The sequence below is a fragment of the Oncorhynchus clarkii genome, chromosome 9, assembly GCF_045791955.1.
Source record: "Oncorhynchus clarkii lewisi isolate Uvic-CL-2024 chromosome 9, UVic_Ocla_1.0, whole genome shotgun sequence".
Classification (NCBI taxonomy): Eukaryota; Metazoa; Chordata; class Actinopteri; order Salmoniformes; family Salmonidae; genus Oncorhynchus; species Oncorhynchus clarkii.
Window position 1 is genome coordinate 30,961,672 of NC_092155.1, and position 72,089 is coordinate 31,033,760.

A 72,089-nucleotide genomic window follows, 5' to 3' on the forward strand; every position below is an offset into this window, starting at 1 on the left:
GGCGCTATTTCATTTTTGGATAAAAAACGTTCCCGTTTTAAGCGCGATATTTTGTCACGAAAAGATGCTCGACTATGCATATTCTTGACAGTTTTTGAAAGAAAACACTCTGAAGTTTCAGAATCTGCAAAGATATTGTCTGTAAGTGCCCCAGAACTCATTCTACAGGCGAAACCAAGATGATGCATCAACCAGGAAATGAGCAGAATTTCTGAAGCTCTGTTTTCCATTGTCTCCTTATATGGCTGTGATTGCGCAAGGAATGAGCCTACACTTTCTGTCGTTCCCCCAAAGTGTTAGCAGCATTGTGACGTATTTGTAGGCATATCATTGGAAGATTGACCATAAGAGACTACATTTTCCAAGTGTCCGCCTGGTGTCCCTGCGTCGAAATTGGAGCGTAAAGCCAGGTGCAATTATTTTTCCATTTGAGAGCAAGGAGAAACCAGGCTTCCACGAAGGATATATCATTGAAGAGATATGTGGAAAAACACCTTGAGGATTGATTCTAAACCACGTTTGCCATGTTTCAGTCGATATTATGGAGTTAATTTGGAAAAAAGTTCGCGTTTTGAGGGCTGAATTTTCGTTTTTTTTTTTTTTTTTTTTTTTTTTTTGGTAGCCAAATGTGATGTACAAAACGGAGCTATTTCTAATACACAAAGAATCTTTTTGGAAAAACGGAGCATCTGCTATCTAACTGAGAGTCTCCTCATTGAAAACATCAGAAGTTCTTCAAAGGTAAGTTATTTTATTTGAAGGCTTTACTTGTTTTTGTGATAGTTGCCTGCTAAATGCTAACGCTAATGCTAACGCTAATGCTAACGCTAAATGCTACGCTAGCTAGCTACTGTTACACAAATGATTGTTTTCCTATGGTTGAAAAGCATATTTTGAAAATCTGAGATGACAGTGTTGTTAACAAAAGGCTAAGCTTGAGAGCTAGCATATTTATTTCATTTCATTTGCGATTTTCATGAATAGTTAACGTTGCGTTATGGTAATGAGCTTAGGTCTATAAATAGAATCCCGGATCCGGGTTGTGTCGTCGCAACAGGTTAACTAGCTAGCTAACTTAGATGGTGAAGCTAGGGCTAGGCATTCTTGATAATGATTGTTTGTGTCTGTGGGTGTGGGGTGGGTAGCCTGCGTCAAGTACTACTTGACTTGTAGCTACCCTAACTAGCTGTATTGTTTTTGTTTGGCTTTTTGAGAGGTTTCAGAGATGGACTGATTAGCATCCACTCTTGAGTCAACAGTGTGCTTACTTTACTGCGGGAAAACATTAAAATGTTTTCTGTTACCGTCTGGACAGCAGATCACTAGTAGAGCTAGTAGGCAAGGTTATGTAACCTCATTTAGTCCTACCTGCTATGGTGGGTTTTAAATTAATTGCTTTCACACATTTTTTTAAGGTAAAATTACTGTCATGTTATTGATGCCAAATTGCAAACATAATTTGCACCTTCTCTATTGAAGAACCAATGGGTGTGCCTGAGTCTTATCACCTATCAACTAGGTAAGCTATTTCAACCTGTAACACATTTATCCTGCTCTGGTCTGTTTCAGTCAGTTACTTATTTAACCAGGTAGGCCAACCTCAACGTGGCCAAGATAAAGCAAAGCAGTGCGACAAAAACAACAACAATGAGTTACACGTAAACAAACGTACAGTCAATAACACAATAGAAAAATCTGTATACAGTGTGTGCAAATGAAGTAAGGAGGCAAGTCAATAAATAGGCCAATAGTGTCGAAGTAATTACAATTTAGCAATTTACACTGGAGTGATATGTGCAGATAAGGATGTGCAAGTAGAAATACTGGTGTGCAAAAGAGAAGAAAACCAATAACAAAATATGTGGATGAGGTAGGTAGTTGGTTGGATGGGATATTAACAGATGGGCTGTGTACAGCGATCGGTAAGCTGTTCTGACAGCTAACGCTTAAAGTTAGTGAGGGAGAAATAAGTCTCCAACTTCAGTGATTTTTGCAACTCGTTCCAGTCATTGTCAGAAGAGAACTGGAAGGAAAGGCTGCCAAATAGGTGTTGGCTTTGGGGATGACCAGTGAAATATGCCTGCTGGAGCGTGTACTACGGGTGGGTGTTGAAATGGTAACCAGTGAGCTGAGATAAGGCGGGGCTTTACCTTGCAAAGACTTATAGATGACCTGGAGCCAGTGGGATTGGCGACGAGTATGTGGCGAGGGCCAGCCAACGAGAGCATACAGGTCACAGTGGTGGGTAGTATATGGGGCTTTGGTGACAAAATGGATTGCACTTTGATAGACAACATCCAGTTTCCTGAGTAGTGTTAGAGGCTATTTTGTAAATGACATCGCCAAAGTCAAGGATCGGTAGGATAGTCAGTTTTAGGAGGGCATGAGTGAAGGAGGCTTTGTTGTGGAATAGCAAGCCAATTCTAGATTTAACTTGAATTGGAGATGCTTAATGTGAGTCTGGAAGTAGAGTTTACAGTCTAGCCAGACACCTAGGTATTTATTGTTGTCCACATATTCTAAGTCAGAACCATCCAGAGTAGTGATGCTAGTCGGGTGGGTGGGTGCGGGCAGCGATCGGTTGAAGAGCATGCATTTCATTTTACTAGCATTTAAGACCAGTTGAAGGCCACGGAAGAAATGTCGTATGGCGCTGAAGCTTGTTTGGAGGTTTGTTAACTTTTATGGCTGCAGGGGCAGTATTGAGTTGCTTGGATGAAAAGGTGCCCATTGTAAATGGCCAGCTCCTCAGTCTCAGTTGCTAATATATGCATATTAGTAGTAGTATTGGATAGACATTTTGCGGTTGATATATTATCGATTACGTATTTTAAAAACAACCTGAGGATTGATTATAAAAAACATTTGACATGTTTCTGTGGACATTATGGAAACTATTTGATATTTTCATCGGCGTTGTCATGACCGCTCTTTCCTGTGGAATTCTGAACATAACGTGCCAAAAAAACTGAGGTATTTTGGATATAGAAATTATCTTTATGGAACAAAAGGAACATTTGTTGTGTAACTGGGAGTCTCGTGAGTGAAAACATCTGAAGATCATCAAAGGTAAACGATTAATTTTATTTGATTTTCTGATTTTCGTGACCGAGCTACTTGATGCAAAGTGTACTTAATGTTTCGTCGAGCGATCGATAAACTTACACAAACGCTTGGATTGCTTTCGCTGTAAAGCAAAATTTCAAAATCTGACACGACAGGTGGATTAACAAAAGGCTAAGCTGTGTTTTCCTATATTGCACTTGTGATTTCATGAATATAATATTTATATTATAATATTTTTAGTAATATTTATTGAATGTAGAGCCATGTTATTCAGCGGTTGTTGATGACACTAATCCCGTTAGTGGGACTGCAGCCATAACAAGTTAATAACACAGTGTCCAAAGAAGGGCCAGAATTATACAGAATGGTGTCGTCTGCGTAGATATCGATCAAAGAATCACCAGCAGCAAGATGGACATCATCGATATATACAGAGAAAAGAGGATGTCCTAAAGAGCAGGAATGTGTGAACGGGTTTGTCCCAGCCCAGCTTCCACAGAATTTAAATCATCCAAATACCAAATCACAGTGATGGGCTATGATTTGTAATCAGTTATGGGCTGGGCTGGAACAAAAGCTTATACACACTCCTGCCATTCAGATCTGGAGCTGTCCACTCGCTTCGGTCCTTATTCTGTACTATGGGTACTGATATATATCTCATGAACCACTCTCAAGTTAAAGTTGAACTGATGCCATGGCAGAAGAAGGGTGCAGCTGTGAGGCAGCGCTGGCCCACACCTGCCCTGTCTGTCGGGTGAGTAGTATTGGTTGGTACTGAATGTGCTTTTAGGTTACTCTCTATGTGTAGGCTATTGTACTGGCCTGAGCAGTACAGTCTTTCATAGGTGTATTAGTTTGTTGCATCATATTGCTTAGTTGATCACTTTTGTCAACTTTGAATTGAATTTATGCCACAGATTGTGAACCTCATCCATTTTGTACTTGACCTTTATAGATGCAGACACAAAGACATTGTAGCAGCACTTTGAGAGCAAGCATGCCAAGTCTCCAATGGTCCCAGTACTGGTTGATGTGAAGGCCTAAGTGACCACACACACTCAAATGAGCCTACTGCTGCAATACGATTCTTCCATCGTTCACACATGGTAGACATTGTGTAAACCACCATGTTGTCTACAAAATGCTGTCCTCAATGCTGAAGATGTATAGTCTGTGGCTCAATTTGTGTGATCATTCATCATCTTTAATGTTGGGACTCAGACACACAATGACCACGATTTGAATGCAACTGAGACAGAATTATGTCGAGGGACACAAGCTGAGACCCAGAGAATGACTGGACATGGGCTGGATATTTTTGACAACCATCTCTCCAGCTACCCTTTATTCCACACTAAGCCTTTTATGTCCCATGGTCCCTCAACTTCAGACACTTTGGAACTCTCGATCTCATCTCTATAAATCCACCCTGTCTTCACCCATTTTCCATATGCTGCTTCCTTCACTTGTTCTTCTCCAGATTTGATAACATCTAGAATCAGTGACACGTTTAAAAGTGATGTAGTGAACTGTTTTTCTACCTTTTTATTCCACCTGTGTAATGCTGTCCTCCTGCTTATTCTGGGGTTCAGACTGAATGCAGTGCTAAATATGCTGCTCAGAATTGACAGAAGAGACATTAACCTGTTATATTGACAGAAGGGTGTTGATATAGCTGCATTTAGGCATGGCTTCCTTGTTTTGAGTCTGTTTAGTGTGTTTCTCATTCTGCTGTAGTTAACCCTGTATTTTATTTAAAACCTACCTTACGCATCCAGTTTCCATTTGTAACTCATCCACCAAAATCACAATATGCTGTTATACATTTTGTGTTATTTGTACTGGTCTAATTCCACAAATGGAAAAGCAGAAGATTCTGTATGTCCTCACATAATAATAGTAGTTCATATGGTGCTCTTTGATGTCCAAGGTTTGTGGCATTGATGAATAAATAATTAAATGTTTACTTAAATTCAGATGTTTATATGTTCTGTATAAAAGGCATAATGTATGCATTGTTTCCGGTTTTGATTTCTTTGAACAATGTAACTGTTGGAGTTTGAGGTGATTGACGGGTGACTAGGAGCATTCTTGTCAAATAAATATGCTCCTTACATTCATGATTATAGATACATTATGTAATGAGTTAATATGCAACAGAACATCTCAACAAGTTAGTTAAGAATTGCTTTAATATAAAAATGCATTCTGACACCATGAATTTAAACAGATTTCACCTTGTTCATATAGTTGGCAGAAAGTATAAGGGACCTCTTAAGGAACGGACCCTTTTTTTCAATTTTCCTAAAATGGCATACCTAAATATAACTGCCTGTAGCTCAGGCCCTGAAGCAAGGATATGCATTTTCTTGGTACCATTTGAAAGGAAACACTTTGAAGTTTGTGGAAATGTGAAAGGAATGTAGGTGACCAAATACTTATTTTCCACCATAATTTGCAAATAAATTCATTAAAAATCCTACAATGTGATTTTCTGGATTTTTTCCCCTCATTTTGTCTGTCATAGTTGAAGTGTACCTATGATGAAAATTACAGGCCTCTCATCTTTTAAAGTGGGAGAACTTGCACAATTGGTGGCTGACTAAATACTTTTTTGCCCCACTGTATGTCATTCCCTTTGGTTCTGTGCGTTGTTTGTGTGTCTTAATTTTGTATTATGTTGTTTATTAACACACTCACTCCCTGAACTTGCTTCCCGACTCTCAGCGCACATCATTACAGCCAGGCAGGAAAGGTAGAGGAGAACATATAGAATAAAATGCTCTGTGGTAAATAGAAGCTTCTGGCATGTTGAATTTATTTTCGTCCTATGAATTTGGATCTTGTGTTTGAACCACTTTGGCTATAAGCGGTTTAAATGCTAGAGCATGGATGTGCTTTCTCTTCCGCTCTGTGATGATCACAGGACTTTAGAAGGGAGTGTGACAAAAAAAAAGCAATTTGGTCCCCCTAAGAATATAGTTGGAATAGCGCTGTTTTAGGATAGTCTTTCCAATACCTATTTAATCTTGCTCGTGACTGACTGGGTTTTGAACCAGGTCTCCTGCATGTCACAAGACGGTTAGCCCACAGGGATTAGTTCAGGAAGCTAATGCAAGGTTATTCAAACCACCTCGGTTACATTTTTACCTCCCATTGGGTTTGAAATCAGGCCTACTGCAAAACATTTTCTGTGGCAAACAGAAGCATCTGTGCAACCCATTTAATGAGCACAACAGAAGTGGTTTGATTATCCATCCATGTGATAAGTATCCTCGTCATTACCAGAACAATTACCGAATGTTGCGAGCCATTCGTTTAAACTTATGGGATCAGGCCACTGTGATGAGTAACCTTAACTGAGACATTAAGACATGTCTTAGTTTGACTGTTACACACGCCTCTGTGAAGAGGGAACGCAACACCCTGCTACAATTCAACCCTCCGTGAAGTGAAAGAGGTATGGGACTGTAGGTGCGAGTAAGGATGACAAATGGCAGAGAATTTACCGTTTACTAGGAATTTATTCCTTCACACGGTAATATGGGGAAATGGGGCTGGACGGAACCAAAGCAATGATAGGAGCGGGGGCTTTGACATTTACTATCTTACCTGCCTACCCACTACTAATCTAATTTAGCCCCACCTTGTGCGCTAACCAAAATACAGGGGGTGGTCCGCCCAGGTCTTACCTAGTGTGCCTAGACAGTGAATATACTGCTGGTATATGTATGCCCGCGGGCCTCTTGCCTAAGCACTCCCTGGGTGCCTTCCCCCCTGGGAACAAACGAAACAGAATTTTACAAACAATTTCACAATAAAAAACGGTCCTTTTGTCATAGACATACCTTAGTAGGACAGCTACAAAAATACTGGCAACAAATTATACCTCTGCGCAACAACGAAAACACAGGACATACTAATCATCTCTCTCTGAGAACAACCAACACAGTAAATAACCCACAGCAATCAGCCTCCTCTCTCTGCAATCATCTTTCTTCTGAACAACAGAACACTGGCTTTTATATAGCTTCCCGAAGGAGTCCAATCGGATACAGCTGTAACTTGACGAGGGGGCGGGGTCAGCTCTAATCATCAATGGGGCTGACCAATCAGCTGCTTGGGGAGAATTCAGGAAGCCATCCTGAAACACACACTCACAAATACACAAACTACAACACAGAAACTGGGGAACATAACAGAATGATCCAGCTCTAATCCAGCTCTCCAGTCCACCAGACAATGCAACTTTTCAGGTCTCAGACAAGTCCCTCATCACACAAGTGTGGTCACAGAACAAGCTGTGTTACACTTCACTCCCCATTAGACCTCCTCCTTGAAGAGACCCATCCAAGTCACAGGGCAAATGCCTAGGCTTTAGCTTAAACAGGCTAACACAGTCTTAACACAGTCAGTCACATGTAAATCTCATAATGACTAGCATTGCCGGAGACTTGAAACCAGGGTCGGACTGGGACCAAAAATCTTCCCTGGCATTTCTAACACACCAGATAATTTTTTTCTTCCAGGCCCCCAAACTGGCCCATTATTTTCCTTGAGGCCCCCATTATTAATAATTATAATATAATTTTGCACAAAAAAAACATGCCCACTGGGCTAAAAATGGACCAGCCCATCTGACATTTGCCCTAAATGCCACATGGCCAGTCTGCCTTTGCTTATTTTACTGTTAACAGTTTGTATTGTTTTTCAGCATATAAACAACACACAAATAACAGTACAAACAGAACAAAAACACAGAGGGGAAGGGGTGGGAGGGCGAAATGTAGTGTATCATATAAGCATCAAATACATTAGTTACAAGGTTTTCGTTTCATACAATACTGTAATTGGCAGATTTTCAAGTACACACTAACAGCATTCAAACTTTCATGTGTACCTTTCCTGAGTCCAATAACTTGCATAGAGTGTCCTAGTGACCATGTAAACCTAAATCGAAGTCCTTGGCGCAGGCAAGCTGCACGTTCCATGTATTTAAGGTAATCCTCCAGCCAGCGGCCCACAGAAAAGCCAGTTGGCTTATGTACCTTCCATTTAACTTCTTGAGCATACTTGACACGCAGACGTCCCAAGTATGCCCCTGGAAATGCAAATGCGCTACGCTAAATGCTAAATGTACTCGTTACAACTCAATCTTTGATCAAAATTCACAAGCAGGGTATTGAATTAAAGCTACACTCATTGTGAACCTAGCCAGCAAGTCAGATTTTTAAAATGCTTTTCGGCGAAAGCATGAGAAGCTATTATCTGATAGCATGCACCCCCCAAAATGCCAGCACGACACGTTAACAACAGATTTTGCGGTAGCCGGCGCTACCCAAAACGCAGAAATAAAATATAAAACATTCATTACCTTTGACGAGCTTCTTTCTTGGCACTCCTATATGCCCCATAAACATCACTATTGGGTCTTTTTTTCGTTTAAATCGGTCCATATATACCCAAAATAGCTTTGTATGGAAGCTGTGTCATTCAGAAAAAATCATCGTTTTTAAACGCTGCGTAATTTTTTTAAATTAAAAAAGTCGACGATAAACTTTCACAAAACACTTCGAAATCCTTTTGTAATCCAACTTTAGGTATTAGTAAACGTTTATAATCTATCAAAATGATTACAGGGCGATGTCTTTTCAATAGGTCTTCACTTGCAAAAACAATGGCTTCTAATATCTCCCTCAACTGCATCCGGGTGAAGACTGGGAAACTGGAGGTCAGATAGAAGGATTTTCCAACAATTAATTCAATTGAAAATTAGGACAATGGCGCCATCGTGCGGAATTTGTATGAATTTCAGGCAGATCGCCATTAAATTCTGTTCTCTTTTAATAACTGGTGGAAGTGACTTATGGAAATTATTTTTAGCTTTCAGAGAGCAGTTTTTCTTGCGTTTTTCAATGAAACACACAATCTGTTATAGTCACAGCCGTGATTTAACCAGTTTTATAAACTTCAGAGTGTTTTCTATCCACACATACTAATCATATGCATATACTATATTCCTGGCATGAGTAGCAGGACGCTGAAAAGTTGCGCGATTTTTAACAGAATTTTCGAAAAAGGAAGGGGTAGAAGTAAGAATGATTTTCTTGACTGAAAGACAACCCAATGATAACAAATTATTCTTAACATTAGACAGTATATTTCCTGGACTTTGACCAAGTAGACATGAGATGGGATACATTGGAAATTCAACATGAAACATTTCTGACAAAACTGAAATAACTTCAAATGTTTTCACTGCAGGGCATTCCCACAACATGTGGAGTAGAGAGACCAGTTGCTACCACAGTTGTGCCATCATAAATTAGATACACTTTTTTATCCATCTTTGAGATACATACAGGGGTGATACAGGCTGTACACAATATCTTCTACTGAATGATCTCATACTTAACACATTTTGAAGTGGCCTGACCACTTCTCCAAATAGTGTCCGATTGCGATGGAGTGAGAAGTGTTCAGGTCGCGCTCCCATGCTAACTGAATTTGGGAATAATCAACCTTCAACACTACAGTAGCTGTACCAGGTTTATCTATCTGCTAAGATTAAGAAGGGGACTCTTTTGCGAGGCTAGAATATGTACTCCAGTTGATATTGTATCCTGATAGGGAGCCAAATTAGTCAATCATCTTTAAAACTGTTGGTAGGGAGATTACAGAGTTACTAAGGGTGAGTAGGATGTCATCAGCGTATACATTCAATTTGAACTCATGATCATAAATGCACACACCTGAGATGGTCTCTCCAGTGCGTATCAAACATGCCAGGGGTTCTAAAGCTAAAATAAATAGGAGTGGACTAGCCGGGCAACTCTGTCTCAAACCTCGGTGGAGACAAAATGAGTCAGACACTATTCCTTTCGTTTTGATAGACGGGGGCACTGTATAAGGCCCTGAGACAGCTAATGAACATGGGACCAAAGCCAAATTTGGTGAGTGTACAAAACAGTTACGGCCATTCTATCCTGTCAAAGACTTTCTCGGCATTCAAGGATGCTACTATCACTGGGGTTTTAAGAGAAGAAACCTTGGACATGACATGAATCCAACCTGATCTAAATTCATTATTGATGAGATTACGGTCTCTAAGCGAAGAGTGAGGATCTATAATATCCTATAGTCGCTGTTCAACAAACTTAAGGTCTGGGAACTTCCTAGCTCTAAAGGTTACTTACCAGGCTTGGGTAGCAGAGAGATAGTGGCTCGGAACATGGATGGAGGCATTTATTTTGACTCTAATGTTTTATTGAAATAATTTCAGATGGATTGGGGACAGCTGTCTTTTTAAGCTGTCATCGCCAAGTGTTTTCCCATAGGACATTTTCATAATTGCATTGTCAATTTCTAGCTGGGTGATCAAGAGATCCAAATGAACTTTATCCACTATATTGAGAGCGGGAAGGTCAAAGCTCTTGAAAAAGGCACCAAAGTCATTGTCACATGCCATACTCTCTGACCCATACAATTTGGCATATAATTGTCTAAAAGATTGATTAATTCTGTTGTCATCACATACTATCCCTAATGGCTGGAATCGACTGTCTGTTCTCTATTTACTTCAAGCCTACCACTGTAGTGTCATCTGCAAAGTTGATGATTGAGTTGGAGGCATGCATGGCCACGCAGTCATGGGTGAACAGGGAGAACAGGAGAGGGCTGAGAACGCACCCTTGTGGGGCCCCAGTGTTAAAGATCAGCGGGGTGGAGACGTTGTTTCCTACCCTCACCACCTGGGGGAGGCCCGTCCAGGAGGTCCGGCACCCAGCTGCACAGGGCGGGGTTGAGACCCAGGGTCTCGAGCTTAATGACAAGTTTGGAGGGTACTATGGAGTTAAATGCTGAGCTGTAGTCAATGAGGGTTAGGGCGATGGAGCTTATTGCCTTCTTTAGTCATGCAGAGATCGACATCATGATGCCTCGTCATTGATTTTGTTGGAAAGGGGAGAAATTGTGCTTTACAATGGTATTGATATTACAGTTTATCTGGATGTATTATGTTTTTTGGGCGCTGAAATAAGGTCAATTGTACGGACCAGCACGATGTACAAAAGTGAGTTAGTTTACGTTATGTCATATGGTAATAGTATTAAACAATATACATCCCACCTGGTTTACCACGAATTTAGACCATATAATCCAGATATAAAGAACAGAAAACATGGGTTTGGTGCTTGGTTTGCACTGGGCCTAAAACATTAGACTACTAATAGTTTTGAGGTCAGTAAGATACGATACAGTGTATGTATACAAATCAAAATATGCATGAGAACAAATTGTAAAAACAACAATAATTGTTGACTGTAAATTGCATGGACCATGTTAGCACATTTAAAATCTAATTAATAAACTAAACATAGGCTAACCAAGTAGCCTAACTTGCGGCTTGAATATAAATAACATCTCAAACAGTGCTAGTTAGCCAGCTAGCTAGCCACCAATCGAAAAAGGGACTTAATGTTGATGTTATAATGCACTTCCCAACAAAAAATGTGCATTATTTTTGGGGATCCCCCCATTAACACCCAGGACTAACATAGAGAGGCTGCTGCCAACACACAGACTCATATCTGGCCACTTTAATAAATGGACTTAATAAAGGTATCACTAGTCACTTTAAATAATGCCACTTTAATAATGTTTACATACCCTACACTACTCATCTCATATGTATACACTGTATTCTATACCATCTACTGCATCTTGCCTATGCAGCACGGCCATCCCTCATCCATGTATTTATATGTGTATATTCTTATTCATTCCTTTACATTTGTGTGTGTATAAGGTAGATGTTGTGAATATGTTAGAATACTTGTAAGATATTACTGCAATGTCAGAACTAGAAGCACAAGCATTTTGCTACACTTGCATTAACAACTGCTAACCATGTGTATGCAACAATACAATTTGATTTGAGGAGCTCAAGAGTACTTCTGCAGGTTCATGTCGGCTTCAGTAGGCGAGGAGTAGGTGAACTGCTCCCCGCTGATGGTGACACGGAGAATGGCAGGATGCATCAGCCCGAATCACAGCCCAGGTTTACAGTTTCTTCTTCACCTCCGTGAACTTAGCACATTTCTTCTGCACATCAGTGGAGAAGACCTGGTACACAGAGAACCGTTGGCCCTCCCAGGTGAGCTCCTTTGCTGTCGCCGCTCTGACCTGCTTGTAGTTCCATCTCAGCAGCCGTAGTATTATCTTGCAGGGGATCTTGTCCGGGGCAGGACTCGGTCTGAGTGCCCGGTGCACACGTTCAATCTCAGGGACTGGTTTGTTGTCGGGCCGTCCAAACCATCTTTCAGCAGAGAGATGTCTTTCTCTGACTGTGACGCCTGGTTTTGAACTGCAACCATGTCTTCTTCCAAATCACCAATGCCCTTCTCTGCTCCCACCATCCTGTCGAGAAAGGCTTTTGCGTGTTAATGGAATTGTTCATGTTTTCAAGTTTAGTGTGAAGTTTATGGGCCCATTTTGGAGTTTAATCTTTTGAGTCTTCTTGAAGACTTGTATTAGTGTTGCAGAGATCTGTGAAACTCCCTCCTCAGTCTGGAGTGTCGCCCATTACGCAATTGAAGGCCTTTGGAATGTGTGTTTTTGAGGCAGAAGTCCTGAGTTCGAGTCTCCAAATGAGCTGAAACAGGGGGAAGAGGTACTCGCTAAGCAGGCACTGTGACATCCTTTACAATGGTGCCACTGGACTCAGATCTACTGTACAGTTACACTGTCTGCACTGTTCTGTGAAGGGAGTAGAACATGTGTGTTCTTCAGTTTTTTGGCAATTTCTCACATAGAATAGCTTTAATTTCTCAGAACAAGAATAGACTGACGAGTTTCAGAAGAAAGGTCTTTGTTTCTGGCCATTTTGAGTCTGTAAACAAAAACACAAATGCTGATGCTCCAGTTACTCAACTAGTCTAAAGAAGGCCAGTTTTGTTGCTTTTTTAATCAGAACAAAGGTTTTCAGCTGTGCTAACATTACTACAAAAGTGTTTTTGAATCATCAATTAACTTTTAAAATTATGGATTTGAATTAGCTAACACAACGTGCTATTGGAACAGAGGAGTGAAGGTTGCTGACAATGGGCCTCTGTACGCCTATGTAGATATTCCATAAAAACATCTGCCGTTTTCAGCTGCAATAGTCATTTATAATTTTAATAATGTCTACACTGTATTTCTGTTCAATTTTGATGTTATTTAAATGGACAAAAAATGGCCTTTTCTAAGCGACCACAAACTTTTGAACGGTAGTGTACATACATACATACATACATACATACATACATACATATTTTTGCATTGAATGTAGTAATGTATTGACTTCTATACATCAATATCTAGTCTGTGGAGGTTGGAGAGAGGAGCGAGAGGTGGAGGAGGGAGAGAGAGAATGGAGGGGAGAGGGGGAGATTAACTAAGAATAGCATGGAAAACTACCAGAAAGAAAGAGAAAAGTGAGAGGGAGGGAGGGGGAGAGAGAGGGAGTGGAGCGAGAGAAAGAGAGGAAGGAGAGAGATGTGGGGGAAAGAGAGGAGAGTGAGGCAGAGATTTAGAAGAGGGAGTGGTAGGGAGAGAGGAGGGGTTTAAAGTAGGGGAGGGAGAGAGAAGAGGAGGGGGATAAAGAGGAGGCAGGGTGACATAGGGTTGCAGAGAGGGAGAGAGGGGGGGGAGGTAGAAGAGAGAGTGGGAGGGAGAGAGGGGTTTAAAGAAGGGGAGGGAGAGAGAAGAGAAGGAGGGGGTTAAAGAGGTGATAGAGAGAGACAGAGCGAAGCAAAGAGAGAGGGAGATGAACAGAGAAGAGATAGAGAGGGGGGATTGGAGAATAACGAGAGAGAGAAGGAAGGAGAGAGGATGGACAGAGAGGGGGTGAAAGAAGGGGGCGGGAGTGAGAAAATAAATAGGGGGGGACACAGAGGACGTAGAGAGAGGGGGAGGCAGAGAAAGGGAGGGAGGACAAAGGGGGGAAGTGAGTGAGTGGGGAGAGAGAGGGTAAAGATGAAGGTAGAAGGGAGGGGACAGAGACAAAGAGAAATGTGGGGTAGGGAAAGAGAGGAGAGCGAGACAGAGGAACATAATTTAGTGAAGAGAAAGGGAGAGAGAGAGAGGAGGAGGGAGAGAGAGGGGGTGGAGATGGTGGAGGGGGTGAAAGAAGGGGGGTGGGAGAGAAGGAGGAGGATACTGTAGATTATGTCATCACAGGCAGATCAATTCACTAAGACCACTATTAGACCAGCAAAATTACAGGATATCTAAAAATGGCAGAAACAAACCACAAGGGAGAAGAGCCCAGTAAATTACACAAGAGAAATCAGACCTATAGATGAACTAAGAATAGCATGGAAAACTACCAGAAAGAGAGAGAGAGAGAGAATGGGGAGGAGAGAGAGAGGGTAAAGGGGGGAAGGGAGAGAGAGAAAGCGATGAGGTAGAAAGAGACAGGGGAAATTATTAATAGAAAATAGAAAAGGAGAGAGCGAGAGAGAAAGAAAGAGAGAGTGAGAGGTTGGAGGAGGTAAAATAAGGGGGCTGGAGAGAAGAGAAGATGGGGAATTAAAGGGAGGTATAGAGAAGGGATGCAAAGAGAGGGAGAGAAAAGGAGCGAGTGAGAGGCAGAGAAAGAGAGAGAGATGGAGAGGACCGATTAAAGAAAAGAGAGAGGGTGGAGAGGTTTAAAGAAAGGGGAGGGAATGAGAAGAGATGGTATGGGGAGAGAGAGGCAAAGAGAGGGAGGGAGGGAAGAGGCAAAGCGAGGGAGGGAAGGAGGGAGATGGAGAGGGGGATTGGCGAATGGAGAGGGAGAAGGAGGGAGAAATTGACAGATAGAAGACAGGGGGAGAGGGTGGAGGAGGTGAAAGAAGGGTGAGTGAGAGAGAAGAGAAAGAGGGGGATAAAGAGGAGTTATAGGGGGAGGCAAAAAAGGGAGAGAGAAGGAGGGAGGATGGGAAGTGAGAGATGTAGAGGGGTGATTAGATAAGAAATAGAGAGAAGGCTCACCTCTACAGCTCACCTCTTGGCAGTAATACTGTAGATTTTGTCATCACTCCAGATCCAGTTTCTTTCATGGCATTCATGTCCAGCCCACTAAAACTACTATAAGAACATAGCAAATTTACACGATATCTAAAAGGGCAGAAACAAACCACAACTGAGAAGCATCCAGTAAATTATAGATGAACAAAGAATAGCATGGAAAACTACCTGAAAGCAATTGACAATCCAAAAATTAAATCCCTCCTAGACAACTTTCTGGCCCACACCTATCCTCACAATAAAGAAGGCATACATGTGGCTGTACAAAACATAAAACAATTTGTTTTGCAAATTAGCATCCTTACAATAAAAAATATATAAATGACAAAAGCATTGAGAGCCAGACAACCAGGATATGCACCATCAATATTGGGAAACCCTAAAAGAATACAAACAGACTCTCAGAACAAAGTAAGAACAACACATCAGATACCAACTTAATGAATTTGAGGAATCCATTGATTCAAACAACTTTTGGGAAAATGTAAAATCCCTAAACAAACCACACCAAGAAGAATTGGCAATCCAAAATGGTGACCAATGGAACATTCACTTTAAAGAACTACATAAATATATTAAAATTAATTCGGAAACAAAAATATGTACATGGAAAACTACAAATTCTTTATTCAGCTATTTATACCTTTATTTAACTAGGCAAGTCAGTTAAGAACAAATTCATATTTACAATGACGGCCTACTGGGGAACAGTGGGTTAACTGCCTTGTTCAGAGGCAAAATGACAGATTTTTATCTTGTCAGCTTGGGGATTCAAGCCAGCAACCTTTCGGTTACTAGCCCAACACTCTAACCACTAGGCTACCTGCCGCCCCAGGACATCCCAGAACCTTTTGTATTCCCCAATAACAGAAAAATAACAATTGGGATAAAAATACAGATCCTGCAACCCATGGAAGGCCTGTGGTACTGACGGAATATTGAACAAATTGATAAAATACACAGACCACAAATTTACCACTGCCATACTCAAACTATTTAACAGCATTTTGAGTGTACTGTGTGTTATTTCCCTGACATCTGGAACCAAGGACGAAAAACCAAAACAAAAATGTTATAGATACAAATTTGACCCAATGTCACGTTCTGACCTTAGTTCTTTTGTTATGTCTTTGTTTTAGTATGGTCAGGGCGTGAGTTGAGTGGGTAGTCTGTTCTTTATTCTATGTTGTGGTTTTATGTTTGGCCTGGTATGGTTCTCAATCAGAGGCAGGTGTCGTTCGTTGTCTGATTGAGAATCAGCCTTAGGTAGCCTTTTCCCACCTGTGTGGAGTGGGAGATTGTTTTCCGTTATGTGTATGTCACCTTACGGCAGGGTAGCATAGTGGTTAGAGCGTTGGACTAGTAACCAAAAGGTGGCAAGTTCATATCCCCGAGCTGAAAAGGTACAAATCTGTCGTCCTGAACATAAAATTACAGAACTGTTTCGTTCTCCTTTGTTATTTTGTTTAGTGTTCTCAGTTTAATGAATATAATGATGAACACTTACCACGCTGCGCTTTGGTCCTCATCTCATTCCAACGACGAGCATTACAGAATCACCCACCAACAAAGGACCAAGCAGCGTTGTATCGGGCAGCAGCAGAAATCTCTGGACTCCTGGACATGGGAGGATATCTTGGATGGAGACTGAGCCTGGACACAGGCTGGGGAATATCGCCAACCCCATGGAAGAGCTGGAGGCAGCCAAAGCTGAGAGGCGGCATTATGAGGAGCTAGCACCGCAGCGCAACAGGGACGAGAGGCAGCCCCAAACATTTCTTGGGGGGGGGGGGGGACATGGGGAGTGTGGCTAAGTCAGGTAGGAGACCTGAGCCAACTCCCCGTGCTTACCGTGGAGAGAGGTGGACCGGGCAGGCACTGTGTTATGCCGTGAGGCGCACAGTGTCCCCGGTGCGCAGGCATAGCCCGGTGCGTTACATCGCAGCGCCTCGTATCGGCCGGCTCAGTGCATCTGGTCTCCAGTGCATCTCCTCGGCCTGGGGTAAATGCACCAGCCCTACGCACGGTGTAACCCGGTTCGCCAGCACAGCCCACTGCGGTCTGTTCCACCTCGCCGCACTGGCCTGGCTACGGGGAGTATCCAGCCAGGGAAGGTTGTGCAGGCTCAGTGCTCGAGACCTTCTGTGCGCCTCCACGGTCCGGTCTATCTGGTGCCTCCTCCACGCACCAGGCCTCCGGTGGTAGCCCCACGCACCAAGCTGTCTCTCCGTCTCCTTCCTCCAGGTGCTCCCTCCTGTCCAGCACTGCCAGAGACTCCCGTCTGTCCGGAGCTGCCGGAGTCTCACGTCTGTCCTGAGCTGCCGGAGCCGCCCGTCTGTCCTGAGCTGCCGGAGCCGCCCGTCTGTCCTGAGCTGCCGGAGCCGCCCGTCAGTCAGGAGCTGCCGGAACCGCCCTTCACTCCGGCGCTGCCAGAGTCTCCTGCCTGTCCGGTGCTGCCGGAGTCTTTCGTCCATTCGGGACCCGCCGCAAGGGTCCCCAGTCCAAGATCGGCGGCGAGGGTCGTCGCTCCCAAGGCGCCACTTAAGTGGGGTCCACGTCCCGCGCCAGAGCCGCCAACGCGGACAGACGCCCACCCAGACACACCCCTATAGGTTCCGCAATCTTTGGGGGAGGGGGTACTTTCACGTTCTGACCTTAGTTATTTTGTTATGTCTTTGTTTTAGTATGGTCAGGGCGTGAGTTGAGTGGGTAGTCTGTTCTTTTTTCTATGTTGTGGTTTTGTGTTTGGCCTGGTATGGTTCTCAATCAGAGGCAGGTGTCGTTCGTTGGCTCTGATTGAGGATCATACTTAGGTAGCCTTTTCCCACCTGTGTGGTGTGGGTGATTGTTTTCTGTTGTGTGTATATCACCTTACAGAACTGTTTCATTTCGTTCTCTTTTGTTATTTTGTTTAGTGTTCTCTGTTTAATAAATATAATGATGAACACTTACCACGCTGCGCTTTGGTCCTCACCTCATTCCAACGACGAGCGTTACACCCAAACAATTACCGTGGCATTTGTGTCAACAGCAACCAAGGGAAAATATTCTCTGCCGTCTTGAACAGCCGATTACTGTACTTCCTGAGTGAAAACAATGTCTTGAGCAAAGGTCAAATTGGATTTCTACCAAATTATTGAACATCAGACCACATTTATACCCTAGACACCCTAATTGATAAACGTGAATCAAAACTAAACTAAAATGTTTTCCTGCGGATTTCAATTTGGCATGAAGGCATTTCTCTCAAATTAATTGAAAATGGTATGGGTGGAAAAACGTATGCGGTCGTCAAATCATTGTATGCAAATAACAAATGTGCAGTCAAAATTTGAAAAAACATACACATTTATTTTCCCAGGGGTGGGGAGTGAGACAGGGGAACAACTTGAGCTCAAGTATTTTTAATATACAGTATACATTAGTGAATTGGCAAAAACACTAGAAAAATCAACAGCCCCGGTCTCACTCTTAACGACACAGAAATAAAATGCCTCCTGTATGCAGATGACCTGCTGCTGCTGTCCCTCACAAAAGAGGGGCTACAGAAACAATTAGATAATCTACAACAGTTATGTCAGATCTGGGCCCTGATAGTCAGTCTCAAAAATAAAAATACACATTCCAGAAACAATGTAAATGTCAGGGAAATTGATATCCATTTTTACTGGGCTCCACTGATATAGAACACACACACACACTTACACATATTTTTTGGGGAAAAAAAATCTACTCCACAGGGAACTTCAACCTGGCTGTGAATTAACTGAACGACAAAGCAAGGAAGGCATTCTCTGCCATTAACCTCTCTTGGTTAGGGGCCAGTATTTTGACGTCCGGATGAAAAGCGTGCCCAAAGTAAACTGCCTGTTACTCAGGCCCAGAAGCTATGATATGTATATAATCGGTACACTCTGAAGTTTCTAAAACTGTTAAAATTATGTCTGTGAGTATAACAGAACTGATATGGCAGGCGAAACCCTGAGGAAAAACCACCCCCCCCAAAAAAAAAATCTGCCTACAATTATTTTCAATGACTTTCACTTTTATTAGAAGGCCAAGTCCTCCCAGATTGCAGTTCCTAGGGCTTCCATTAGATGTCAACAGTCTTAGAAAGAGTTTCAGACTGTCTTTTGGAACAATGACCCAGAAACGTGTGGCTCCCATTTTAGGTGGCTCCCATTTTGGCTGTAGTGTTTCCAAGCGCGTGGAAGAGAGCGTGTACTTTGGTATTTTTCTCCGGTAAAGACAGTAACGATTCTACGCATTACATTTTATAGATTATTTACGTATTAGGGTATGATTAAGGTTTGATTATAAACACTGTTTGACTTGTTTGGAAAAGTTTATTAGTAACGTTTGGGATTCATTTTGTATGCATTTTGATGGAGCGAAACTGTGGATTATTGACTAAAGCGCCAGCTAAACTGAGTTTTTATGGATATAGAGAAGGACATTATCAAACAAAAGGACAATTTGGAGTGCTAACAGAAGAAGATCATCAAAGGTAATGCATTTATTGTTTTATTATTTATTCCATAAATATTATTTTTATAGCCGAAATACCTCCGTTTGTTCTTCAAGTTTTGTTGGGAAATCCACCCGAAATTGCGGTCACGACAACGCCGAAAAATATTCCAAATTAGATCCATAATATCGACAGAAAGATTTCCTAATAATTGCTCCCACAGTTGATTTCTTCAAACCAAGCTGCTTTCCTATTGCAGATTCAGTCTTCCCAGCCTGGTGCAGGTCTACAATTTTGTTTCTGGTGTCCTTGGCCATAGTGGAGTTTGGAGTGTGACTGTTTGAGGTTGTGGACAGGTGTCTTTTATATTGATAACAAGTTCAAACAGGTGCCATTAATACAGGTAACGAGTGGAGGACAGAGGAGCCTCTTAAAGAAGAAGTTACAGGTCTGTGAGAGCCAGAAATCTTGCTTGTTTGTAGGTGACCAAATACTTATTTTCCACCATAATTAGCAAATAAATTCATTAAAAATCCTACAATGTGATTTCCTGGATTTTTTTTCTCATTTTGTCTGTCATAGTTGAAGTGTACCTTCATGACAATTACAGGCCTCTCTCATCGTTTTAAGTGGGAGAACTTGCACAATTGGTGGCTGACTAAATAATTTTTTGCCCCACTGTATGGACGGAATTACTCGAACAAAGGACCAATTTTGATGTTTATGGGACACATTGGAGTGGCAACAAAAGAAGCTCGTCAAAGGTAATGCATGTTTTATATTTTATTTCAGGGTTTTGTGTAGCGCCTGCAGGGATGAAATATGCTAACCTCTTTGTTGACATTGTGCTGTCATCAGATAGTAGCTTCTTATGCTTTCGCCGAAAAGCCTTTTAAAAATCTGACATGTTGGCTGGATTTACAACGAGTGTAGCTTTCATTGAGTATCTTAGATGTGTGATTTAATGAATGTTTGATTTTATATCATTATTTGAATTTGCCACGCTGCATTTCCCCTTTTTTTTTCCAAGAGGGACGCAGGCGTCCCCTATACCATAAGAAGTTTACGTTTTTCCTCTAACTTATTCTGTGCATCTATGGTACAATTTATTTTGTTAAAATAAACTATTTTGACTTAAATGACGGCACATAAAAAGCATCTCATTTTTATAACTAGGCAAGTCAGTGGAGAACAAATTCTTATTTATAATGACGGCATACCCCAGCCAAACCCAGACGACACTGGGCCAATTGTGCACCACCCTATGGGACTCCGAATCATGGCTGGATGTGATACAGCCTTAATTTGAAACGGGTACCTTAGTGACACCTCTTGTACTGAGATGCAGTGTCTAGGACTGCTGCGCATATCAGGAGCTCGTACAATAAGGGGATCTGCTGTACCTATGTTATGTTGGAAAAAGTAAGTAAAAAGTATTATGTCCTGGTAAAAAACAAGTTGAAATCCAATAGTCTTTGATTAAATGTCCATTATCCACGTGTAAATTCTACAAGAATAATGTACAGTACCAGTCAAAAGTTTGGACACACCTACTCATTCCAGGGTTTTTCTTTATTTGTACTATTTTCTACATTGTAGAATAATAGTGAAGTCATCAAAACTATAAAGTAACACATATAGATTCATGTAGTAACCAAAAAAGTGTTAAACAAATCTAAATATATTTTGTATTTGATATTCTTCAAAGTAGCCACACTTTGCCTTGATAACAGCTTTGAACACTCTTGGAATTCTCTCCATCAGCTTCATGAGGTAGTCACCAGGAATACATTTCAATTAACAAGTGTCTTGATACAATTTAATTTGTGGAATTTCATTTATTCTTAATGCGTTTGAGCCGATCAGTTGTTTTGTGACAAGGTAGGGTGGTATACAGAAGATAGCACTATTTGGTGAAAGACCAAGTCCATATTATGGCAAGAACAGCTCAAATAACAAAGAGAATTGAAGGTCCATCACTACTTTAAGACATGAAACTCAGTCAAAATGTCAAGAACTTTGAACATTTCTTCAAGTGCAGTCGCAAAAACCATCAAGCGCTATGATGAAACTGGCTCTCACGAGGACCGCCACAGGAAGGAAGACCCAGAGTTACCTCTGCTGCAGAGGATAAATTCATTAAAGTTACCAGCCTCAGAAATTATAAGCCAAATAATTGCTTCGCAGAGTTCAAGTAACAGACACATCTCAACTGTTCAGAGTATTCTGCATGAATCAGGCCTTCATGGTCAAATTGCTGCAAAGAAACCCCTACTGAAAGAGAAGCCCATACTGAAAGACACCAATAATAAGAAGAGACTTGCTTGGGCCAAGAAACACGAGCAATGGACATTAGACCGGTGAAGTCTAGGTCCAAGAGGCTTCTAAATAGCTTCTACCCCCAAGCGATAAGACTCCTGAACACCTAATCAAATGGCTACCCAGACTATTTGCATTGCCCCCCCCTCTTTTACACCACTGCTACTCTCTGTTGTTATCATCTATGTATAGTCACTTTAATAACTCTACCTACATGTACATACGGTTTTGCCTCAACTAACTGCTGCCCACGCATATTGACTCTGTACCTGTACGCCCTTGTACATGGTCTCACTATTGTTATTTTACTGCTGTTCTTTAATTACTTGTTACTTTTATTTCTTATTCTCATCTGTGTGTTTTTTAAACTTCATTGTTGGTTAGGGGCTCGTAAGTAAGCATTTCACTGTTGTATTCTGCGCATGTGACTAATACAATTTTTTATTTTATTTAAATGTTATTTATTTCACCTTTATTTAATGAGGTAGGCCAGTTGAGAACAAGTTCTCATTTACAACAGTGACCTGGCCAAGATGAAGCAAAGCAGACAAAATCAACAACACAGAGTTACACGTAAACAAACGTACAGTCAATAACACAAAAGAAAAAATAGAAAAATCTATGTACAGTGTGTGAAAATGTAGAGGAGTATGGAGGTAGGCCATGGAGGCAAAAATAATTACAATTTAATATTAATACTTGAGTGATAGATGTGCAGATGATGATGTGTAAGTAGAGATACTGGGGTGCAAAAGAGCAAGAGGATAAGTAATAATGTGGTGATGAGGTACTGCTATTTACAGAATGACTGTTTACAGGTACAGTGATAGGTTAGCTGCTCTAACAGCTGATGCTTAAAGTTAGAGAGGGAGATATAAGACTCAAGCTTCAGAGAATTTTTACAATTCGTTCCAGTCATTTGCAGCAAAGAACTAAAGGGAAAGGCGGCCAAAGGAAGTGTTGGCTTTAGGGCTGACCAGTGCAATATACCTGCTGGAGAATGTACTACGGGTGGGTGTTGCTATGGTGACCAGTAAGCTGAAATAAGGTGGGGCTTTACCTAGCAAAGACTTATAGATGACCTGGAGCCAGTGGGTTTGGCAACGGATATGTAGTGAGGGCCTGCCAACGAGAGCATACAGGTCGCTGTGGTGGGTAGTATATGGGGCTTTGGTGATAAAATGGATGGCACTGTGATAGACTACATCCAGTTTTCTGAGTAGTGTGCTGCGGGCTATTTTGTAAATGACATCGCCGAAGTCAAGGATTGGTAGGATAGTCAGTATTATGAGAGTATGTTTGGAGGCATTAGTGAAGGAGGCTTTGTGGTGAAATAGGATGCCGAATCTAGATTTCATTTTGAATTTGAGATGCTTAATGTGAGTCTGGAAGGAGAGTTTACAGTCTAACCAGAAACCTAGGTGTTTGTAGTTGTCCACATGCTCTAGGTCAGAACCGTCCAGAGTGATGATGCTAGTCGGGCGAGAGGGTAAGGGCAGCAATCGGTTGAAGAGCATGCACTTAGTGTTACTAGCATTTAAAAGCAGTTGGAGGCCATGGAAGGAGTGTTGTATGGCGTTGAAGCTGGTTTGGAGGTTTGTTAGCACAGTGTCCAAAGAAGGGACAGATATATGCAGAATGTGGTCGTCTGCATAGAGGTGGATCAGAGAATCACCAGCAGCAAGAGCGACATCATTGATATGTACAGAGAAAAGAGTCGGCCCGAGACTTGTACCCAGTGGCTCCCCCATAGAGACTGCCAGAGGTCCGGACAACAGGCCCTCCGATTTGGGCCGGTTATGAATTTGATATGATTTGAATACAAATTATTTTACAATATTTCCTATCTAGAATGGTATAGTTTATTTGTAGTTTACTTCTTTATCAATGTTGTATTTCATGTTCTCCTGTTTTTATTACAATCCCTACCATGGATATTATTGGGTGTTCCGTTAGTCGCCTCCTCTATGGGAACTGTGTATTATTTAGAATAGCAATGGAGTAGTCTTGGTGTCTCATAATGGTTGGTAATCAATGTACAGTATATAGACTACAAGAACTACACTTTTCCCTTTTAGTCTATTCACTATTGGGAGTGTTTTTTTGCACTGATCTGCAATTTCCTTTGGTAACTGGTCATTCATGCCTATGTTCGTGCCAGCAAGTCTTTTGCCCAGGCTTTTATCCATTATGTTATCCTTAAAGAACGCAAATTTGGCAACGATTAGGCTCTCATATCACTGTCCTCTCTGTCCGTAATGATACACATTAGAGTTTGATTTTGTGGACATAATCGCCTTGGATCTGTAGCACATTAACCAGGAAATCTTTCACCACTCTCTCGGATCTTCACCCTCATTCTCTTTAATACTTGTAAGTACCAGATTTTCTCACATAGATCTAGTCTGTATTTCAAGTAAGGCTTCTCTCAAAAACATGTTCTCAAGTTATTTATCATCCGTTTCAATAGTATTGACTGTACCTTTTAGCTTGTTTCATTCTCCATTGTCGCAGGTTTTTCGTCACTCATCTCAAAGCTCGCCTTCAACTCTTTTATATCTTTACTGACTAGTTCAAGTATGCCCAATTCATAACAGGTCAGGGACAAAGTTGTGGAGAAGTACAGATCAGGGTTAGGTTATCAAAAAATATCAGAAACTTTGAACATCCCACGGAGCACCATTAAATCATTATTCAAAAATGTAAAGAATAGGGCACCACAACAAACCTGCCGCAGACTCCATACTGCTAAAGCAACACTCGAGTGATTTAAAAAGCAACACTCGAGTGATTCCAATGTCTTGGAATGGCCTAGTCAAAGCCCAGACGTCAATCCAATTGGGAATCTGTGGTATGACTTAAAGATTGCTGTACACCAAAGGAACCCATCCAACTTGAAGGAGCTAGAACAGTTTTGTCTTGAAGAATGGGCAAAAATCCCACTGGCTAGATGTACCAAGCTTATAGAGACATACCCCAAGAGACTTGCAGCTGTCATTGCTGCAAATGGTGGCTCTACAAAGTTTTTTTTGTGTTATTTATTGTTTGTTTCACAATAATTAAATATTTTGCATCTTCAAAGTGGTAGGCAATTGATCAAATGATACAATCCCCCCAAAATCTATTTTAATTCCAGGTTGTAAGGAAACAAAATAGGAAAAATGCCAAGGGGGGTGAATACTTTCGCAAGCCACTCTACCTTCACATTGTTAAAGCATTAGCTTCTCCGTCTAGCACTGTGCTAATTAGCTAGACTACAAGCCCAAGTGGTGAACGCTACTTACGTTGTTCTCTGATTATTTTATTTTATTTTGGGGAGCCATGGAAACTGCTGGCTCAGGTGCAGGGGGTACCAAGGAAAGCTCCTGCCCATGGCCAAGCACTGGCACACTAGTGTCTAACCAGGGCAACCATTTTGGGTAAGGACATGCACTCTGTGTGTCTTCTGCCTGGTTGTCAAACACATAGAACGTGTGTTTGACTACCCCCGGTCATGCATCCATTGTGGGGCTTTCCAAATGTTGACTCGAGCGGGGAGACTGCCTCGCAGACCCAGCCCTCATGGGTCGATGTCTTGGATGGCTACCCCGTGGACAACTTTTCCAGGGTTGGCCCCAGAGGAGTGGGAAGGGGACCTCGTCTTCAATGAGGATGTTGGCGAGGGTAGGACCAACCTCCTCCAGGCAGCGGAAGAGGAAGAGGCCAAGGAGGTGCAAGCCATTCTACCCTTAGCGGGGCATCAATGGCAGACGACAGATATTCAGTCATTGGCGTCTGCAAACAGGCAGCGACCAGACTCAGTATTGAGTGGCCGGAACCAATGAGGGTTGGCAAGGCAGAGAGGGACTGGTACGATGGGAGGAAACTTCCCCCTTGCACTGTCCCTGGCAAACACCTTCTCCCAGATATCCCAGCTTGCGTGGCGGAAGCCAAACACAGTTGGGATAAACCTTTGAATGGCAAGGTCCCTATCTTGAATTTTTGTCAACATGATTGTCAAAAACATGGATGAACTGGGCCTCGACAGGCAACCGGTGGTCCAGCCATCACTGACAGGCACTTCTCTCTCTGGTAAGACGGACCGCTTTTTCGCATCTATTTATCAAAAGGTCTACTTGTCTGCTGCACGTTCTCTACGGGCATAGAACGTTGCGTCCCTAATACTGGTTTTCCAGGCTGGTTTGATGTTGAAGATACACAATCTCCTATCGATTTGCAAGCCTTACTCCAACCATTTGGGATGAGATCTGTGTCATCACAGATTTTCTTAGTTGACTTGCCTAATTAAATAATGGTTACATTTAAACAAAAACCTCTGAGTCTACTTGACCATGCCTTGCAGTGGTTGGGGAGAGAGCCTTGGGGCTCAACCTGTCCAGCATGTCGGATAAGGTGAATGCAGATTTCCTTGATGCTCCTGTCGAGCCAAAGGAACTGTTTGGGCCGACTGTTGCTGCAATGCGGCAGAAGTGGGATCTTGACAAGAAAGTGGGCGAAGCCCCCATAGTCCCTTATATAGTGCCTACTTGGCCTACGCCTCCACAGGCCAAGGCTTCGTGGCAGGGAGAGGGCAATTCACCAATATGGAGCTGAGGCACATCTGTGCTCCTAAAATCTTTCCCTTTGTGCAGCAAATCATTTTTATCTGTATGTTTTCAAGGAAGACGGAGGGAATCCACTTTATCGCATAGTGTCAGCAGAGCCATGGATCTGGTCCCCAATAACGAAGGGGTTCTGCAGACTGCAGTTCGCTCTGAGACCACCCATTTTCAACAAAACGTTGGAATCAGTAGCGACTGGCAAATCAGCACCCATTCAAGATCAGGAAATATATCTATTAAGCAAAGGTGCTATCAGGGCGATATCAGCGGCAGAGACCCATCTCAGCTTCTACTCCCGGTACTTCCTGGTACCCAAGAAAGCGGCAAAGGTTCGCCCCATTGTAGACCTACGGATCCTCAACAGCTATCTGACGAAGTTCAAGTTCCCTATGCTTACGTTCAACGTGCTGTCTCTATTCGTCAAAGTGACTGGCTCACCTCAGTCAACCTGTAGGGCGATTATGCCAGCACACAGGAGGTTTCTGAGGTTTGTTTTTCAGGGGACAGCCTACGATAACCTCACTGTCAGTGGTGTAAAAATACTTTAAAGTACTACTTAAGTAGTTTTTTGGGGTATCTGTACTTCGCTATTTATATTTTTGGCAACTTTTACTTCACTACATTCCTAAAGAAAATAATGTATTTTTTACTCCAAACATTTTCCCTGACACCCAAAAGAATGCTTAGCAGGACAGGAACATGGTCAAATTCACACTTATCAAGAGAACATCCCTGGTCATCCCTACTGTGTCACGTTCTGACCTTAGTTATTTTGTTATGTATTTGTTTTAGTATGGTCAGGGCGTGAGTTGGGGTGGGTAGTCTATGTTCCTTTTTCTATGTTGTGGTTATGTTTGGCCTGGTATGGTTCTCAATCTACTTAGGTAGCCTTTTCCCACCTGTGTTTTGTGGGTGATTATTTTTCCATGTCATTGTTTGTTCCACACGAGACTGTTTCGTTCATTTAGTTTATTCATGTTGTTATTTTGCATTTCAGTGTTCAGGCAAATAAACATCATGAACATGTACCACTCTGCGCATTTGTCCGATATTTCCAGACGAGGAGGAAGACGAGTGTTACGTACTGCCTCTGATCTGTCAGACTCACTAAACACAAATGCTTGTTTGTAAATGATCTCTGCATGTTGTACTGTGCCCCTGGCTATCTGTAAATTGGAGGAAAAAAACCAAGCAAATTGTGCCATCTGGTTTGATTAATATTTTGTCATTTGAAATGATTTACACTTTCACTTTTGATACTGAAGTGTATTTTAGCAATAACATTTACTTTTGAAACTTGAGTATATTTTAAACCAAATACTTTTAGACTTTTACTCAAGTAATACTTTACTGGGTGACTTTCACTTTTACTTGAGTCATTTTCTGTGAAAGTATCTTTGCTTTTGATCAAGTCAGGCAGTTGGGTATGTTTTCCACCACTGTACGCTGCCCCATTTGGTCTAGCGCTAGCTCCCCAAAAATTCAGCAGTGTGTAGAGGCAGCTCGTGCACCACTAAGAAACAATGGGCTGAGAGTCTCCACCTACATAGACGATTACAGGCTTTGCCTCCCATCCCGGGAATAAGTGGGGCGGGACACCACTTCTCTGAGCTAGGGTTCAAGAGCAACCAGAAACAGAGCTGTTTTGGTGCCAACACAGAGAATAAAAAACAGATAAAAGAATACACCTTATGGAACAGAGGGCACTGTGAAGCAACACAAACATAGGCTCAGACACATGCATACAAACACAAGATAACTATACACACACGTACACATGGATTTTGTGCTGTAGATACAGCATGTGGTAGTAGAGTAGAGGCCTGAGGGCACACACTTAATGGGTTGTGAAATCTGTTGTGAATGTTTTGTAATGTAAAATTGCCTTAATTTTTCTGGACCACAGGAAGAGTAGCTGCTGCCTTGGAAGCAGCTAATGGGGATCCATAATAAATACAAAATACAATTAAAATACCTAGGTGTAATGCTGGATTCTCTTTTAATCAGACAACGCTCTCGGAAGACCGCATCATGTTGTTACGATAGTGCCTCTTCCTGTTCGACAGGGGGTGCTCGGTCACATTCAGAATGTGCCTCCGAGTGTCCGAGTGCCACGTCATGATCAGATTGGACAATACAACTGAAGTGGCATACATCAACCACCAGGGTGGCACTCCATGCACTTACACAAACATTTCGTCAGGATTAGTCTGTGGAGCATAGCACATATACTGTCCCTTCGCACGACCTATGTCCCGGGCGTACTGAACGTAGGAGAGGACTTATTGTCCTTTGTCCAGAGGGAATTCCCATCTAAGGTGCCTCCTTCCCCAGGTATTGAAACAGATCTTAGAGAGATATGGTCAAGCATTCATAGAACTTTTCGCATCTCAAGAAAATGCATTGTTCTTCACGCTAGCAGGAGACCACCACTGGGCCAAGGGTGTTCCTTTACTCTTTTCCTCCCCTCAGGCTTCCCTCACTCTGGGCAGAGTGAGAGAAGAAGGCATATCTCTCATCTTGGTAGCCCCTTGATGGCAAGGCAAGGTCTGGATAGCAGAGATCACTCTCTTGCTATACGACAAGACTTGGCAATTCCCGTTATGCAGGGATCTGCTTACCCAAGCGAACAAAAGTTCCTGCCTCTTGCAGGAACTTTTGGACAGAGAGAAGGCTTTGTCCTCTATTAATTCCACCTGCCATATTAGGCTTCGACAAAAACACGGTGGGGTCCTTATTACAGTTTAATTACAAACGTATTTACACTGTAACGAGTTTTGGAATTAATTTTAATAATTAATAGTTACACTGTACCAACAACATGCAACTCATGGTAATTGCAGTCTGTATTTACAGGGGTGTAACAACGTGTGCTTGTTACAATGGTTGTTACAAACGCTCAAATTTTACGATATAATCTGAATTAACTATTTTTTTACCTGCACAAATCATGTGATAATTGCTAGCCAATTGAAAATCAGCCTCCTCAATGACACAACTCTGCTATAAAGGTCTCTGGAGTCTGATGCCCAGGCCCAGGTCAAGTTTCCATTTGAAATGCATGGAAGCTTATGAACACTATGGCATAAACGGGGGGTTTATATACACAGTACATGTCAAAGGTTTGGACACACCTACTCATTCTAGGGTTTTTCTTGATTTTTACTATTTTCTACATTGTAGAATAATATTGAAGACATGAAAGCTAGGAAATAATACATTTGGAATCATGTAGTAACCAAAAAAGTGTTAAACAAATCAACAAATATTTTAGATTTTAGGCAAGTCTCTTCTTTGTATTGGTGTCCTTTAGTAGTGAATTCTTTGCAGCAATTCGACCATGAATGCCTCACTCACGCAGTCTCCTCTGAATAGTTGATGTTGAAAAGTGTCTGTTACTTGAACTCTGTGAAGCATTTATTTGGGCTGCAATCTGAGGTGCAGTTAACTCTAATGAACTTATCCTCAGCAGCAGAGATAGCACTGGGTCATCCTTTCCTGTGGCGGTCCTCATGAGAGCTAGATTCATCATAGCGCTTGATGGTTTTTGCAACTGCACTTAAAGAAACTTTCAAATTGTTAAATCATTTAACGGTTTGACTAAAATAGAAACAGTAGCTAAGGAGAGTGGGGCTTGACCTTGGGTGAATTACTTTATTAACCATCAATCAAACATTGTTAACACAGTAATAAACCATAATGGTTCAAATTGTGAGATAGATATTCAGTACTTGCCAAATTGTGAGCCTATTAAGCTTATTTCATCATAAAACCTTGCAAGGGTTTCATGGTTGTAGAATATTCTCACTTTTGGATGGGATACATTGGTGCATTTCTTTTTTTTTTGATGAATTAAGACATCATGTCAAGATCTGCCCATCTGCACGCACAACATGCTCAAAATAACGTCAACCTTGAACGTGCCAAAGAATCGCAATGAGAGAGGTGAGAGTTGTGTGCAAAATCCAGATTTAAGAGATTGAAGAAAATTCTCACTTTTGGATGGGATAGATTCAGTGATAAAACACCTACGTTCTTCCGACTGGCATGGAAGTGGCTAGTCTTCAGAGGTGTAAGGATAATTAGGAGTCTGAAACTAGGGTATTTGGTGCAGTGCTAATTGTAGTGTCTATTCTAAATTGTCATACATTCCTCTTCCCCACCACAGATCCCCAAAAGGACACAGATAGGAAAATGCGTACAAGAAAGTAACAATTGAAGACACAGATGTTGTTGATTTCCATTATTACTTGTTATGTTAAAAAGGGGAGAAAAAGACTGAATTAGCTAATGTTAGCTAGCTAGGCTACTCACCATACTTACTATAGACTGCAGATGTGAGACACCAAATTGTTTTTTGATGTTACTGAGTCGGCCTATATATTTTTTAAATCTAATTCATAAAATTATTCATCCAACAATAAAAAATCCTCCATTTGTAAGAAATGAAATGTATTTTTACATGTTGCAATAAAGTTGACTAAAGTAGAAGCTCATCTTTTGTTTGTAGGTATTTTCACTTGTTAATGAGTAGTAAGTATATAGTAATTGCTCATAGTTAAGTATGTAGGAACACAATAAATACAAGTAAGTACCCCACACGATTCACTTAACTTAAATTAGTTAAATCCTGTAATTACATTGTACTTAGGCAGATATTACATGTACTCTGTGGGTTACTAGTGAGCTTATGATGCAACTTGGATGGCGCGTCCAGCAGTTTTAAAATAAGGGCCAGGCTGTTAGGATGGGTAATGTACTATATAAGTACACATTACTTACAAGTAAGTACCCCCCTCAACACTTAATTTGAACTAGGTAAATCCTGTGTAACAGCTAGATTAGTTCATTAGATCCCCATTAGCTACTGTGCACATGATGACATGGCTCTATACAAAACTACGTTGAATAAAGAATCTGCCTCTAGCCTCTGTTCTATTGGCGAACATACTGGACAATCTCCGTTCCGGAATATCCTAACAACGCGACTGGAATAACTGTAATATCCTACGTTTCTCAGAGTCATGGTTGTACAAGGGCATGGATAAAATCTAGCTGGTTTTTCTATGCATCGGCAGGGTTGAACAGCAGCATCGGCAGGATTGAACAGCAGCATCGGGTAAGTTTAAGGGGCAGATGTGTTTCTCTTTGTTAACAACAGCTGGTGTAGTATACCTCATGATAAGCTGTGTAGACCATACTATTTTTCATCTATATTTATCGAAGCTGTCTATTTACCACCACAAACCGATGCTGGCACTAAGACTGCACACAATGAGCTGTATAAGGCCATAAGCAAACAAGAAAATGCTCATTGTTATTACTACAAGGAAACTGAAATCTGTTTTACCTCATTTCTACCAGCATGTCTGTGCAACTCTAGATCACATTTACTCTGCACACAGAAACCCATACAAAGCTCTCCCTTGCCCTCCATTTGGCAAATCTTACCATAACTCTATCATGTTGATTCCTGCTTACAAGCAACAACTCAAAAAGGATGCACCAGTGACGTACCGAATATCGAAGTGGTCCGATGAAGCGGATCCTAAACTACAGATCGGTTTCACTAGAACAGACTGGAATATGTTCTGGGATTAATCCGATGGCATTGAGGAGTTTACCACATAAGGCATCAGCTTCATTAATAAGTGCATCGACAACGTCGTCCCCACAGGGACCATATGTGCATATCCCAACTAGAAGCCATAGATTATAGGCAACATCCACACTGACTTAAAGGCTAGTGCTGCAGCTTTCAAGGACAGACACTAATCTGGAAGTTTATAAGAAATCCCGCTATGAGCTATCAAACAGGCAAAGCGTCAGTAAAGGAATTAGATCGAATCCTACTACTCCAGCTATGATGCTTTGGCGGATGTGACAGGGCTTGCACACCATTGCGGATTACAAAGGGAAACACACGAGCTTCCCAATGACACAAGCCTACCAGACTCTATGCTTGCTTCGCTGCAAGTAACACTGAACCATGCATGAGAGCACCAGCTGTTCCAGACCACTGTGTGTTCACGCTTTCCGTAGCCTTTAACCTTTCATGTGTGAGTTCCAAATATCTCTAACGGTCGCCCAAGAGTGAGTTTTTTAATGCATTTGATGTTAGTTCTCTCCATTCCAGAATGTGATTGTTACGCAACAGTACATTTAATCCGCACTGCCCTCAAACCACAGCCTGTTTTTATTTAGAGGCTGTTTTCAACTTGTCAATTTCAAATTATTTTCTAACTAGTTTTTTATTTTCTAATAACAGTTTGAATTGAGGTGTGTCTCATTCATAAAAGTACATACAAGTAGTCATTTTTACTTTTGCGGACCAATTCATTTTTTTTTTTTACATTTCTGACCCGGACAAAATTCCCCAAATGTTTGTGCAGTTGTGCAAGTCTGCAGACATTTGCTCATCTCCCATCCTGCACACACGTGTTCACATCTTCCGTCTGTTGCCTGCATCACAGTCGTAGTTGCTTTCGTGACAAATAATAACTTTGGACATGTGTGTTTCTATCAAAGTAAGTGCCTTATTACGTTATAATTATAATAAATTATAATAATTTTGTGTTATGTCGTTTCTACTGTAGCATAATATTTGTTTGTATATTCCTTATAACCGCGGACAAGCAAGGTAACATTACTAATTTCATAACTTTTATGGTGTTATACTCAATGTTTAGGCAGCTAGCTACATTCTTCTATTAGCTCTGGAAAACAATGCTAATTGCGTCAGAGAAGTATTAGCACGTGTTGTATTTTGAAGCTACCCTGGCCTTATGACTCCCAAGTGGCACAGCTGTCTAAGGCTAAGCATCTCTGCGTCTAAGCGTCTATGTGCTAGAGGCATCACTACAGACACTCATGTTCAAATCCAGACTGTGTTTTTATCAACGTAAGTGCCTTATTCCATTATAATAGTTTCTGTCATGTTATACCGTTTCTGCTGTAGCTCACTGTGAATGGAGCATAATATATTTGTGTATATTCCTTATAACTGCGGACACACAAGATAAGGTTACTCATTTTATTACCTTTATGATGTTATATTCAATTGTGCTTATGTAGGTAGCTACATTCTTCTATTAGCTCTGTAAAACAATGCTAGTTGCGTCAGAAGTATTGTATTTTGAAAATATCTTCTTATACCACTTGGTTGTTTTCTGAGTGCATTCCACCAAGCTGTTCATCATGTCCTCCTTATACACTGCCCCCATTTTGAGGTTTCTAGTCAAGCACGCAGTCTGGTTAGATTTTTTTCTCTCCCGTCAGGTGGTCCGCCTTCCCTGTGGCCGCCATGGTTGCTGTATGGACAGTGGAGGGAACATGGATTTCTCATTTGTCACGGCACTTTACTGCCAGCTGTTGACATTTCTTATTTTGTATAACGGGTCATTTAGGATGTAAGTAGCATTGTTGATGAAATGCAGTTATAGCAGCAGAACTAGGAAGCAGTCTTGGGGAAAAAAGGGTGGCAAAGAAGGGAGTTGCAAACATAGGATCCGTGCTCCAATATTCTCTTAGGGAGTTCTTCTTTACTATTCCCATGAGAAGGACTGACACCAGGAAGGTATACATTTCACTAATTGTGGTTGTCCCCCCACACTCCTGGCTCTCACTTCTCCTGTAGCTCCAAGGCATAGCGATTGGTCACTGCTTTGTCTCCCACCAACTCTTCTGTCAGAAACAACTTGAAGCACTCTGCCTCAGATGGAAACGACAAGGGGTGTTGCACTCTAGACTGGGACTCATAAAAGCAAACAGCAGGGCCAGGAGGGGTGTATTTGGCTGGCAGCATTTCAGCTACCACAGAACTCCTGTACTTCATTCACTGTGGGTCTGCCTCCATCACCACCAGCATCTTCAAAGGGAACTAGGACTTTGTAAGTGGACAAAGGGTCTTCAGATTCACGGTTCTCAATGGCTGAGGGGCAGCTCCTCACTGTCACTCGGAATCTGATTCCTGACTTTCAGACTCATTGTCAAAAAATGTTTACATCTCCAAAATTTCTGCATTTGTGACAGTTCTCCTTTTGAAAGACATTGCTAATGCTACAGCTTAGCTCACTAGCTACATACATAAACAACAACACTGAATGGCTCAGAGTGGGAGTGAGAGGTTCCGTGATTGACTGCATGCACCATTTGTATCACTAAATCACCATCAGAAATGTTTTCTGTGGTGGTAATTGATATATTTTCTGTTTCATTCACGTTTTTCAATTACCGGTGATAAATCATTCTTTCCAATTTTTGCATAGATTGTAATGGGCACATAGTATTTGTGTAAAATAATTTTTTGAAGGTAGTACTGATTATGATGAGCTAAGCTAATTCCAGCTATGTGTGGGGCCATGTTTGTTGACATACAATGCATTCTGGGTTTCACATAATCGTCTGCCGCTATAACAAAATGAGGTGAGTAAGAGTTCACTCATTTTTTGAGAACTTCAGGAGGTGAATGGTGGGATGTGAACAATGGTAGACGACAAACCCCTTCAACATGCATACTATAATCAGACCAAACTCATCTTTTCTCCTCTTATTATCTTAGGCTTCTGTGAGTTAAAAAAGCATGGCTGCGCACTGAAACTAATCATCATCGGATTACTTTAGATTTCTAGAAAGTGCTTTACTCAATTATTTCGATCAATGGTGAGCTCACCCGTAATGTGATTAATTATACATAGTAATTGCTATTAACTCATATTGTAGTTTTTGTCAGCCGAGAGTTAGAAAATAGTCAATCTTTCCTCAGTTAGCGCCAGGACAAATGTTGCCTACATTTTTCTGGTTTGGATGATTATGTTATGCTATAGATACTTCGGTGAATATCTGAGCATTGCATCCAAAAATAATCTGCTCACATTCTGGACATAACTTTGTAAGGACTGTGTTTGTGTAAATTGTTTCTGAAAAAAGTGTGGCCAGCTCAATTGCTGATTTTTGCGTAATTCGAAACTGGCCATTCTAAAAAAGCATTATAATCACACAGGTGTAATTGTACGCTTCAGATACCACTGTTAAACAATCACACCCGTGTGATGGTACGTGGGAAAGGGTTAAACAGGTTAACATTCACAATGCCGCAGGGCCAGACGGATTACCAGGACACCTACTTATAGCATGCTGCCAAGTGTCTTCACTGACATTTTCAACCTATCCCTGACCCAGTCGAAACCTACATGTTTCAAGCAAACCACTATAGTTGCAGTGCCCAAGAACGCCGAGGTAACCTCTCTAAATGATTACCGCCCTGTAGCACTCACACCTGTAGCCATGAAATGTTTTGAAAGGATTGGTCAATCATTACATCATCCCAGACACCCTGGACCCACTCCATTTCGCACACCGCCACAAAAGTTCCATAGGTGACGCAATCTCTATTGAATTCCACATTGCACTTTCCAAAATGGACAATAGGAACAGCTACATGCTGTTGATTGAATACAGCTCAGCTTTCAACAACATATTGCCCTCCAAGCTCATCACTAAGCTAAGGACCCTGGGACTGAACACCTCTCTCTGCAACTGGATCCTGGACTTTCTGACGGGCCGCCCCCAGGTGGTGACAGTAGGCAACAACACATCCACCACACTGACCCTCAACACGCGCCTCAGCGGTGCATGCTTAGTTCACTTCTGTAGTCCCTGTACATCCACGACTGCGTGGCCACGCACGACTCCATCATTAAGTTTACTGATGACACAATGGTGTTAGGCCTGATCATCCAAAATTATGAGACAGCCTATAGCAGTGTGGTGCCGGAATAACAACCTCCTATGCGCTACAGGAAACAGAGGGCCGAGCACAGCCCCATTAACATCGACAGGGTTGTTGTGGAGCGGGAAGAGAGCTTCAAGTTCCTCTGTGTACACATCACTAAGGAACTATCATAGTTCACACACACTAACACATTCGTAAAGAGAGCACGACATTCGTAAAGAGAGCACGACAGCAAGGCGCTACAGAGGGTAGTGCGTACGAGCTCCCTGACATCAAGGACCTCTATACCAGGCGGTGTCATGGGAAGGCCTTAAAAATTGTCAACAACTTCAGCCACCCAAGTCATGGACTGTTCTCTCTGATGCCACACAGCAAACAGTACTGATGCATCAAGTCTGGAACCAACATGACCCTGAACAGCTTCTACCCCCAAGCCATAAGAATGCTTAATAGTTCATCTGGGTAGCTATTTGGATAACTATCTGCATTGTCCATTTTTACACTAACTTTTTTGACTCTTCACATACGCGGTGGCTACTGTTTATCATCTATCCTGTTACCTAGTCACTCTATTCCTAGTTTTATGTACATATCTACCTCAATTACCTCATACCACTGCACCTCGACATTGACTGTACAAAACATTAGGAACATCTACCTAATTTTGAGCTGAAGCCCCTTTTGCCCTCATAACAGCCTTAATTCGTCAGGGCAAAGACTCTACAAGGTGTCAAGAGTTCAACAGAGAAAACATGGAGAGAAAATATTTATTTTTGAAGACCGCTTTATTTGCTGGTTGTCCTTACGTCCGCAAAGCAAGTGGGTGAGTAACATGCACTGTCAGTTCACCATTCGTGCCTGCAGTTTGTCCAGGTCTATTCCAAAGCTGTGCCAAGCTTGTAGCATCATACCCATGAAGACTCAAGGCTATAATCTCTGCCAAATGTCCTTCAACAAGGTACTGAGTAAAGGGTCTGAATACTTATGTAAATGTCACATTTTATTTTTTTTATTTTTATAAATTAGCATACATTTCATAAACCTGTTTCTGCTTTGTCATTATGGAGTATTGTGTGTATATTGATGAGAGGAAAAAATGATTTATTAAATTTTGGAAAAAGGCTGTATCCTAACAAAATGTGGAAAAATAATACTCTGAATACTTTCCAAAGGCACTGTACCTTTTCGCAAGAGCGACACACTCTTTGAGTACTGGGCGCCTCTTTGCAAGGGAAAGCCCCTCTCTCGTCAACGGTTGTCTCATTGGATTGTGGAAGCTATTATATTGGCCATTAATAGCAAGACGTTACAGCCTCCGGAAAGCCTAAGTAACTCCACCAGAGTTACTGGCTACCTCTTGGGCACTGTTTAAGCGCATCTCCTTGCAGGAGATTTGCGATGCGGCTTGTTGGGCATCCCCTCATATTTATTGAGGTTCTACCGACTAGATGTCTCTGCCCCTTTATTGGTGCATCCTGTACTCAGAGTCAGGGCCTCTGAGTGGGGCTGTTACGATGACCGTATTACCTCCACACCGGTGGTCACGACTCATGAAGGCAGTCAAATTCCACGTGATCGTTTAGTCACTGCAATTAGGCTTCTTCAAGCTCCGATGCTGCTGATGGTCATTAGTAGCCTACCAATATTGCTAACTGCCTGGTACTCAGCACTCCATTGTCCCTCTAACCACTCTGACGTCAATGGAAATGTAATCGAAAAATGAATCAAAGACTTCATGAGAGCCCATTAGCTCGTGTTGCACAACATTTCTATAGGCTATGCAATTGCGTGCAATTGGCCACTATTAAAAAGAGGATGCCATCAGCTTTCTATAGGTTAGGCCTGCTATATTTATTTCTCAACTTTCCTAATATTAAACACATTGCTTCTCTTTACAACAGGAGTAATAGCCTACCTGACTGGCCACGTGAACTACATTCAAAGCGTCCTCCATTTGCTATTTAAGTGCATACAGTGGTTCTTCCTTAATAAAAGTTGCAGCGTGCTGCAGCACAGCTTGCATGGTGCCGCAGAATTCTATGGCACGTTGTTTAAGTGTCAATCACTGTTACCATTAATTTCTAGTCATTTCTTCTTCTGTAGACTTTGTGGCGGTTGGCAACCAACTTTAAGGTGTTTTACCACCAACAACTAGAACAGAGTGTGGACCGCAGTCCAGCTTTCAATCACCCACATGGGTATATGCTCCTAAAAACCAATGAGGAGATGTGATTTGCAGGGCGTCACACATCAACAATAGAACCAAGTTATATTTTAGCTCTTCGCTACACAGATGCGCGCAAGCAGTTTGGATACAATTATTGTCACGTTCTGACCTATTTCCTTTGTTTTGTATTTATTTAGTATGGTCAGGGCGTGAGTTGGGTGGGCAGTCTATGTTTGTTTTTCTATGTTTTGGGGCATTTCTATGTTTCGGCCTAGTATGGTTCTCAATCAGAGGCAGGTGTCATTAGTTGTCTCTGATTGAGAATCATACTTAGGTAGCCTGGGTTGCACTGTTTGTTTGTGGGTGATTGTCTATGTTGATTGCTTCTTTCAGCGCAGTTTGTATTAGCTTCACGGTTGTTAGTTCGTTTATTGTTTTGTATAGCGTGTTCAGTGTTTTTCTGTAGTAAAAATAATGATGAACACATACCACGCCGCATTTTGGTCTTCCGATCCCTCTCGCCTCTCCTCTTCAGATGAAGAGGAGGACGACCGTGACAATTATTGAATAACCTGTGTGTGTAAATTAATTTTGCAACACTCATGCACGTAACATGAACAGTGTGCTCAGCATGTAGAACTAACAAGAAACACTCAGTGTGACCCTGATTTAGCCCACTGCAGTAAAAGGTTAGCCACTTTAAAATGGACACACATCAATCATTTCAAATCTCATTACAGTAAATTACACAAATTAAAAAGCCAAAATTAATAGTGAGTGTTACAAACTGGACAATATTTAATAACTTACTTTGAATAAATGATGATTGTGTCGAAATAAGCATTTGGCAGTCTAAATTCAGTGTATTTGCCTTCAACTGCCATTTCCCAAAGGTCAGATACTTCCCATACGCCAGAACTGTTCATCAGCTTCAGAAGCATCTGCATTCACCACATTTTGTGAAGGTTATCCTTAGATACTGTATATTCTCCAGACTTGCCCAGGGGGAATTGTTGATACTGTATGTTGCACATTTTTTATTCTAGATACACATTTCTTTGGAAAAACTTGCCAAAAATGCATTTTGCGTACATCGTGATACATTTCTGTCTATATTCACCTGGTAAAAGTTGATTGTAATATGATTAAGGGGGGGAAATTACCCTGAGGGTGTGGTCCCTGGCCTTAAGATACTGTATTGAGCAATTGCACACAAGACTAGTCTTTGTATTTGGTATTTGGATTAACAATGATTGCAGTGAGGATGGTGAATAATAATCAGTATATCTATAGGTTGAGATATGAGGACTTTGAGGTTTAAACAAGGGGCAGCAATCTAAACCAGATGAAATGGGAACACATCCCATTATGGTACTGCATCACAAGCTATAGAGGCACCATCACCATTGCCCTAGTGTCTTTTCCTTTACACTGAGTTTATTAAAGTAAAAAACATATAATTTTCCATTCTATTATTTCAATGAACTTCCTTCACCTGTGCTGATAGACTCAATAACAGAGAAGTCTGTGGCTTGTGCTATGATAATTGATGTCCAGAGGTGCTTCTGGCCTCATAAAGTAATGCATCTTAAAGACTACTGAAGTTCAGCATAGCTTTATACATAATACAGCCACAAATAACACAGATGAAAATGATTAACTATGAGAGTGGGCTAGACAGGGAGAGAGCGAGAGAAAGAGGGAGTGGGGTGAGAGATAGAGGGTTGTTTGGAGATGTGTGGAGTGATAGCAAACTGTCATAGATGTTTTTATGTTTTTCAGTCAAAGTGTTGTGTTTCTGTGATACTCAGAGGCTGAGATATTGGCAATTGAGCAAATCTGACATGCCAGTATGCAAAATGTCCTTCCATGGGAAGATGGGTGGAAATTTGACATATATTCATTTGTCTCAACATAGAACCCGTCGAGTGATTGAGTGAGCCTTCTTGTGTGCATGACTTCACACATATGCTCTACATGATCAGTTAGCACTGAAGGAATGACTTGGGAAACCCAGCTTCAGCTTGATGAACAAATTAATTGGGAAATAATTGAATGCCTCACCAGCTAGCTACCAATCTACTAATCTAAATGAACTGACCACCGTATTTAGTTATTATTATTGGTGTAATCGTGTCTAGCAGTTGGCTAATGTAGCCTGTGTGCACATATATGACCTCCCAAGTCTAGACAGCTGTGTCTTTTGGCATCCACGATTAGATAGCTAGCTAGTTGGCTACTGCATGGCCATTTTGAGCCAGTATGCTAGCTAGCTAGCTACATTTCAGCCAGTAGTTATCCATCTAAATGTGGCCAATGGATAAACTAGTTTGAGTTGAACATATTTGTCTGTACTAGTTGTTGTTGTGCAAGGTGGAATCATCTCTAACCCACTGAATCCTAAGGCCTGTGTCCTCATGAGCACCTGAGTCTAGCGTCTAACGTTAGCTAGCTAGTATTGCAAATTAGCATTTCGCTAGCTAGCTGAGCTGTTTTATGAGAAAACGGCTGATATGGATCAAACACCGTAGCTAGCTAGCAAGCCTTCCTAGGCAACAATGTTATTGGGGCGCAGGAATGTCAGAAACATATTTTAACTTCATGTTAATTGTCATTGAAGTTGGTGGTTACTACTGGTTTCAGATCCGAGGTGAGAGAAATTGTCCGCCAAGTTTTGTCTTTTGGTAGAGGCTTGTCATGCACTCAAGATGGCTCAAGCAATCACCCGACAGGGTCTATGTCGAGATACATGAATTTGCCTCCCTCCTTACTACGGAAGGAAATTTCGCTACCTGTACAACCTGAAATAGCCACCAGACTTTTAGCTGTAACATTGGAACGGTATATGAGCTATCAACTCAGTTCCAATTGTATCTGAAAGATGAGACTCAACTTGATATAGATACAGAGTTATATATTTGTGTTATACAGTGGCAGCCATGCCCCCCAGCTGCCAAATCTGGGGCTGCTGTATATCTACAGTGTATTCAGAAAGTATTCAAACCCCATAACTTTTCCCATTTTTTTTATGCTACAGCCTTATTATAAAATTAATTAAAATCGTTTTTTCCCTCATCAATCTACACACATTACCCGATAATGACAAAGCTAAAACAGGTTGCAAATTTATAAAAAATTTAAAACAGAAATACCTTATTTACACAAGTATTCAGACTGGAAGCATGGTGGTGGCAGAATCATGCTGTTGGGATGTTTTTCAGTGGCAGGGACTGGAAGACTAGTCAGGATCGAGGGAAAAATTAACAGAGCATAGTGCAGAGAGATGAAAACCTTCTCCAGAGCACTCAGGACCTTAAACTATATCTTAAAAGGTTCACCTTCCAACAGGACAATGACCCTAAGCACACAGCCAAGACAACGCATGAGTGGCTTCGGGACAAGTCTCTGAGTGGCCCAGCCAGAGACCAGACTTGAACCCGATCAAACATCTCTGGAGGGACCTGAAAATAGCTGTGCATCGACGCTCTCATGACAGGGCATGAGAGGATCTGCAGAAAAGAATGGGAGAAAGTCCACAATTACAGTGTGCCAAGCTTGTAGTGTCATACCCAAGCACCCAAAGGTGCTTCAACAAAGTACTGAATGAAGGGTGAATACTTTTGTGAATTTGATATTTAAGTTTTTTTTTTAATACATTTGCAAACATTTCTAAAAACATATTTTTGCTTTCTCATTATGGGATATTGTGTATAGATTGATGAGGGGAAAAACATTTGAATCCATTTTAAGATAATGGTACATACACAGATGCATGCACCATATATTTATGTGGTGGTATTGTTGTGTTATGTCACAAAATCATGTTATGACTGTCACAAACCTCGCCGAAGATGGTGCCTCTTCCTGTTCGGGCGGTGCTCGGCGGTCGTCGTCGCCGGCCTATTAGCTGCCATCGATTCCCTTTCCGTTTGTTTTGGTTATTGGGTAATTGGGTACACCTGTTTTGTATTAGGGTTTGTTTGTAGGGTATTTAAGGGCACTAGGCCCGCTGGGTATTTGTGCGGGCTTGTTTTTGTTACTCTGTGTTTGATGGTGTGATTTAGTTGTGTCTTATTCTCCGGACTCTTTTTGTCCTGTTGTTTGGACTGGCAACTTATATACGCCCTGTGTGTTGGCATGACTGTTTTGTTGCGCTGGTGAATAAATTTGACAAACGACAGAACCCTGCTCTCTGCGCCTGATTCCACCCACCACACCTAGTTGATCGTAACAATGACCACACATTTTATACATCAATATTTTTCTAAGTGGATGGGTCTCTACAGAAGGTGTAACCGGTACAGCCAAATGGTTACTTGCATAGCAGCAATATCAGAATTAGATAGTGTCAATATAAATAAAATAATATACATTATGTACAAGAACAATATCAGTGATAGACGAGGTAGTTATATGCTTACAATCAGGGGTAATGTGCCTGAACAGCAGGATAAAAAAATTGTGGGAGTCATTTGAATAGAGGCACTGCAGATAGTGCTGATGACTTGTTCGTCTGAACCACGCATGAGCAAGGGAATCTACATTCGGAGAGTCTGTTTCTGTCCTGCCCTTGACTTTGGTGCAGGGCATGTGATGTCCATAGCCTCTTTGTCGCAAAACTTGTCTAGCTGTGTTCAGTCCAGGTGGTACTTGTACAGGCAGACCATCTATGGGTGGAAGGATGTCAGCATTGAACAGCAGCTGAAACCTGGTCCCGAGTTCGAACGCTCCTCAGCGACAACAACACTAGACTCCAGAGCATCAACACAAAAATCAGAAGACATTAAAACCTTGCACAACATCAACTCACCTCCCAAGTGTATATAAGTAGAAGAATCTCATACAATGCAATGAAAATTATTTTAACTTGAAATGCTGGTACTGCTTGATCTGTGGTATGGAGTCAGGTGTTGTTGCCAGCCATAGCTTTCCACCAGCACCGTATCATCCTCCAGTCCAACCAGCTGTGGGATATTGACCCATGTCAGCTTTTGGAAATACAAAAATAATGTGAGATCAATAAAAGTAGTGCCAGTCATGTTGGAGATAAATCAAATAATCAAACATATTCATGTGTTACATACCAAGTGTTGTCATTGTTTCCTTGTAGAGATGCCACACTGCTGCTTTTGTCACATGGGATGGCAGCAGTGTTTGTGTCTTGGGTGGCGTCCCGGTAATACTATTTCATTATACTCTGTGTAGGTGTTGATGAAGTCTAACGTCAGCTAGCTAACAGCAAGCTTTAATTTGGGGTCTTTTGATTAGACATATAATGTTAGTGTTAGCTAGCTAAACAATGAACTATAATCCCTAACCAGAGTACTAGTAACACAAACCGAATGTTATAACTAGCTAAAGTTAACAAAATATAGTAGGTTCAATGTTAGCTAGCAAGCCAGCCATCGGACTTCAGCTAGCTAGCTAACAGCAAGCTTTAACTTGCAAAGAAAACAACTTTCTGACAAGATTAGAAACGTATAATATCTTAAACTGTAAATAGACTCTTACCCGTGTACATACAGTAGGTCTGTTGTAAACAGTATGTGTCCAGGGTGTCTCCCCCTTTGTAGAGGGGGATGACCGCGGCAGCTTTCCAGTCTTTGGGGATCTCAGACGATATGAAAGAGAGGTTGAACAGGCGGGTAATAGGGGTTGCGACAATGGCGACTAATAGTTTCAGAAATAGAGGGTCCAGATTGTCAAGCCCAGCTGATTTGTACGGGTCCAGATTTTGCAGCTCTTTCAGAACATCTGCTCTCTGGATTTGGGTAAAGGAGAAGCTGGGGAGGCTTGGGCGAGTAGCTGCGGGGGGGGGGGGGGGGGGGGGGGGGCTGGTGGCCGAGGTTGGAGTAGCCAGGAGGAAGGCATGGCCAGCCGTTGAGAAATGCTTGTTGAAGTTTTCGATTATCATGGATTTATCGGTGGTGACCGTGTTACCTAGCCTCAGTGCAGTGGGCAGCTGGGAGGAGGTGCTCTTGTTCTCCATGGACTTTACAGTGTCCCATAACTTTTTGGAGTTAGAGCTACAGGATGCAAATTTCTTCTTGAAAGAGCTGGCCTTTGCTTTCCTGACTGACTGCGTGTATTGGTTCCTGACTTCCCTGAACAGTTGCATATCGCGGGGACTATTTGATGCTATTGCAGTCCGCCACAGAATGTTTTTGTGCTGGTCGAGGGCAGTCAGGTCTGGAGTGAACCAGGGGCTATATCTGTTCTTAGTTCTGCATTTTTTGAATGGAATATGCTTATCTAAGATGGTGAGGAAGTTACTTTCTATCCGATTATTTTGATTGCTTTTCTGATTTTTGTGACCGAGCTACCTGATGCTAAGTGTGCTTAATGTTTTATCTTGCGATAGATAAACTTACACAAACGCTTGGATTGCTTTCGCTGTAAAGCATCATTTCAAAATCTGACACGACAGGTGGATTAACAAAAGGCTAAACTGTGTTTTCCTATATTCCACTTGTGATTTCATGAATATAAATATTTATAGTAATATTTATTGTATGTAGCGCTATGCTATTCAGCGGTTGTTGATGACACTGATCCCGATAGGGGGATTGCAGCCATAGCAGGTTAACAAGATGTTTATATTTCATTTCCTTTATTGGACTTGTTAAGATTACATAAAAAAAAAAGGTTTATCATTTGTCAATGTCAATTGTCAATGTTCAGTCTCACCTTGATTGATAACAGGAATAAATGCAATTATATTTGATATTACAAATGCATTTCTTACATATCTCTTGGAGGGACAGACATTTTTTTACAGCAGAAAATCATTTTAATCTGGTCAAAAACAAAGGCGTTCTGATCTGGTGGGGTGGGGTTTCAGTGATCTGAAAGTACGTTATACAAAAAAAGCAATAGACAAACTACAGCACTAAGTCAGTCACAAATTTGAAAGACTACAGTATATGCAATAATTGTAAATACAATTGCATTGTCTACCTCAGTCAACAGCTGCGGCTCCTGTCCATACTCGGTGGAGGCCTGGACGCTGCTGTTGTGTGCAAAGAGAATTACCTTCGGGTTGTTCTCCCACCGTTCCTGGTACCCGTTAAGGGACTTGCCCATAGCAGTCTTGAGGGTCTGCTTGGTCCATTCACCAAACCTGGAGGAGAGAGTAGGCATATCTACTGACACTGTAAGATATTGAAATATGTCTGATTATATACCATGGAAAAACAATAATAAATTGTAAAAAAAGAAATACAACAAAACCATTGGTGACAGAAAATAACCCATAACATCCGTACCTTGTTCCAGCATTCATGACCTCCGTCACTTTAGATGACCTCAAGAAAACCGTAGGTGTTGAAGATGTCCCTCATTGCCTTGGATGTGGCATCGCCAGTCTCGTCATGGATGGGTCTCATACGAAACGAAAAAACATTTTGGTCCCAAGTACCATTTTTAATGGGTTACAGAAGGGAATTTAGACGTCTCTTCCTTTACTGACCTTAATGGGTATTGCCTCCACCCACTTAGTAAAGTGATCGGTCGCCTTGAGTTTGAGTTTATTTTATTTTTACAGGGACAGTGCACATTAATCAACGTTTCAGTAAAAGTGCCGGATTTAGCCAGCCGGCTAATTTTCAACCATAGTCCCTGGACAGGTTATTAAAACAATTATAATATAGACAATAGCAACATAGGACAAGCAAGACATAGCATACAGGCAGAGAAACATAGGACAAGCAAGACGTAGCACACAGACATAGCAACATAGAACAAAAAGCAGCAAGACAAAATTCATAAAAGCAACAATGTGTTTCCACACCTTACAAGCTACAGACAACAGATAACATGGAAAGCGGCAACACACAGCTAGCGACCATGTTCACAAATCTGATTGACCTTTAGCCATGTCTTCACTAGCTGTTGCCATTCCTGGATTTCATGAAGGGTCTGATGAGGTCAACCCCTAAAATGTAAAGTGTTAGAGAGAAGATAACGTTATTCTTACCCATATCTCTGTCAAACAGTATGCAGATTTTCATATTTGTAAGTATACTGACACACGCACACACACATTCTATAATATTGAATTCTGCTGTGGTCAAAAAGCAACCATTCCGAAACAATTTATCAGTGCAATATTTGAATTGGGACATTTACCGATCATGTGCCATGGTGAAACAACTTTGATGGTCTTCAATTCCAGCGCCACAGTCTTCACCCTCTGAAACATCTGGCGTGATAGACAGGGTACTGACCTTTAAGCAAAAAAGTGACAAATTGAAACGTTGTGTGCTCTCTGATATGACATTCATTGAAATCATAATAATTTCAGATATAATAGAATGTGACTGATAAAAAAAAAGTTATTTCACTTCAGAAGAAGCGTATGTTGATTTTGGCAGTCATGTGCTTCACTTCGAAATGGCCAGCATGAATCTCGGTCAACACGGCCTCCTTCTCCTTCTTAGTAAAAATCACTCTCCTGTGTGGCTGGCCATCCTTTCCCCATAGGTACATGTGATTGCCTAACAAGTTGGAAGAGATAAGTTGTTTAAATACTCAAGTCTAAGTACATTTGCATTACTGTCTTTCTGTGTTTCTCTCTCCATCTCTCTCCCTCTCTGTGTCTGTCTTGCAAAGACACCTTTCTTGCAAAGACACATTTGAATGACCTTAATTGCTTACACCTATCCATTTGATCGATCAGGTTTAAAATTATAGCTAGATACCTCAACATGACAGACATATACAGTGCCTTGCGAAAGTATTCGGCCCCTTTGAACTTTGCGACCTTTTGCCACATTTCAGGCTTCAAACATAAAGATATAAAACTCTATTTTTTTGTGAAGAATCAACAAGTGGGACACAATCATGAAGTGGAACGACATTTATTGGATATTTCAAACTTTTTTAACAAATGAAAACCTGAAAAATTGGGCGTAAAAAATTATTCAGCCCCTTTACTTTCAGTGCAGCAAACTCTCTCCAGAAGTTCAGTGAGGATCTCTGAATGATCCAATGTTGACCTAAATCACTAATGATGATAAATACAATCCACCTGTGTGTAATCAAGTCTCCGTATAAATGCACCTGCACTGTGATAGTCTCAGAGGTCCGTTAAAAGCGCAGAGAGCATCATGAAGAACAAGGAACACACCAGGCAGGTCCGAGATACTGTTGTGAAGAAGTTTAAAGCCGGATTTGGATACAAAAAGATTTCCCAAGCTTTAAACATCCCAAGGAGCACTGTGCAAGCGATAATATTGAAATGGAAGGAGTATCAGACCACTGCAAATCTACCAAGACCTGGCCGTCCCTCTAAACTTTCAGCTCATACAAGGAGAAGACTGATCAGAGATGCAGCCAAGAGGCCCATGATCACTCTGGATGAACTGCAGAGATCTACAGCTGAGGTGGGAGGCTCTGTCCATAGGACAACAATCAGTCGTATATTGCACAAATCTGGCCTTTATGGAAGAGTGGCAAGAAGAAAGCCATTTCTTAAAGATATCCATAAAAAGTGCTGTTTAAAGTTTGCCACAAGCCACCTGGGAGACACACCAAACATGTGGAAGAAGGTGCTCTGGTCAGATGAAACCAAAATTGAACTTTTTGGCAACAATGCAAAACGTTATGTTTGGCGTAAAAGCAACACACCATCCCCACTGTCAAACATGGTGGTGGCAGCATCATGGTTTGGGCCTGCTTTTCTTCAGCAGGGACAGGGAAGATGGTTAAAATTGATGGGAAGATGGATGGAGCCAAATACGGGACCATTCTGGAAGAAAATCTGATGGAGTCTGCAAAAGACCTGAGACTGGGACGGAGATTTGTCTTCCAACAAGACAATGATCCAAAACATAAAGCAAAATCTACAATGGAATGGTTCAAAAAGAAACATATCCAGGTGTTAGAATGGCCAAGTCAAAGTCCAGACCTGAATCCAATCGAGAATCTGTGGAAAGAACTGAAAACTGCTGTTCACAAATGCTCTCCATCCAACCTCACTGAGCTCGAGCTGTTTTGCAAGGAGGAATGGGAAAAAATTTCAGTCTCTCGATGTGCAAAACTGATAGAGACATACCCCAAGCGACTTGCAGCTGTAATCGCAGCAAAAGGTGGCAACAAAATATTAACTTAAGGGGGCTGAATAATTTTGCACGCCCAATTTTTCAGTTTTTGATTAAAAAAGTTATTTTGTTAAAAAAGTTTGAAATATCCAATAAATGTCGTTCCACTTCATGATTGTGTCCCACTTGTTGTTGATTCTTCACAAAAAAAATACAGTTTTATATCTTTATGTTTGAAGCCTGAAATGTGGCAAAAGGTCGCAAAGTTCAAGGGGGCCGAATACTTTTGCAAGGCACTGTAACTATATCGGGGGGGGGGGGACACTTTTTGGCAGGGGGACAATATTTGCACCACAGGCCCATTGTTGTGTCATTCATCCACAACCATCACGGATGGAGATGTTATGTTTGAAACTGATGGCTCGTTGAGTGGACATGAGGAGCAATTAATTACAGTGGTGAACAAAAAGAAGGAGAGTGGTTTGCACCTGAAAAATATATCAGATTGGAATTTGTCGTGTCTGGATCTCTGAAGCAGGGTGCCTATCAAGGGGGTTATCTCTGGAGTGGACCTATAAGTGAGTGCAAAGGATCTAACTGAAGAAGTAGTTGCAGTGGTTGGTGTACACTGACTGACCCGTATGGTGGTTAGAGTGAGCCCCCTCCATCCATTATTTTGTTCTTTGAAGAAGAATCTCTCCCTTCACACGTATATATGGGTTTTATGAGACACAGTGTGCGAGCCTTTGTTCCAAAACTCATGCATTGTGATACACTTTGTCCAGATATTGTTAATGTATGTAAACGGGAGAAGTATCAAATGCCATTTGAGGTGAAATGCTGCAATTGCGGTGGCGAACAAGAGCCCAAATTCCTGAGGTGCCATGTAGGGTGAAGGAGACTCCGATCCAGCGACGGTGAGAGGAGTGTAAGAAGGGAGAAATGTTGAACAAACCATGGTAGTGGATTAGAGACACCAATAAACGTTCCATGTGTTAGGATAAAATTCTCAGAGTAAAAAACTCAACGGACACTATGAAAGCTTAACCAAGTTTATTCTTCCCAAATGGTCCATACAGCTGCATTAGACAAAAAACATTTTCACATAAGCACAGATATTTAACTCTTCCTCCTAGGCTGTCTCCTCCTACCCACCTGAACAAACATTGTATCTTTACTGCTAGGCATTAACCATCAACTTTTCTTTCTCCCTTCACGTAACCTGACCTGACCTGACCTCAACCCCCTTCATCACTAATCCACGGCTCTCTCGCCTTATCAGTGCCTGCCACATGTGATCTCTTCCCTGCACTCAGCACCTTACAAGCTTAATTGCACATACTATATACCCTCCTCCTACAGATAACCATTAAGTTCTGGTGTAGACCCTCTAAACCTAAGCACTCCCTCAGTGACATGAATAAGTATATTTCATATTCTCAGAACCAAACACTTGCCAACAGGATCTTGACATGTTGTATGGTTAAAAGGTGGACTTTGTATCCTTTATTGCATTGGTTATAAACTGCACAGTGCCAACAAAAAGAAAATCTGAGAAAACATTTTTTGGGACTCAGGGACTTTACAACATTTCAAGGAATCCTGTCAACGGATGTGTAGGGACCATGACTAAAGTGGGATGTTTTTATATACACTGCTCAAAAAAATAAAGGGAACACTTAAATAACACAATGTAACTCCAAGTCAATCACACTTCTGTGAAATCAAACTGCGCACATAGGAAGCAACACTGATTGACAATAAATTTCACATGCTGTTGTGCAAATGGAATAGACAACAGGTGGAAATTATAGGCATTTAGCAAGAAAACCCCAATAAAGGAGTGGTTCTGCAGGTGGGACCACAGACCACTTCTCAGTTCCTATGCTTCCTGGCTGATGTTTTGGTCACTTTTGAATGCTGGCGGTGCTTTCACTCTAGTGGTGGCATGAGACGGAGTCTACAACCCACACAACTGGCTCAGGTAGTGCAGCTCATCCAGGATGGCACATCAATGCGAGATGTGGCAAGAAGGTTTGTTGTGTCTGTCAGCGTAGTGTCCAGAGCATGGAGGCGCTACCAGGAGAAAGGCCAGTACATCAGGAGACGTGGAGGAGGCCATAGGAGGGCAACAACCCAACAGCAGGACCGCTACCTCCGCCTTTGTGCAAGGATGAGAAGGAGGAGCACTGCCAGAGCCCTGCAAAATGACCTCCAGCAGGCCACAAATGTGCATGTGTCTGCTCAAACGGTCAGAAACAGACTCCATGAGGGTGGTATGAGGGCCCAACGTCCACAGGTGGGTGTTGTGCTTACAGCCCAACACCGTGCAGGACGTTTGGCATTTGCCAGAGAACACCAAGATTGGCAAATTCGCCGCTGGCGCCCTGTGCTCTTCACAGATGAAAGCAGGTTCACACTGAGCACATGTGACAGACGTGATAGTCTGGAGACGCCGTGGAGAACGTTCTGCTGCCTGCAACATCCTCCAGCATGACCGGTTTGGCGGTGGGTCAGTCATGGTGTGGGGTGGCATTTCTTTGGGGGGCCGCACAGCCCTCCATGTGCTTGCTCTGGTACCATTAGGTACCGAGATGAGATCCTCAGACCCCTTGTGAGACCATATGCTGGTGGGGTTGGCCCTGAGATCCTCCTAATGCAAGACAATGCTAAACCTCATGTGACTGGAGTGTGTCAGCAGTTCCTGCAAGAGGAAGGCATTGATGCTATGGACTGGCCCGCCAGTTCCCCAAACCTGAATCCAATTAAGCACATCTGGGACATGATGTCTCGCTCCATCCACCAACGCCACGTTGCACCACAGACTGTCCAGGAGTTGGCTGATGCTTTAGTCCAGGTCTGGGAGGGGATCCCTCAGGAGATCATCCGCCACCTCATCAGGAGCATGCCCAGGAGTTGTAGGGAGGTCATACAGGCACGTGGATGCTACACACACTACTGAGCCTCATTTTGACTTGTTTTAAGGACATTACATCAAAGTTGGATCAGCCTGTAGTGTGGTTTTCCACTTTAATTTTGAGTGTGACTCCAAATCCAGACCTCCATGGGTTGATAAATTTGATTTCCATTGATAATTTTTGTGTGATTTTGTTGTCAGCACATTCAACTATGTAAAGAAAAAGTATCTAATAAGAATATTTCATCCATTCAGATCTATGATGTGTTATTTTAATGTTCCCTTTATTTTTTTGAGCAGTGTATATTATTATTATCATTTTATTAAAAATTGTTGTCCCCCCTTTTCCCACAATGGATTTATTTCGTTTTTGTTCAATACCCATACAGTATGAACCTGTCAATGAACCTCAATGAAGAAGAATAACTGTTTTTAATTTAAAAGTGAGTTTTCCATTCAAGTGAGAACTTTCTCAACAATCTATCAAGTTTCCTTTGTGTGTTCTTTTGACTTCCAAGGATCAATGTGTGGAAGGTTATTTCTATGGTCTACTCATATATTTTAGTTTTTTCTCCGTAGACTATATTTCCTTTCAAACAACTGAGCGTGATACCTTAGAAGAATAAACTGTAATTTCATGAAGGCATTCAGTACACAAATCACTGTGGAATGATTGTGGCCTTGTCACAAAAATTGGATATGTAAACTGTCTCCACAGCTGTCATTTCCACAGCTGTCATATTGTGAAACCTAATCAACAGTTGTGTTATGCACTTGGCAAATTTGCGGACAGTGGTTTTAGGGAGGACCATTGACCTCACTGCTAATTTTGATAGGAGTAAAGAAAGTGTCCGCTTTGAGGCCAGTTATGTTAGGGATATTGTGTGTGTGTGTGTGTGTGTGTGTGTGTGTGTGTGTGTGTGTGTGTGTGTGTGTGTGTGTGTGGTTGTGATGCATGTGTCCATTATCAGACATAAACATGATACATCTATGAATGGGTGTTTCACAAGGTCTCAACAAAGCAGTAAGAGAAAGGATCATTGAGAAAAATATACACTATGTAGAGTAAATGTATTAGTAACGTGTAAAGACCCTGAATGTCATTTTGACACGCCATTGATTATTAATTGACTGGATTGGAACTGTCAAAATGCCCTATTAACTTTTTGCAATTCCCACACTCCTTTGATATTGAACATGGATAAAACTCATGTTTGACAGGCCCTTGAGAAGCATGGCTTTTGCTGACATCCTACTTCCGGTGAATTGGTGACCACTTATTTTATTTTATTTTTTTATACTACCAAAGTCATTGGATCTCAGTGGTTTTTCAAACAGTATATGAAATCTACTCACTGTCAATCAAGTCAGTCCTGTGTAACACGTCAAATAACAAAAAAGGAAACCATCCGGGCAGAAATACATTTAAGTGTATAGTGGTGGGGGTTCGTGGGTAAAACTCAACTCTCCTGTGTGTGTTTCTATATTTACAGCTCTGTATACCTCTCGTCTCAGACAACAGTAGAATTTACCTCACAGCCCGCTCCTATGGGGACTTTTAACTATCACCCTCCAGTTGTGATTTATAATTTGAATCACTGAGCAAGAGCTAGAGAGGGGGAGAGAATGGTGTATGTTTGTGTGTGTGTGTGTGTGACAGATAATCCATTTAAAGACACTCCCATGGGAAATTCTTTTTGTTTGTGCTTATTTTATATTTTTTTTTAGAAAAGGCCCACCCCTATATCTGTTCATGGTATAGGCCTTTGTTGGAAATTACATTGATGCAGATGTGTTTTGATTGGGTAGGCGAGGGGGTAATGCTACCCTACGGACCCAAGCCTTGGTTTTGTCACTCGTCATGTATAATGCATTGTGGGATAGCCTTTATTTATTGGGTTCTGCATGAATTCCTGACTCGGTAGAGAGTAAACAAGGTGGTTATTTAAAAAGGAATTAACTTGATATTTCAAAGCCATATGGAGAAAAACACTATGAAAAAAAATCATGATTGGCTGAGTGGTCTTCAAGGACAACAAAAATCAGAAGACACATCATAGATCTATCTATTTATCCTGGAAAATGACATTCATGATTGTGTCAAGTGAAGAATCCCGGATGTGTTGCTTGGCACTCAGGGATCAATTTACCAGGTCTAGTTGATGGAGAAGAAATGGTAATGTACACTTTCACAAAGGTTAAGCATTGTCAACCAACCAACTTGTTGTGTTTTTCTATCTGCCTTTTCAAAGATAAATGAAAGAAAAGTACATCTTTCCCCGTCACCTGCTACAAATACAAGACCAAAAACATATTTCATCTTTACGAGACATCATTTTTTAACTTGCGATCTCTTGCCTTGGACTCTACCTGTTTTAGAGCTTGCATGTAGGAGTGTTCCATCATTGCAATTTATAGAGCCCTTTGCAAATTGTTCGACAAAATGGGTCTTCGGATAAATACCAAAATTGTAGTCAATAAAAGACCCCCTTTAATAAATCACTTTTCCTCCGCTCAGACTAATGGCATGGTTTGCCGGAGGATTGTACGTCAGACACATATCTGCTTCCATAGCAACACCTCTCAGCACTCTGTTGTGCTCATATTACTCATCCTTTCTGGCCCTGGTACTTCATCTGTGGACAAAGAAGGCTTGTATACCTGATTATCAGATTTCACAAGCCAAATACATTTGATCCAGAGACACAGTCAGGTCAACAGGCAACATTTGCCTTGGCATATAGAAGATACCCACTGGGCAGGGACGTAAATTAAACTTCCATTGAAATGACGTGGAAACAATGTTGATTCAACCAGTGTGATTCAACCTTGAGTTTAGTTGAGGTTCAGTGCATAATTGCTTAGATTTTGTTCGAGATACTGTACGTGAAATAGGGGTTGTACATTATATCACCTGTAACATCCATTTACTTGGCCATAACTTTTCTAAACAACAAAAGATGAGCATTCTGTATGTTAGACAAATAGACATAAAGGTAACTGCCAAAATAAAGTGTCTCAGTAGGGCGATAAGACACCACGAGCCAGAACGGCATGGATTCTACAAGTGTCTGGAACTATTTTGGAGGGATGCAACACCATTATTCCATAATATGGTGTTTTGTTGATGGTGGTGGAAAACACTGTCTCAGGCGCCACTCCAGAATCTCCAATTGGGTTGCGATCGGGGCCTCATTTATAAATGTTGCGTACGCACAAAATATGGCCCAAAAAATGTGTCTGCCAGTTTTCATGTAAAAGTTGGCATTTATAAAAACAGAACTTGATGTCAGAATGTCCTTATCCTCTCACAAACTTTAGACCATGCAAACACACAGTTTATAGTAGTTGAAGTATTGCATTGCAAGAATGCAAAAGTAACCTAGTGCAAATGGGGAATATATGATGTTATTCATAACAAAAAATCTATTAGCTAAATACAAGAAGAAGATGCAATCATTTGCTGTTAGTGAGAAGAGCGAAAATCTATTTATTTTATCTTTTGCATTCTAAAATAACTTAAAATATATTTCTGATTATTTCATTCCCATGAATGATTTGCTCCTCTTTTCTGACTCTTAAGGGTTCATAGCCTATGGACCTAAAACAAGTCAAGATAGGCTACCATTTGTCCCATCTCTCATTTAATCAGACCCACCTCACAGTAGTAAATACATAATGTACCGCTATTTAAAGTATTTTGTTCTATGAGATGGAATCTGAAAATCAGTTTAATGGTAGAACAGACGGTTCACAATTTCCATTGACGATTGTCTGAATACTGTAATGTCAAATTTCTCAAGAAGCCTTGACAATATTTAATTTATAAACATAATGCTTACACTGAGTGTACAAAACATTAAGGACCACTTCCCTAATATTAAGTTTCACTCCACCATTTTGCCCTCAGAACAGCCTCAATTCGTCGAAAGCATTCCACAGGGATGCTGGCCCATGTTGAGTGAAATTCTTGCCACATTTGTGTCAAGTTAGATGGATGTGTCACACCCTGATCTGTTTCACCTTTCCTTGTGATTGTCTCCATCACCTCCAGGTATCACCCATCTTCCCTATTACCCTCAGTGTACTTATACCTGTGTTCTCTGTTTGTCTGTTGCCAGTTCGCAATGGTTGTCTATCAAATATCAAAAAACTATTTGACAGAGCTTAAAGAATTTTGAAAATAATAATGAGCAAATGTTCTACAATCCATGTTTGGAAACCTCTTAGAGACTTACCCAGAAACGCTCACAGGCCATATGGTTTTTAAAAAAACACTCCTGGCCCTTGGAAGGATGAAAGCATTAAAACCCTTTACAAAGACAAAGAGACTACTGCAATTGCACAAAAACAAACAGAGCTCACTGTATACAGGGTTGCATCATGTAGACCTTCGCCTCTGTAATTTAAAAGATACTCATACAGAATGTCATCACTATTGTGTTGATTAAAAAATGACAGTCAATCATTTTAGATTTAAAAAGACCTAGGTCGCTTAGCCACGAAAGTGTGAATACAAAGCAAATTTGATCACATTCCCCTTTTTCTCAGAACACAAATAAATGGGCCTATTTTAGGCCATATAGGCTATTAAAACATGACGTTACATTTATCATGGTCAGGCCCATCAGAACACATAGGCTTCTGCTGGCTATCTGCAGCTGTGTTTGTTATCAGTAGGCTGCAATTGATCAGTCTAAAGCGCAGACTAATTGTGCACAACAATTGCAAAATCTGCGAGCTTCCATATAAAACAGATCATTGCAGTGAATTCACTTGTACCCACGTTTTCAGATGCATGATATTGATGAAAATGAAGCCTGGTCATTTTTACAATCATTAATCGTTCATTATTGACATTCCTTGATGAAGAAAATAAACCCATTAATTGTCTTCACATACATGCTAGTGAATTGTTGCATTATTCAAATGTGTAACATGGTTTGGTTGCATTAGTCAGTAGTGTAATATGTTTTAGAATCAAACGTTTTTGTCATGGACGTCCTCCTCTTCATCTGAAGAGGAGAGGCGAGAAGGATCGGAGGACCAAAATGCGGCATGGTGTGTGTTCATCGTGAATTTTTAATTAAGAAAACACTGAACACTGAAACACACTATACAAAAACAATAAACAAAATAACGACCGTGACACTAATGAGAACTGTGATGACACAAGCAATCAACATAGACAATCACCCACAAAACCCAACACAAAACAGGCTACCTAAATATGGTTCCCAATCAGAGACAATGACTAACACCTGCCTCTGATTGAGAACCATATCAGGCCCAAACACAGAAACAGACAAACTAGACATCCAACTTAGAATGCCCACTCAGATCACACCTTGACCAAACAAAGCATAGAAACATACAAAGCAAACTATGGTCAGGGTGTGACATTGTTGAATAGCTTGTGCTTAATGGCTAGTGGCTGCTGTGATATTTACAATCAATTTGAGCAGCGGGTTAAAGAATGTTGTGTTGCCAGGTACAACAAAAGGCAATGGAAGGATTTAATTTGAATAGAAAAGTAAAATTATCTTTCGTCACCCCACTATCTTCACCCCAATATCCTTCAAATCTCAGTGGAAATAGGGCCTACAATTTATTAAATTTATTGAAATACAGCCTATATTGGGCATATATGAATTCTAACAACTTTTGAAGCCCAAGAAACGAATAAACTCAGAAAAAAAAGAAAAGTCCCTTTTCAGGACCCTGTCGATCACAGATAATTTGTAAAACTCCAAGTAACTTCACAGATCTTCATTGTAAAGGGTTTAAACACTGTTTACCATGCTTGTTCAATGAACCATAAACAATGAATGCACCTGTGGAACGGTCGTTAAGATACTAACAGCTTACAGACAGGCAATTAAGGTCACAGTTAAGAAAATTGAGGACAGTTAAGAGGCCTTTCTACTGACTCATCTAACTCACCTGCTCATCTGCGTGAACATGCCTTAGGCATGCTGCAAGGAGGCATGAGGACTGCAGATGTGGCCAGGGAAATAAATTGCAATGCCGGTACTGTGAGATACCTAAGACAGTGCTACAGGGAGACAGGATGGACAGCTGATCATCCTCGCAGTGGCAGACCACATGTAACAACACCTGCACAGGATCGGTACATCGGAACATCACACCTACGGGACAGGTACAGGATGGCAACAACAACTGGCCGAGTTACAACAGGAATTCACAATCCTTCCATCACTGCTCAGACGGTCCGCAATAGGCTGAGAGAGGCTGGACTAAGGGCTTGAAAGCCTGTTGTAAGGCAGGTCCTCACCAGACATCACCGGCAACAACATCGCCTATAGGCGGAAACCCACAATTGCTGGACCACAAAGGACTGGCAAGAAGTGCTCTTTACTGATGTGTTGCGGTTTTGTCTCACCGAGGCTGATGGTCAGATTTACGTTTATCGTTGAAGGAATGAGAGTTACACCGAGGCCTGTACTCTGGAACGGGATCGATTTGGAGGTGGAGGGTCCGTCATGGTCTGGGACGGTGTGTCACAGCAACATCAGACTGAGCTTGTTGTCATTGGAGGCAATCTCAACACTGTGCGTTACAGGGAAGACATCCTCCTCCCTCATGCAGTATCCTTCCTGCAGGCTCATCCAGACATGACCCTCTAGCATGACAATGCCACCAGCCATACTGCTCGTTCTGTGCGTGATTTCCTGCTAGACAGGGATGTCAGTGTTCTGCCGTGGCCAGCGAAGAGCCCGGATCTCAATTCCATTGAGCACGTCTGGGACCTGTTAGATCGGAGGGTGAGGGCTAGGGCCATTCCCCCCAGAAATGTCCTGGAACTTGCAGGTGCCTTGGTGGAAGAGTGAGGTAATATCTCACATATTTGGTGCAGTCCATGAGGAGGAGATGCACTGCAGTACTTAATGCAGCTTGTGTCCACACCAGATACTGACTGTTGCTTTTGATTTTGACCTCACCCCCTTTGTTCAGGGACACATTATTCCATTTCTTAGCTGAGTTTATGTAACATTTGTTTACCATAAAAGCAAAAATTTTGATATGAAATCCTGTCATTTAAATTACAAAGTCTTTTGTGGAATATTATGTTTCTACGTTGGGGCGGCAGGTAGCCTAATGGTGAGAGATTTGGGCCAGTAACTTGGGCCAGGTTGCTAATTCAAATCCCTGAGCTGCCAAGGTAAGAATCTGTCGTTCTGCCCCTGAACAAGGCAGTTAACCCACTGTTCCCAGGCTGTCATTGTAAAAAATAATTTGTTCTTAACTGACTTTAGTTAAATAAAAATAAACGTTGTGTAAAAGCACTATTTTCCTATTCCTAAATTGTACACTGGCACTTTAAAAACTTCCGGTTTGTGATGATGAAATGCAAGAGATCTTCTGAAGAAGATCACCCTTTTCCTTTCTTTCTGTGCCACCAAATGTTTGCATATGCAGGTAAAGTTACTAGGTTGTGAGCTAGCTAGTCAATGAGGTAACATGACTGAACAAAGTGTAAACAAATGGTTGATGACGAGTGAGTAGTTTTAGAACGGCCCACGACACGCTTTATGAATGGAAAATGCAGACCCAGCAATCCCCTATAGGAAGATAGAAATGTTGTGCCTGTAAAATGGGTCCGATATTTTGATCTGGTTGGTGTAAAACTGGGTTTCTCAAACTCGGTCCACGGGACCCCAAAGGGTTCAGATGTAGTTTTTTGCCCTAGTACTGCACCGCTGATTCAAATAATCAACTAATTATCAAGCTTTGATCACTTGAATCAGCTGTGTAGTGTTGCAAACACCACAACGTTACCCCTTGGGGTCCCGAGGACCGAGTTTGGGAACGCTGGTCTAGAAGCAAGCTATTTTTGCTGTCGTAATGATGCAACCATGATGCTATCGAATCTGCATTCTATTTGTTCTATAGGGCACTCAGAAACAACAGTACAGTGAAGCCTAATTACAATTATTGTCTGTGAGATTTTTGTCAAAATCACACAGTGCTCAAAGGAAAAAAGTCCTGATCGCACAGCAAAAAAATGTGTCACATATGCGAGCACCTTAGAGCCCTGCCCCTCCCCCATCCTCACATACTTTGTGCCCCCTTTAAAAAAATGGGTGCATGGCACCTTGAGAGAGAAGAGTGAATTATCGTATGAAACAGTCTGTAGATAGACTGTGTTATAGAGCCACATCTTAAAATAAAGGACCTTTCCTGGCAGGCTGGAGTGTTGTAACACAACAGACGGGCTAATTTATTTAGCTCTGATTTGGCAAACAACTAGCGTCCAGCAGATATATTCAGTAGACTTATACAAACTCATTACAATAGTCTCATCGCTTTTGGGCTAAGAAAAAGCCCTTTTACTTTTCACTTTTTGGTTGATTGCATCTGATGTTGATCTAGGCTGAACAGTTGGCAAATGCTCCTTCGGTGTGCATGGATGTATTGCTGGATCAACACTTCATGATTTATTGTAGGATCCAACAACGCAAATTGATTTAGTTGATAAAAACGTATCTTGATAAACAGCAGATCTATCATTCTAACCCTAGGAACACGATCTTGATGTGCCTGAATGACAAGGATAGATACTTGAAAAAGCATCACAATGCATCACCAATGCTTCTCTATTCTTTACATACCACAGTCAATCCAAGTTGGGGACAGATGTATATTGATAGCTTGGGGGACAGATCAGTAGCAGTCTTCCCTGAAATCTCAATTTCTGAATGAGCCATATGAGCTTTTGGAGGCACCCATCGACATTCCATAATACCATGGTGTGTAGAGCACCATAAGCATCCATCGTTGTCCCCTAATGCACCAGCTAAAGCCTCCTCCTGGAGCCACCAGCGCTCAGTGGGAGTTGATTAATAGAGAGGATTTCCAGCCATCAAGCTGAGCTCAAACTGTTTCCATTATGCATCCTGGAATCTCCTCAGATCATGTTTTAGAAGCCCGTATCTTTTTAAGTGTCTCCAGATTAAGCATTTTCATCTGTGTATTTCAGGAATCTTGGTGTGAGATGGTAGAGCAGGAAGAGACGAACATCAGAAGGCAGCCGCGGGTTTCTTAATTTGTGTACATGAGAAGATTTCTGTCAGTGTGCGTTAAAGTCAAGGGAACGAACGGGTGGAATTTGTCGATTTATCTTTCATGAGGAGTACGGCGGGCTTGTCATAAAGATTTTGGCGCAGGCCGGATCACATACAGTATTTAAAGTTAAATCACAATACATTGGCGGGGGCAAATCAAACAGTCGGCTGATTCGCGCTGGAAACAGTACGCCAGCCTGTCACAAACAGCTGTTGTTGTCAAGCACAGCTGGTCTGAGACTGCCTTACGATTGTTTGGTTGCTCAGACAGACACTCTTGCGCTATGGTAACTTTCATATTTTTCATATGCAATTTGTTTTTACAGCTGTTTAGTGTAGTCATTGAGACAATGTAACTGTTTAAGCCTTTGGAAATGGTTTCCCATAGAAAAGGGGAGTAATACAATAGCATTGTAATAACATCCCATGTTTCTGGTCAGATTCATATAACTCCAAACTCCACAATTCCGCATGTTGGCTCAGCAGAGATCAGCAGCAGGCTTATTCAATCTACAATTAATTAGAGTTTCCATCAACCCTCATATTACTTAGCCTGGCACTGTGATGAAGCGCTTTCATGTGTAAAAGTGTGATGTCAAGGTGTGCTGGGATGAAATACATCTTAATGCCATTTCATTTACTCTTTCATCAGTACAATGTCAAATGCCCCCATTTCAAATTAATACAAGTATTATTTGGGAGATTGAGGTACATTTATGTGCATAAGGGGATGGTGCCAACCTATTTTTAACACTGGAAAAAAACAGACTGACTGTGAGCTCAGCGAGGCATGTTAGCCGATGCATGTTAGTGTGAACATTGAAAATACCAAGCTTGCTGTAAACTACACCAAGTATGCAAACATGTTATACTTTACCTTAGGCCACTTGGATGTAATTAGTTAAACTTTACTATAGACATTGATGACGACAGCTAGTCAATATATAGAAACATACAGAGACCTCTTCCCACATATGCAATAATGATTGTTAGTAGTCAACATGCATTACAATGCATGTTGCACGTAACACATTTGTTAAAAAGTCAAAGGCCAAATCATTTCCTTTCCTGTGCAGATGCATAATCATGCCAGATATAGAAGATATAGTGACACCTGCTGAGGCTCGGTCTAGGTAGTTAACATTGCTTTGAAAGGTTAATGAAAAGACCCTTTCTTTCTAGGTCTCTGTACTTTTGATAGCAGGAATGATTCCCTGGTGTGTAACAGGGGGAAAGAAGGACAAAGCCAGGATCGTTTCACCCTTCCTCTAATTGCGATGTTGAAGCCAAAGGTAGAACCTGGTCAAACTTCTAATAAACCTTGAGTCCCCATGAGCATGTTGTTTTCCCCTGTCTGCTGGGGATGCTATTGTCTCAAAACAAAGCATTCTGGGAAGGTCTTACGCATGCTCCTTTCCTTCTAGTCAAACCTGGCAACACGAATTCTCAGAAGAATGGTTTACAAACGGCACTGAAAGTAATGAAGTCGCAGCAGCGTCTGCATTAAGCTGCTTATGAGATTAGGTTATTTAACATACCTTCTCGAGTGCAGAAATTATTAAAAACAAAAGGTTAGTACAGCATGGAGATTTGAGCCAAACTGGAGATTTTCCTCCTCACTTGAAACATAAATGCAGCTGAAATTGATATATTAGAGAAAATAATACAATTTGAGATGTAATCAAATGTGTGATTGAAAGAGTGAGGTTCAAACACATTCTAAATTCTACAGAGGTAGGTAGATCAGGTTTTGTGTGTGATAGATGGAAAAATATGAAATATTAACCATAAGTGTTACGTTAATGATTGCTAGATGCACAAACTGATGCACAGGGATGTTGATATCTGAAAGTATATTATAACTTGCCAATTTTCAGCATGTTTATAAAGAATATGGGTACCTCTCAACCTGGCAAAGGCAGCATAATATCTTTCAATTGTATATAATAAAACAACAGTCATCTAAAGATTGTGTGGGACCCAACTATGGTGTTATGCCTCAGGATTGTTGTACCACAATAGTTAACTGTAATCAATACAGAACCAAAACACAATATACAATTCTAGTCAGATTGAATAAAGAATTAAACTGCATATCATACAGGTACACCACCAGCCAGACATATGCAATCGTTGCCATCGGCAGATGCTTCTCACACTAAGGTAAAAAACTGGTTATCCACTGTAAACCAGGCCTAAATTGCAACCTTCTAACATCTCTGCTCTGTTGGCTTTATGTCAATCTAGTTTTCCCCACCTAAACTGGCAGAGCTTCTGAGTGGGCATATAGACTGCAGAAAAAAAGACAAACAAAACACTTTCTAAGGGTCAGAGAGAGACCTTTCTGATGTTTTATTTGTTACCCAAGATAGTATAGAATATGCACAATGTTTTGAAGTAATAGTAATATGAAACTGAAAGGAGGAGAATGATCAGCTGACTAATCTGCCTAGCATGCATTTCCCCCTCAAGTTTAATGAATAGTTCAAGCCAATCAGAATGCTTCTCTCATTATAGTTCTGTTCAATGAGGAAAATGTTTTGAATAACCCCCCCCCCCCCCTTCCAAAAGGCTTGTTTTACATAGTAAGAGTAGCTTTGTGGAAATCCCAATCACACATTAATTAGCAGCCTCAAAAATAACAAAGTGTTGGAAACATAATGATTGTGCCTGTATTACCTCAAAGCATTCATTTACAGAGTGGTACAGGGATTCTGCACTCAGAATATTTAACAAGTCCCTTCGGTGTAGAGGTCGCTGATGAGTAAAGGATGTTTGAAACAGAAGCTGCTTTTAAAACAGACATAAAATAATCATAGCTTCGAAGTCTACCACTGAGACGTTTGTAATTTTAATGAGTTATAACACTTTGACTTTCAGATGTGGTCATGACAGCATTCCTCGACAGTCAAACAGAGGACTAAAACGGTGCTTTTTGATATAAGCACTACAATTAAGCACAATTTTAATTGAAACAGGTGGAATATCAAAAGTATTATTGCATTGTAACAATATGCCTCGTACACTATTGTAGTATTTGAGGTAACTTTCTGTTCAATTTGAATTAAACCCATGGTTTTTGGCCTTTACCTCTGAAGACTGGCATCTCAGTGGGTACCGGAAGCATCCAGAAATCCCAGACCCCTGTCTCCATCCCGCCCTCTGTATGTGTGGGCCGGCTGGGTGCAGCAAACAACCTCCTATAAATATATATTCAGTATATGAAATACTTATATATATATCAAATTCATGTAATATACTGTACTTCAATTACGATATGTATTTTTGTAGTATATCTTATCTTCATCTAAGTCACAAAAATAGACAAACACAGTCTGCATAAACTAATAACACACAAAAATTATACTTTTTTATGTCTTTATTTAACACACTGTGTTGAGGACCGCACAATCCCTCCATCAGTGCTCAGACTGTCCGCAATAGGCTGAGAGAGACTGGACTGATGGCTTGTAGGCCTGTTGTAAAGGCAGGTCCTCACCTGACACGACTGGCAAAAAGTGCTCTTCACTGACGAGTCACAGTTTTGTCTCTCCGTTGGGTGATGGTCGGTTTTGCGTATATCGTCGACAGAATGAGCATTACACCGAGGCCTGTACTCTGGAGCAGGATCGATTTGGACGTGGAGGGTCCGTCTTCGTCTGGGGTGGTGTGTCACAGCATCATTGGACTGAGCTTGTTGTCAATGCAGGCAATCTCAACACTGTTCGTTACAGGGAAGACATCCTCCTCCCTCATGTGGTTCCCTTCCTGCAGTCTCAGCATGATAATGCCACCAACCATACTGCTCGTTCTGTGCGTGATTTCTTGCAAGACAGGAATGTCAGTGTTCTGCCATGGCCAGCTAAGAGCCCGGATCTCAATCCCATTCAGCACGTGTGGGACCTGTTGGATTGGAGGGTGTGGGTTAAGGCCAATCCCCCCAGAAATGTCCGGGACCTTGCAGGTGCCTTGTTGGAAGAGTGGGGTAATGTCTTACAGCAAGAATTGGCAAATCTGGTGCAGTCCATGAGGAGGCGATGCCCTGCAGTACTTAATGCAGCTGATGGCCATACCAGCTACTGACTGTTACTTTTGATTTTGATCCCCCCCCCCCCCCCCCCCTTTGTTCAGGGACACATTTATCCAATTCTGTTAATCCCATGTCTGTGGGACTTGTTCAGTTTCTGTCTCATTTGTTGAATCTTGTTATGTTCATAAAAATATGTACATATGTTAAAAACAAATTTCAACCAGGCAGATGAAAGTTAGAAATAGCGATATAATATGTAAATTCCTTACCTTTGAAGATCTTCTTCTGTTGGCGCTCCAAAAGGTCCCAGACACATCACAAATTGTCCTTTTGTTCGATAATGTCCTTCTTTATATCCATAAAAACTCAGTTTAGCTGGCACGCTTCAGTCAATAATCCACCCAGTTTTCCTCCATCAAAATGCATACAAAATTAATCCCAAACGTTACTAATAAACTTTTCCAAACAACGTTTATAATCAAACTTTAGGTACCCTAATACATAAATAAATGATACAATTTAAGATGAAGAATCGTTATTGTCTTTACCGGAGAGAAATAACAAAGAACAAGCTCTCTTCCACGCATTTGGTAACACTACAGCCAAAATGGGAGCCCACTAAAAAAACTAATATTTTTGTCTTATTTTTCCAAAAACTAGCATGAAACTCTTTCTAAGGACTGTTGACATCTAATGGAAGCCCTAGGAACTGCAATCTGGCATGATTTTGACTTATAATAAAGTGACAGCCATTCAAAACCGTGGTAGGCTGAAAACATTTTTTGGTGGAGGGTTTTTCCTCTGGGTTTCACCTGCCATATCAGTTCTGTTATACTCACAGACATGAGTGTTTTCTATCCACCAAGTATATGCATATCCTAGCTTCTGGGCCTGAGTAACAGGTAATTTACTTTGGGGAAGCTTTTCATCCGGACGTGAAAACACTGCCCCCTACCCAAGATAGGTTAAGTTTGATGAAGATAAACGCAGTTGACAGTGAGAGGATGTTTCTTTTTTAGCTGAGTGTATATTTATGTTGTGACATAACTTTGAGTAATCTGATGACTGTTATTTATTCAATCCACTAACTATGTTTATTTTTTACTCAATTGAATTAATCATGTAACAATTAACTCCCTAGGAATTTGGGGCACAATGGAATAATTTGTTTCACAAGTTACCATATCCCAAATTAAACTCAAGAAGACATATATTTGTCACATATTGATAAGTCAGTTATTAATCATTACCTCAGTTCTCATTCTGAACAGTCATAACCTTCTTGGATCAGCAAGAACCCGAGCGTTTGCTGATTATTCAGTACTACAAAAATTGGTTGAATTATTTATTAATTAAAAAATAACACAGACTACACATACACACTTACATGAGACAAAGTCCCTAGTGGACTGACAAAATATGACAGCTTGTTACAACATAATTGGAGGGGGGGGGGGTAGAGAGGAAAATGACACTTATCATGGATATATTCAGTAGTATCCTCAGATTGATCTACTTTCCACGCAAACCACAGCCCATTTTGGGATAAGAAGTAATGAATGTATTTACGTGTGGATTTCTTTGTTCGTCGTCTACCTCTGCTGAAACCAATCAATCGTTCTATGGGGAAGGGTCAATTAGTGTAAGGCTCTGGTTGTCCACCAGAGGACACAATGTCTTTCTTCTTCGTTGTCCTTGTTTGGACTGTTTTCAGAGCAGATTTTTAGATGCACCAATGATTGTCTGAGATGGGATTTTCTCCTTCCCACCTTGTGTCTTTAGTCAGAGTTTGAAACACTTTACATGCACAGCTGCAGACTGGCGGTATCTTGGTCGGTAGGTTAAGTTACCTTCTTTACCTCGTTTGATTCAACGTTTCAATGATTTCCCACATGTAGCTAACATTCCATGATTTTCTGGTCTCGTAGGTATTCTCATCTAGTGTTGAGGTGAGAGCTTCAGAGTTTCTAACCATTTCAACTTGTGGACCACTATCTCACGTCTTTTGGTCTCTTATGTTAATTCTTAGTCAGTCGTTTTAAGCACTGTTGTCGAAAAGGGCGGTTCCATCATGCTGACAAGCTCTCTGACCTCATTCGGGGCATGCATACTTAATGTACAAATGATATGATTAGAAGTTCTCTTATGACTCCTAAAATCACATTCCTACGGTATCTTAACAAAAATAGTTTTGTCCATTTTCATATTACATAGACAACGTATTGGATGGAAACTTGACAGCTAGTGGGGCTTTCCTTCCTAAGTTACAGTATTTGGTATCATACAGTTTTTAATAACATCACAAAATGAAAAGCAATATAACATTATCATTCTTTAGGTCCCCACCGACCATTTGCCACGTACAGATGTTAGAAATATTGCTCCAAAGTTCATTTTTTGGACGCTATAGTTTTTTGGCAGCAAAAGGTCTCTGTTTCAAAGCACATTCCAATCTTGACAGTAACGAGCAAGATAGGGTTCTCTGCTTCATACAATTTACAATTGGCGTGAGGTGTCATGCATTCTGAAGGCATTCAGTTTTACAACTGACTAGGTATTCCCCTTTCCCTTTCCCTTAAAATCATCAAATGTAAAGAAAAATATATCTACTAAAGTATATTCATCACGGTCATACTTAAATGTATTCATGAGGTATGATGTAAGTATATTTTAATACATACACTGAGTATAGAAAACATTATGGACACCCGAGCTGTGTTCGAATACCCATACTAACATAATGTATACTACATACTTAATGAGTATATACTACATACTATTAGTTCCTTTTAGTATACTGTAAACGAACAGTATCCTTTCAGTTGAGCGTACTAGCGCTTCAAGTGTCTACTGGAAGTTGATGCTGTTGCTATGCAACCTCTTGCTAGCTTGTAAGCATAAAAAGTTACTAGACATTTTGGGTGTGTTATTACATTCAATCTGGAGTGTCAGCGTGTGCTCTGGGTGTTTGTAAATTCAGAGCGTTGTCAGATTGTCTGTTTGTAAATTCAGAGCATTCAGAGAGCACACTGAATGCTCTGGCCGAGGAGTAGGGTTGATCCGAGCATTCTGACCTCACAAAGGCAGTCAAGCACGCTAGCTACTTCCAGACACAAATGAGAGAACACCTCACTCTGACCATTTTACTGTTTAGGCTGTTTTCATATTCTGTGCTCAGGCACAGATACACTCATACGCACCCAAATGTCCAATGAGAACACACAACGACTATACGACTTAGCTAAACTAAGAATGACGGGAATAATCAAGTCAATACAGTTAGATAGCATATAGTTGATATACTGGCAAGTTTGATGTATTAGTAGCCAACTAACATTAGGTAGCTAGCTAACATACTGCTTTAATGATATGCTATAAGGATAGCATAGCTAACAAATTGTCAGCCAACTTAAAGTGTAAGGTAATTTCTTTTAAAATATCATTAATTTATTACATTGCTCAACATTTTCTTAAAATTTGTCACAATTAGTTAAAATAATGATTTTGTATCTGCTCTCGTTTGACTTCGGCTGCATATTTTCCGCCATTTTCTTTAAATCTGAAAATATTGTGAAGCCACTGTCATTTTCTTAAGAATTGTGTCATGGGCCCTAAAACCATGATCACAGAGAGACTGCAGCGCTGCAGCTGCAATGAGAAAAATCATCCAAGTGTAACAAAGCCCTGCGTTTTTGTTATTATTAGCAGCTTGTTGTGTTTATTTTAATTTCAATAAATATTTCACCTTCTCTGGTAATATGAACAACATGAAATTGTGCATAAGCTGATGCGGTGCGACTCAAGTTTTGCCATGCTCCTATGCCTCAGCTAGATCGACAGGTTCCCGCGCCTTAGCAAAGGTGTCCTCTCCTGATCCACGGGATTGTCATCTTTGTTGGCGTCCTGCGGCTGGTGCCGCACGTCAGAGAGGGGGTACTGTCACTTGTGCTCCCTCTCCGGCCTCTAGTTCACCAGGCTGCTTGTTATGGTGCACACCTGTCACTATCGTTATGTGTTCTTTATATGTCACTCCCTTTGGTTCCTTCCCCAGACGTCATTGTTTCTGTTTCATGTCTGTGTGCTGTTCGAGTTTCTTGTTTTGTATTATGTTCCATTTATTTATTAAGACAACACTCCTTGAACTTGTTTCCTGACTCTCAGCGCACATCGTTACAACCATAAATCCAGTGGAATAAAATTGGCAAATTATTTGCATGTTATTTCAATGTATGCTCAGCTGTGCCTCTCAGGTGCTTCACCAACGGATCTATTTTGTAATTAAAGTTTTGAAATATAATATGGTCTTTGAAGAACAATATTGGCAGGCCAGGCATATACAGTGCCTTGCGAAAGTATTCGGCCCCCTTGAACTTTGCGACCTTTTGCCACATTTCAGGCTTCAAACATAAAGATATAAAACTGTATTTTTTTGTGAAGAATCAACAACAAGTGGGACACAATCATGAAGTGGAACGACATTTATTGGATACTTTTTTAACAAATCAAAAACTGAAAAATTGGGCGTGCAAAATTATTCAGCCCCCTTAAGTTAATACTTTGTAGCGCCACCTTTTGCTGCGATTACAGCTGTAAGTCGCTTGGGGTATGTCTCTATCAGTTTTGCACATCGAGAGACTGAAATTTTTTCCCATTCCTCCTTGCAAAACAGCTCGAGCTCAGTGAGGTTGGATGGAGAGCATTTGTGAACAGCAGTTTTCAGTTCTTTCCACAGATTCTCGATTGGATTCAGGTCTGGACTTTGACTTGGCCATTCTAACACCTGGATATGTTTATTTTTGAACAATTACATTGTAGATTTTGCTTTATGTTTTGCATCATTGTCTTGTTGGAAGACAAATCTCCGTCCTAGTCTCAGGTCTTTTGCAGACTCCATCAGGTTTTCTTCCAGAATGGTCCTGTATTTGGCTCCATCCATCTTCCCATCAATTTTAACCATCTTCCCTGTCCCTGCTGAAGAAAAGCAGGCCCAAACCATGATGCTGCCACCACCATGTTTGACAGTGGGGATGGTGTGTTCAGCTGTGTTGCTTTTACGCCAAACATAACGTTTTGCATTGTTGCCAAAAAGTTCAATTTTGGTTTCATCTGACCAGAGCACCTTCTTCCACATGTTTGGTCTGTCTCCCAGGTGGCTTGTGGCAAACTTTAAACGACACTTTTTATGGATATCTTTAAGAAATGGCTTTCTTCTTGCCACTCTTCCATAAAGGCCAGATTTGTGCAATATACGACTGATTGTTGTCCTATGGACAGAGTCTCCCACCTCAGCTGTAGATCTCTGCAGTTCATCCAGAGTGATCATGGGCCTCTTGGCTGCAACTCTGATCAGTCTTCTTCTTGTATGAGCTGAAAGTTTAGAGGGACGGCCAGGTCTTGGTAGATTTGCAGTGGTCTGATACTCCTTCCATTTCAATATTATCGCTTGCACAGTGCTCCTTGGGATGTTTAAAGCTTGGGAAATCTTTTTGTATCCAAATCCGGCTTTAAACTTCTTCACAACAGGTATGATGTAAGTATATTTTAATACATACACTGAGTATAGAAAACATTATGGACACCCGAGCTGTGTTCGAATACCCATACTAACATAATGTATACTACATACTTAATGAGTATATACTACATACTATTAGTTCCTTTTAGTATACTGTAAACGAACAGTATCCTTTCAGTTGAGCGTACTAGCGCTTCAAGTGTCTACTGGAAGTTGATGCTGTTGCTATGCAACCTCTTGCTAGCTTGTAAGCATAAAAAGTTACTAGACATTTTGGGTGTGTTATTACATTCAATCTGGAGTGTCAGCGTGTGCTCTGGGTGTTTGTAAATTCAGAGCGTTGTCAGATTGTCTGTTTGTAAATTCAGAGCATTCAGAGAGCACACTGAATGCTCTAGCCGAGGAGTAGGGTTGATCCGAGCATTCTGACCTCACAAAGGCAGTCAAGCACGCTAGCTACTTCCAGACACAAATGAGAGAACACCTCACTCTGACCATTTTACTGTTTAGGCTGTTTTCATATTCTGTGCTCAGGCACAGATACACTCATACGCACCCAAATGTCCAATGAGAACACACAACGACTATACGACTTAGCTAAACTAAGAATGACGGGAATAATCAAGTCAATACAGTTAGATAGCATATAGTTGATATACTGGCAAGTTTGATGTATTAGTAGCCAACTAACATTAGGTAGCTAGCTAACATACTGCTTTAATGATATGCTATAAGGATAGCATAGCTAACAAATTGTCAGCCAACTTAAAGTGTAAGGTAATTTCTTTTAAAATATCATTAATTTATTACATTGCTCAACATTTTCTTAAAATTTGTCACAATTAGTTAAAATAATGATTTTGTATCTGCTCTCGTTTGACTTCGGCTGCATATTTTCCGCCATTTTCTTTAAATCTGAAAATATTGTGAAGCCACTGTCATTTTCTTAAGAATTGTGTCATGGGCCCTAAAACCATGATCACAGAGAGACTGCAGCGCTGCAGCTGCAATGAGAAAAATCATCCAAGTGTAACAAAGCCCTGCGTTTTTGTTATTATTAGCAGCTTGTTGTGTTTATTTTAATTTCAATAAATATTTCACCTTCTCTGGTAATATGAACAACATGAAATTGTGCATAAGCTGATGCGGTGCGACTCAAGTTTTGCCATGCTCCTATGCCTCAGCTAGATCGACAGGTTCCCGCGCCTTAGCAAAGGTGTCCTCTCCTGATCCACGGGATTGTCATCTTTGTTGGCGTCCTGCGGCTGGTGCCGCACGTCAGAGAGGGGGTACTGTCACTTGTGCTCCCTCTCCGGCCTCTAGTTCACCAGGCTGCTTGTTATGGTGCACACCTGTCACTATCGTTATGTGTTCTTTATATGTCACTCCCTTTGGTTCCTTCCCCAGACGTCATTGTTTCTGTTTCATGTCTGTGTGCTGTTCGAGTTTCTTGTTTTGTATTATGTTCCATTTATTTATTAAGACAACACTCCTTGAACTTGTTTCCTGACTCTCAGCGCACATCGTTACAACCATAAATCCAGTGGAATAAAATTGGCAAATTATTTGCATGTTATTTCAATGTATGCTCAGCTGTGCCTCTCAGGTGCTTCACCAACGGATCTATTTTGTAATTAAAGTTTTGAAATATAATATGGTCTTTGAAGAACAATATTGGCAGGCCAGGCATATACAGTGCCTTGCGAAAGTATTCGGCCCCCTTGAACTTTGCGACCTTTTGCCACATTTCAGGCTTCAAACATAAAGATATAAAACTGTATTTTTTTGTGAAGAATCAACAACAAGTGGGACACAATCATGAAGTGGAACGACATTTATTGGATACTTTTTTAACAAATCAAAAACTGAAAAATTGGGCGTGCAAAATTATTCAGCCCCCTTAAGTTAATACTTTGTAGCGCCACCTTTTGCTGCGATTACAGCTGTAAGTCGCTTGGGGTATGTCTCTATCAGTTTTGCACATCGAGAGACTGAAATTTTTTCCCATTCCTCCTTGCAAAACAGCTCGAGCTCAGTGAGGTTGGATGGAGAGCATTTGTGAACAGCAGTTTTCAGTTCTTTCCACAGATTCT